This window comes from Diadema antillarum, unplaced genomic scaffold, assembly GCF_040938485.1.
Source record: "Diadema antillarum isolate AM-2024a unplaced genomic scaffold, OU_Dant_1.0 seq00000119_RagTag, whole genome shotgun sequence".
In the NCBI taxonomy this organism is placed as follows: Eukaryota; Metazoa; Echinodermata; class Echinoidea; order Diadematoida; family Diadematidae; genus Diadema; species Diadema antillarum.
Genome location: NW_027271200.1, coordinates 1,488,332 through 1,548,873, shown reverse-complemented (window position 1 = coordinate 1,548,873; position 60,542 = coordinate 1,488,332). Strand labels below are relative to the sequence as shown.

The 60,542-nt window shown below is 37.9% G+C and overlaps 1 protein-coding gene across 1 annotated transcript; it reads right to left on the bottom strand.

The window, feature by feature from the left end:
* Positions 1-3,021: 3,021 nt before the first annotated feature.
* LOC139727119 (uncharacterized) lies at positions 3,022-58,607 on the bottom strand. Its single transcript, XM_071638101.1, has 7 exons — positions 58,170-58,607; positions 24,357-24,633; positions 14,563-14,688; positions 10,949-11,081; positions 5,707-6,772; positions 3,772-3,885; positions 3,022-3,115 (listed from the first exon to the last, which is right to left on the bottom strand). The coding sequence occupies exons 1-7, from the start codon at positions 58,467-58,469 to the stop codon at positions 3,032-3,034; spliced, it is 2,100 nt and encodes a 699-aa protein (XP_071494202.1). The 5' UTR covers positions 58,470-58,607; the 3' UTR covers positions 3,022-3,031.
* Between the last annotated feature and the right edge of the window lie 1,935 nt (positions 58,608-60,542).

Genomic DNA, 60,542 nt, shown 5'->3' with positions numbered 1-60,542 from the left:
TGAATCTCAAATAAATACAATTCACATCAAACAGAAAACAAACAGTATTTGCGGAAAGCACATGAGCAAGCATTAACTGTGATAGCTATGTCTGTTGGTATGAAACGTAAACTTCCTTCATGAAATCATTCTACATGGCTATTAGTTCGCCAACATGCACGATGACCAGTTATCAAAAATAAAAAGCTACGCATGTTTCATATCATCAAACAATCCTATTTGTTTATGTTTTCATGTGATGACATCAGCAGATTGAATATGAACTGAATGTAAACTATGAGATATGGAATGGTGAGTCTCATAATGTTTCACATCAATTTAATATTACAACAAAACAAATTTACATATATCCACATATCTATTCTTTTAATGTACAGATATTCTCATATAAAAATAATTTCAGACTTGAGATGACAGATTTACATCCACTTCTAGAAATACATATACATACTTAGTTTATTTCCCTTGCATATCATCTGCCATCCCATTACAAAAAATGATAAGAATTGAAAAATTTATATAAATGTCACACTGTGTAAATTCAAAGGCGGGTAAAAATTTTAGGCAAACTCTCAAAGCATATAAGAAACATTAAACTGACGTATACAAAACTCCTCAATTCTGCCATAATATTCAGTTGGCATGAAACATTTTACAAGAAGAAGTTTTGGGCTTTAAAGGACCAAAAAAAGAAGAAGAAAAAGAAGAAATAAGATAGTAAATCAAGATTGGATTGTCATTATCTAAGACATCAGTCATCTACTGACTCAAAAAACTTCAAAGACAGAAATGGTAATGTATTTCTTATGATCTGGGAACCTGAATTACATCGGTGTCAAAATGTTTTTGGAGGGTACTTCTGTTACTAAATGATGGTATACTATACAATAAAACAGACAAATGAAATTAGTGATCTCTCTCTCTCACCAGATTTCACAAAACACAGGAGAATGCAAACTGCATGTAGGCATGTGTGGAAACCAAAGTTTATATAAAAGTGCATGTTGGCAGTTACTGAACTAATTATTTCAGGAAGCAAGTGAACTGTACAGAGTGGGGAAAATGATAGGACTTAATAACATTGGTGCCTTTTGTCCATGAAAAACTTGAGTGCACAATATTCACTTCACAAACCATTGAGACAAACACATGAAATCCACAGGAATGTTGAAGTATGTCCATATACAACTGTGCAACTCTTGGGCACCTCAGCAAAGCGCAAACCTCAAATATAAAGGAGTATATATTTCTGCCAATACATTGTAAATCTCAGATCATTATCTTTCAAAAATGAATTTTTTGATAAAAAATAGCACTGAAAAAAAACCATGATATTTGAATGCATTCTAAACTCTTGATGCTTACCTAAATTTAGTTTTCATATCTCCTTCTCTGAGGCAGTGAACTATGTACAAATTCTTTTATCATGAGAAACTGTGTGGATTTCAATTGCATACATCTATTCACCTCTGGAAATACTTGTGAAATGTCTGTACTTTGTTTAAGTTGATGCAACTTGGCACGGATAACTCTGAAATAAAGGCACATGAATTATCTAAAGAATGTATGAAAACAGCTGATGAAATATTGTACTCAACTTTGTGTCAGGCACACTTTTGTCTCTTTCCAATAATTCCACATTGCAATTCATGGAAATTTCCCAAGCATGTATAGCCTTTCCATCCAGCACTGCCATTACCTCCGCCAAGGGAGGAGATTATGTTTTTGTTATTACCTCTGCCAAGGGAGGAGGTTATGTTTTCGTTATTACCTCCGCTTAGGGAGGAGGTTATGTTTTCATTACTGTTGGTTTGTCCATGTGCAAAATAACTCAAAAAGTTGTAAACCGATTTGGATGAAACTTGCAGGAAAGCTTGAGAATGACACAAGAAACAGATGATTAAATTTTGGTAGTGATCCAGAACTTTTTATGGATTTTATGAAGGATTTTCGATATTTTGGCAGGTAGGGTCAATGAACTTAGGAGTTCAAGCTGCATATTTTTTAGGTTTTCATAGGTGCATTAGAGTGCGTGCTCTAGCTTCTGGTCCAGGGCGAGGCGTGCTGAGCAGCTGGCATTGATGACGTAACGAAAGGTTTCTATATTGGGATAGAAATCAGGCAATTTTTGAGCATGCATACGTATGGGCAGAAATCACTGATCTCTACAGAAGAATAAGATCAGTGGTGGAAATGAGCTGCTTGGCGGAGGTCTGCGCTCTCAAAGTGCTTTTCTAGTTCTTTTCTTAAAGCTTGCATGGTTGTCTCTGTTTGGTGCATCTTTTGACTCACTGGACAGGCTAAAAAAAAAAAAAAGTGGTCAACTTTGACTCCGTGCTGAATGGCAAGATCCCTCACTTGATTTCAATACCATAACTTCATCTACTCACAATGATACATTCATATGGACTGATTATGAATGTCTCAAAGGTAGTTTGCATTAAAAATTGTCTAAGCTTACACACGATTAATAAAATAAGAAGAAAAAAAAAAAGGAATGCAAATGGAGTTGAACATGATAATTTCGGTTCTGAACAAATTGCTCCAAATCTGGTGATTATAAGATGAGGAGAGTTGCATGGAAAGGATGTCTTTGATATTCAAGCCTTTGAATGACAATACAAGCAATCAGTATGTTTCATCATATCCTGTCACCAACACCTCTATCTAAACCCAACCTTGTGAGGGCAGCATAGCATATTTGCCATACATTTTTTTCCGTATCAGACCTTGAGCCAGCTGTTATGATGCCAAGATATCAGTCAAGGGTCAGAGTGTGGCGTGATGGCCATGGACACCAACTCCGTAAACCCCTTCTTGTCTGCCAGACAGCAAGAAAGGCAGGGGGTAATGATAGCATCATGGCAACGCGGTAACTTCTGTCCCTGACAGCCGTTTGGAATTAGCACTCCAGGTGACAGCGATCTCAGAGTCTGACGTCACTTTCGTAGTGTCCTTCAAGAAGTAGTCCACTTTGGGTTCACAGACCTCGAGGTGGGAGAGGGATCTTTGAACGGCTCCCAGTGAGGCGCTAAGGACCATACTCATTGATAAATGCATTCAGCTGCTTCAGTAGTTGCTTGTTGCGCTCCTCTGTGGCCTTCCTTGCACTCTCCTAGAAACAACACCAAATCATGAACGAAGAGATATTGTATAGTTTGCACGACCACTAAAGCTTGCTGTATTATCTATCTCAACTCTTTGGCATCATCGACCTGAACATACACAGTCACACAAACACACTAATAATGTGGTTGGATACGATAATGCGCTTTTTAAAAGTAAATTTTTGGTCCCAACTATCCTATACATGTTATTAGAATTTGAAGATTCTATCATTGTGAGATGACTTTTGGGCAAAACAAAACAAAACAAAACAAAGAAAAACGATGAAGAATTTGAGAGACATATATTATAAGGAAGGAAAAAATTGCATAATCACTCACTATGTCAAAACCAGCACATTATTATTGAATAGCTTCTCTCTATGATGTCTGCATTTTAGCTGCATGCTTGCAGTAAAGTGACCACCTCCAGTAATAAGCACCACCACATATGTGTGCTCTGTATTTTCTGAGCTGTGATTGGCTTAGTGGATAGTAATGAACAAAACAGAAGGCAGGTCCCGTCTGTAATACAATAATTGTCATGTCTAAAATATTTCTGCATCATACATTAATCATATATCTGCATCTTATGACAGAGGCTACAGTCAGAGTGATAAATGTTATGTCATTTCCATTTCACATTGTCTATGTACAATGTACTTACTGCATTGTCTATTTGTATCTGAAGTCCATCACATTTGATTTTCCACTTCCGTAGACGCTGTTCATGTTCCTCTTTCTGCTTGCTAAGCTCAGATTTCAGTGCCCTCACTTGCTCCTGTGCATGGAAAAAGATGATTTAGCTAGTGAAAAATCCACTTTTTCATATATACTTATATCATAAATACATATTTGTCAATGCGATTATGAAAGAAGGTTCATTATTCTGAACTTTCCTTTCTTCTGAAACACACAAACATGTAGATGCTCGTTGATCTGAAAATGAACTAAGTGTGGCAAAAAAAGCTGCTGAAAATGAAATAGGGTTGGTTAATCCAAACATCTGTGGCACCATGCCAAAGGTTCATTAATCCAAAAATAAATCAAGGTTTGTTATTCTAAAGTTTTGTTACTCCAAAGATGAATTAAGCTTCGATAATCTTTAATGAAAATAATGTGTCCACTAATGAACCTTCTGAATTATGAAGCTTATTTTTTCTTCAGATTAGTTAAACAAACCTTTGGAATAACAAACTTTCAAAATAATGAACTTATACCAATTTCCATACTGCCAAAATTTCCACTTTTACAGTATTACTGGTCCAACCAGGTCAGTGGAAAAGCATGACTGGCACACCAAGGTTGTTTCACTTGCCCTGGGCCAGCACTGGTGAGGAGGGAGATCAGAGCACCCTGACCTAGATGGGAGCTGGGGGAGGTTAACATGGCAACATTGAGAAGACATCATGACTCAGATGAGCGACCTGATTCACTCCGCCCCCAAACCACACTCGACTGCCACTACTTCACCGCCGATATTCCCCCCAACAGCCCCTATACCCACCGATGACACCCAAGAGCATCCATTCACCTCCCTGGAAACAAACTTTGTTAGGGTTGAATTTGAGGTCGTCAATTCTCTCAGCGGGCTCGGAAACATCTGCCTCATCTGCATGGGTCTTCGAGGTTCTTTCACAATGTGAGATTTCTTCTTTTGGCCAATATTTTGTCAATTCTTGTTTGGGGAGGGATGATTTAAGGGAATACTGGAGGGGATTTTCCATGTTAGGTTGATGACGCCGAGGCATGCCATGTCCTAGGCCATATACAGGCAACTCACAGAGCTTTCAGTCAATATTTAGAGCTCATACAACCACAATGACAGCTAGACACAGGCCTGTAGTGAGCCCTGAGTCACATTTGTGGGAACTCCTCCCTCTAATCATGATTCAAAAGGGCTCAAGTTCAGGCACCTCACACACTTTCCTAACTTTTGTGCAATGCTTAAAAAAAAAAAGAACCAAGAAGGTAAGCAAGACATTGAGCACATTTGCAAACAAAGTGAAGTATATGTTAATACTGAACTGGGGTATCCTGAATTACTGTTTGAATAGATATCACTGTCACCTTAATAAGTCTAGAGGGCCTTATTTGTCCAAATTTTCAAGCTGCTTCTGTTTCATTTTTTTCCTTGAACCCAAGCTTGTCTACCATGGACATAAGTTTGTTTAGATTTCCTTTTGTGAAATCTTTACCCATTGAATGTATTACTGGACTGAAATATATGTCATATCTACAGCATTCATGACAGCATCATGAAACATGAAATAATATAAAAAATGTTTAGATGGATATGAACCACAAATAAAATGACATCATTCTTTCTTTAAAGTTTAAATAACATGAATGCTTGGAGGGGAGAAAAAAACAACAACTGAAAGATAACTGTCATTTCACAATAATACATTATACTTTGGTTCATACCTGTTCAGGAAACTTGGAGGGCATTGTTGAATGGTAAAATACTCTCTACTGACCGCAGGGAAAGTATGCATAAATGTTCATATGTTTATACCTTATAAATGTATTGTACACCACAGGGTCTATATAACAGACATCCAAATAAAGGAGCAGGTCAGAGCCTAGGCAGTGATCTCACCTGCAAGTTTGAGTAAGTGAGTGTGAGGTCTCCTACGTGAGGCGTGTCATTCTCCGGAGTACCCTGCGTGAGGTCCATGCCCAAGCCCCTATCATTCCTGGTGGATGCCTCGACCGCATCCCTGAGATTGGTGGTGGAGTCACACTGCGACATGTGCAGCTCACAGGCAGGGTTAATCATGACCAGCGACTCCCCTTCCACCTTGACCGTCGTGGTGGTGGACGCGATGGACGCTGTTTCAGAGAAGGAGGTGTGCTGAGAATTGGGCTCGGAAGGACCGCTCGATATGCTGGCAGTGTCCGATATACTGTCCCTGTATGCCAGTGCGTCATCAACACTGTAACTACGCTTGTTGAACGCCGAAGTGCCAAAATGCTCCAAGTCGAACTCCTCGTCAGGTTGCAGATCGATGAGCAGCGGTTCTGGGGTGACGGTCCGCGGCCTGGGCGGGCCCCGCGACTGTGCATCCCTGAGCTCTTTGATGAGGTCGAACCCTGCTGGCGGCAACTGACTGTGCGCCTTGTGCCGCGGTGGCGGGATGGGTGCACTCAGTCCTTCATAGGACTTGCCGTTGCTGAAGTTGATGCGGTCATTCGACGGGAACATGGTGTCGTATTCGGCGATCAGCAGGTGGATGAACTTCTGGCTCATGGAGGTGGCCTCCATCATCGAGGTTGGGTCCTCATTGTTGGCACGGAACATATTGGGGCCAAAGACCGTGGACAGATTCAGAACACCCATGCGATTGTACCTTTCATACTCTTGTACCTCGTTAAGGAACTTGCACAGGTACTTCATCAGGTTGTAGTTGCATCGTGGTAGGAGAGCCAGCTCCCGAATGAGCTCCGCCCTTCCATCTTCCTCGTTCTCCTCGTACAGCTTGATGGCGTCGAAGAAGTGGTCGTAGTGCTGCCATGGTATCACTGGCTCGGGTAGAGACCTCAGGTACAGCTTCAGAAGTGATGCCACCGTGTGGACGTCTGCCTTGAGTCCCTCAAAGTCCGGCTTCTTACCCTCGTCAAACGAGTCCTGGAGCTCCTTCACTTTGTTGGTCCTCCCTGGAAGCCTGTGATTGTGCAATGAGATTTTAGTCTGATTTTGTCATAAGTTTGCAAGAAGGGCCAAATCAACTAATCACTGAAGTCCACAGTCACTATGCACACAAAGTGATGCAAGTCTTTCCCAGGATAATAAAATTCTACAATATGTTAATTCCTACAACAATATCTATTCGCTGGTTCTGCACACAACTTTTTTGGTTGATGGCAGGAAATGTCATCATTTTGCTCATTGATTCTACAAGACTCCACACATTTCAATGACAACTGTTAAAATGTATACATGTGCTTTATTACTATCATTGATTGTTTTGTCTATATCTTCTTTTTTTAATCCTTTCATTATGCTGGTTCTGAACACAACATTGATTCTACACAACGGTACTCGTCTCGATGGCAACTGTTGAAATGTATTGTTTCAATGCTACCATTTATTTTCTTGTTAATTATATCTAATATGCTTTCTGAGTGAAATTTTCTCATCAGGGATATGCACTATCATACTGCAACATGTAAAATACATCACATACACAGATATCAGTGCAACAAAGTTGCATACGAATCACACAAACACATGCACAGGATTGAAGGAAAGCATGTGGAATATGAGTTCTATGTGGATGAAGATGCAAACTCACTGCGTAGGCATATCACACCTGGGTCAATGACAAAATGCACCAAAACTTGTTTGGAATGAAGACTTTATCAACTTTAAAAGAGGAACTCTAGCCCTTGTGATGTTTGATCTCGATAAACAGAACAAAACTACACAGGTGAGTGTTGCTCAGCACTGATAAACCGACAGCTGCTTTTCCGTCCACTTTTAGATCATGGCAGAGTCGTCAACACAATCTTTTATACACTGGCTAAACTGTCTAGATCATCTCATTCTAGTAGAGAGGATATAAGCCTGGACAATGTGAACCTCTCTGTATGAAATGGCCAGAGCCAACTCTGTAAAACCAATCCAAGGAGATTCTAAAATTCCCCTACGCCTTGTATCACATTCACGAGGTTGCCATACGCACAGGGTTGATATTTCTTGAAGCATGTAGAGCCAACAAGTAGATGCCATGCTTACAGGAAATAATCACTTGAATTATATCCTAATCTCCACTTGTCCCTTCTCATTTCACCTTACACACACTTCTCTAATAAGTCTGCCTACCCTTGCAATGCTTACTCTTAACTTATCCAATAAAAAAAAATCAAAAAAAGTATTTTTTGATGTATCTCTTTATAAAAAGTTTTTTTTTTTTCAATAAATCACCAGTCATAGTTTATGAGGTAAAATATGATTTACCTAAACCTCTTTCATTTGAGTCTTGTTTAGGACATAAACTATTGCTGCTCTTTCACTTGAAGAATAATCAAAAGCCTCTAATTTGTTACATTTATAACTGATCCCTCATTTGGCAACAAATTCCAGGAGAAATAGATTCAATGCTTACGTCTCAAATTGTATTGTTTTCCCATTGTCAATGAAATTAACAAATTTCATTTAATCTCACTATAATATGAAATAAGCTGTAAAATTCAGAGTTGCCAATTTGCAAGACCACAATTAAAAAAAAAAATTCCTGCAGGAAACTTACCCTGGGACTCAAAGGGTTAGGAAACATCAGGAAGAAAGTAATCATGTGATGTTACTTTATCCTACAAGTAGGGAGATGACACTTGACCAGAATGGAATCATGAATTTAAACCTTCTTTAAAAAGCATAAACAGCCATTCTGCAGAACTCGCTAAAGACGGAAACGACAGCGAGCCCTAGCTTTCCTGTCTCTTCAGCCTTTTTTTCCCCCTTTTTTCTTTTTCATCTGAATAAGACACACCACGAGTCTGCCAGAGCAAATCTTTTCTCTCTCTTTAAGAGGTGTCAAGGTTGGGATCCTTTTTTTGGCAAAGCCAGTTGCCCTGTGCTATCTTTGGGACACGAGGAGAGCCCTGCCGCTTCCCCTTACTGACAAGTCAAGATAATTAAGTCAAGCTATCTGGCCACTGTTCCAAGCAATTAACCAGCCAATCTTATTGTCTGCCACTGACTCAAGGGGTCCTAAAAACAGAGAAAGTCTTTTGTCTTCATCATGGAATCTAGCTGATTGAATGAACTCTTGTTATCTTCCCTCTAACACAGTCTATAAATTGCAAAATATTTCGACTTTTTTTTTCATTCATCAGTTGCAGTAAATTTAACTTTTGTTTCGGGAGCAACTGTTACAGTTACATTCAAGTTGAGCATCAATGCCTCCTGTTCACTGGGAAACAATAACAACACAGAAAAAAAAAGGAAATGTGTGCATCAACCAATATGGAATATATGTGGTTAAAATCTCACTTATTCACTTCACATTAATTGTTTCCAATTCCCTTCTCATCGATTGCATGTTCATTTCAATAAATGAGTATTAAGACTGTGATTCACAGCATATGATAACCTAATAACAACCTCCTAGACAAATGAACATTCAATCTACCTCAAATCCATAAGCTACTTAAAAAACAGCAACAACCAACCTTTCTACTCATTCCATTTTGAGTAGATGCCATATGCTCCCTCAACCCTGTGTTCGCTCAATCTGTACTTGATAGAAACTATACTTCATACTTTGTACAACTGCTGTATTAAATGATCCCCCTCTAAACAGACCCTTGCCTTATCATTCCATTCTTTGTGGTACTAAAACTAAAATTTCAGGAGCTTCATGCATAATCAACCTTTTAAGACTGTCTCTTTAAACACATGAATCATATTTTTTCTCTCTTTCTCTTTCTCTCTTTTTTTGAAAAAAAAACCAAAACAACTACAGATTGCTATCATTTTCTTGGACGATCATCCTGTTGTGTCATGCTGCAAATTGGAACAGGTTTTACAGGAACCCTAGGTACCGTGTTTTGCACTCCCAGCGCGGGTAGCAACAAGTATACAGAGCAGCATGAAGACTAGACAACCTCAACGAATGCTAGTGGAGCCCGTGTCAACTGAGTAAGCAGCAGGTATGCTAAATATAGGCATTAGCAATGTGCAAACACTTGCTCTGATGAACAACAACAATGTATGTTTTAGCTACTCGTTTTGGCTCATCCAGATAGTTATTGCTCGTCACTCTGGATTGACTTCACTGATGATCAGATGTGTTAATGCCAGCATCACATAAACGACACACAATGCTAGGTAGCGAATGTACTGCAACAGCAGATATCATACAATGGGAAGGTCCTCATTCCTGCACAGCATTTTGTTTTTCTACCCCTGGAATGGATAATGCAATTTAAGCAAGAATTTGGCACGCCATGAAAACTACATGTATAAGTTCAATATGACTATTTGGGCAAGTTCAAATGTTTTACTTTTGAAAATACTATATCTCTATCACATCTGTAATGTTGTATGATTCTCATTTCGTCGCTGGGGTGACAAGACCTTGTATCTGCAATTTTGGTGAAAATGACTTTTTTGTATTAATGGTCAAATAATGGGTTCAGTGATGTCCTGTCCAAATCCTAACTGTCTTACTCCAAAAATGAAGAAACCACGGCATGTCAAAGGAAAGGCTATCCCATTCGCCACAGTGCTTTGGCCGCCATGTTTTTTGGCTCTCCTGAACATTTGACATTTTGTAGATACGAGGTCTTGTCACCCCAGCGACGATTTAGAACTTCTACATATATATCAGTATTCATAAACATGCACATGGAAATTGGTAATGTGAAATCTAATTGTAAACTTGACAGCCAAAAAGTTTCTGAATAGTTCTTTGTTGCACAGGGAAACCCTGATACATGAATGTTCATGTTTTGCTCATTTTCCCTGGGAAGGACTGATTAAAAAAACATGGACAAAACAAAGCAAACTTGGTCCATTTATAATGCCCTCAGTCATAAGATACACCAGAGGCAAATCTATTTCACTGAAAGAAAGGATTCAAGTTTTATGTACCATGTATATGATTGCATGCGTATATGCATAGCTCTATGTATGCATGTATGTACAATGAATGTATGTTTGTATGTTTGTATGTATGCAGGTCTGTGTGCATACAATATGCATGCATGTGTATGATATATGCATGTAGCACTCTGCTTTCAAGTGCTACAGTCGGACAAACTTTGTTTTGAAACTTATCGTATGATTCTCAGTGACAATTGTGCCTCAAAAAATCCTGGCTGATCATGTAGAGTACCTGAAGATGCCCTCCTCCATCAGGCCATGCTTCTTGATGAAGGTAACACACTGCTCTACGATGGAGGGAATCTGCCGCGTTGTTGTGTGACTCTCGTTGGTGATTGTGTCCAGCAGGCTCTGCCCAAAGATTCCTAGTTGCGAGAAGATTCAAAACTGCACGAATGAATCTTGCTTTTATTGTATATGCAAATATTAAGAGACTGAGCTCCTAATAATGAGAAACTATAAGTTTTATACAACTGCAATTCAGAGCTGTTTGATGGAAATTGGTAGTGAATGCACAAGAAGGGGAATTTTGATACTTCCAATTAGTATAATTTCACTTCCTATGTAATATTTTATGAATACAACTTGTCCAAGTTGAAGAATTGCAAACCTAAACTTTACTAAATGGATAGAGTGTACGAAAGTGTGATGTCATAGCCATTTATTACCATGGAAACTGGTCCTAAGCAATCTTATGTTGCCCAAATATTTGTGAACACAATAGTTGCCAACCATGCTCAAACAAAAGACTATGACATCATCGCTTCAGTACTCCATACAATGTACATTTCCTTTGTAGTAATGTCAAAAAATACTTCAAAACCAGCTTCCAATGCCGTCTAACTGAATGCACTGCATCATCATCATTCAAACCTGGTATTAACTCACTCCCATTCAGATCGTTAAAAGTCTCTACATACATTGTACTCTATTGAGTTCAGGAATGCAGGCAATGAATTAACGTAGATGAGCATTCCTGGCAGCACACAGGGAATGGGCCTTTCCCTGAGTTCATGAGGGTCTACATTTCTCTGACAGACCCAATCAAGGAAGTGACGAATGGTTTTCCTGTCACCCCACAGAGATGGAGACAAGGGGGGTGAGGAGGCAAATGGACAAAGGGATGATAAATAGCCATTTATCACCATGGAAACTGGTCCTAAACAATCTTATGTTGCCCAAATATTTGTGAACACAATAGTTACCAACCATGCTCAAACAAAAGACTATGACATCATCGCTTCAGTACTCCATACAATGTACATTTCCTTTGTAGTAATGTCAAAAAATACTTCAAAACCAGCTTCCAATGCCGTCTAACTGAATGCACTGCATCATCATCATTCAAACCTGGTATTAACTCACTCCCATTCAGATCGTTAAAGTCTCTACATACATTGTACTCTATTGAGTTCAGGAATGTAGGCAATGAATTAACGTGGATGAACATTCCTGGCAGCACACAGGGAATGGGCTTCCCTGAGCTCATGAGGGTCTACATTTCTCTGACAGACCCAATCAAGGAAGTGACGAGCGGTTTTCCTGTCACCCCACAGAGATGGAGACAAGGGGGGTTAGGAGGGAAAGGGACAAAGGGATGATAAATGCAGACAAGGGGAGGAGGAGGGGATGGGGGAGGGGGAAGAGGAGGGGGGAGGAGGACAGATTTTCAGAGAAAAGGGTGAAAGAAAGCCTTAGGGAAAAGAAGAAAGGGTGAGAAATAGGGGAGGGGGAGAGAAAGGGGGAGGGGAAACAAACAGAGAAAAGGGGAAAAATAAGCCCAAATGGAGAGAAAGGAGAAATGAAGGAGGAGTCAAAAACATGAGAAATAGAGAAAAAAAATATATGGAGGGGGGGGGGGGGTGCAGTAGCTGGAAACAGAGACAGAGGCCCTGTAAAGTGGAGTCAGACACTTTCCTGAGTCACCTCGTCTTGGGATTTCACACTGCCCATGACCTATTCTATGGTTGCTATATACCAAATACTGACCAAATAGAGGATTATAAACGACGTACGCATTGTCTCCTGACTAATATTAAATTCAAGAAGCTCTGTTTTACAACATACCAGATTTCAAATTTTGCAAATACAGTTACCAGGTGCATGTCTACAAGTATCTTTGTAACATCTGATGCCTTTTCTTGAATGAATGTAAGAACAAACTCATGTATCTTATGAAACCTACACATCATAAAAGCTCATATCTAGATCAGAATCTGAAGTGCATCATATAGAAATTGTGATTCACCCTTCACACACACACACAAAAAAAGTTTGTACAGATAGAGGTCCACAAAAGACTACTTCAGCCTTGGATGGAGGCTACCGATGATGTAGAGAGACCTAGTATATAGGAGAGTCTGAAGCTCCCTTTACCTGTCTGGGCTAAAACATGAAAGCGACCTTGGCAGGTATGTGATGTTTCTTCCTTTGTGGAACAAGGTGGGAAGTAGCCAAATCATGTGTGTGTGGTGAACATTGCATTGCTGTCTATGGGGACTCGTGAGTCATTCCATCATATGGTAACTCTGGCTGTGAGCCCATACTCACGGCAAGCCAAGCAACTGTAGCCCTTGAGCATGACATCTTACGGAGTTGCATTATACCTCATAATGTATATGTCATTCCCAAGGACCACTTACAGTACATGACAGATTTCACTAACAAAAGTATGCTCCAAGCCAAAACTACTCACACATATCTAAGATTGAAAGACTTTAGTTCCCTATTAGCTCATGCTCTTTTCACAAAGATTAACTCTTGATATCTTAATTGCATACCTTTCATTCATCATTTCAGTTGAAGGGTAAACTAAATCTAGCATGTGCTCCCATAAAGGTACAGTTTGGAAAGAAGAGCTCACATAATGTTTTACTCAGTTTTGGAAGTAATGTTGAATGCAAAATTACTTTACTAAATTACTTGCGAAGTCTAAAAGAGAGAATATGAAAGAAAGATAGTGATAGAGGGAGAGAAAAATGGGGGGGGGGGGGTAGAAATTAGAGAAAGGCAGGGGCATTTGGCAATTGAATATACTTGGTGTAGTGGTAGATTATTTTCCAAAGCTTCACCCTAAACAAAACATCACAGAAAGGGGGATAATGCTGAAAAAGCAATGGCATCAGCATCATCATCATTACCAGCATCTTCATTATATGTCAGCATCTTAATGGCGGGTCCACCAAGAAATGCAATGGAAAAGGGTTGCCTTGCACAACATAATTTTACATTTGTACCATATGTCTTCCCCCTCCCCCCCCCCCCAAAAAAAAAAAAAAAAAAAATTACAACAGGATCCTCCACAATGATAACTTTGAAAATAGTGAATCAATCCAAATACAATTTCAGGGTATGAAACTGTAACTTCTTACCTACATCTTGCTACAAACCACATCCAATTTGCTTCAGTGGTCAAAGAGAAATGAGGAGTTTTTGTAGAGCATGTCAGGAATCCCTCCCTCCAAGTTCTGTCCATTGTGTTCACACATTATGCAGTTCCAAGAGCATCAAAGTGCTTAACTTGGAAGAATCAGACCCATGACATGCTTTACAATGATCCACATTTCTCTGTGACCACTTGATAAAATTGAATGGGATTTTCTGTGAAATATAGCTAAGTAAGACGTTGTATTTTAAGACCCTGAAGTAGCATTTAGACAGATTAATCATATTGGAAGTTATCAATGCAAAACTCTGATTGCAACTTTTTTGAGACATGCTGCATTTGCTTGAATCTGATGAAATCAATTCCTGCTGACATTTAGAAAAACCCTATAACTCCCTTCTTTGGTCTGCATTGCCATGAGCATAAATGGACTTTGGTCAACATGACCCAGTGGCTCTCACCTCCACCTCTCCGGCCATACATGACCCTGCGGATAACCTGGATCCACTCGTCCATCTCCGCCTGGCTGGTGGCCCACAGGAGAAAGCTGTCGTGGTTGCCTGGCAACCGTCCATGGTTCGCCTTGCCTGGGAGGAGGTGATGGATGCAGTGGTAAAGGTGGAGAAGGCAGAGGTGGTGGTGGTATTGGGAGAAAGAAAGAGATGAGATTGAGGATACTTTGTAAATACTACAATACGATGTCTGCTTGAAAACTTGCTCAAGCAGGCAGACAAATCTGGCCAATCGGTGCCAGAATGGTGAGAGAGAGATGGCTAGCTACATGTTTGACTGTTGCAACTGATTGACAATTGCTGATCATCAGCATATAAAGATAAAAACGTAATTATTTACGCCGGTGAAGGGCAATTGTCAATCAGCTGCAATAAAGACAGCTTGACACAAGAATTCATTCATGTAAATTTTTGATTATTGTAAGCCTGAAACATTATTTTTTTTCTGCCTTTATAGTTACAACTGCTCTGAATAAAAGCTTGGCATTACAGTTCACACTGCATTGACTGTATACCTCATTTACTACCAGTATTTACTGGCACCCATCAAAACAGGAAAGAAGACCTCATTCATCTACACTCACATTTCCTTTGTTGCTTTGATGCCCCGCAGCACAGTTGACCAGGAAATGACAATTGATATTTCACTTCATATCACATCAAAACTGCAGTTGAGGGCCATTATTCAGTTTTTGCATTCATTATGATAATTCAGTGTGCTGATATTTGCAACTAGTGTATCACATAATGCATATCCTCCAGTCCGTTTATGAGGAAGGCTTCACAAGTTTGCAATGATATGGCTACTTGAGCAAATTGTCTGCAATTACAGCTTACATAAATGCACATGATCTTGCTTTTCACTTTGGGCCATGGCATTTTTTTTTTTTTTTTTTTTCAGAATACTCCTGATTTTACACTAGAAATCTGGAGACAGCTCTATAGGTTGTACTAGTGCTTTTTGTTAGAAGATAGCTTAAAGGTAAAAAATAATTTCTGTATGCCTGCAGAAATTGCTGCAGAAATTGCTGATTATTGCCCTGAAATGGACACACATATATATTATATGCATTATAAAAAATGTGTGAAATAATTAATGCTGTGATATACTACACAATTTCTGTTGGGTAACAACGAAAACGTGAAATATAAGCCAAAAAGTATGCATACAGCATTGCAGTCTGAGAGCATATCTGATCGTGGTTGCTACGTGATATTTTATAATTGATTACAAATTGAACCAAAGCAGTATTACTCAATCTTCTGTGCAAAAGTGAATTGCATGCAGCTTGTTGGGAAATACTACTGCCAGCGAGCAGTTGATCATCATGTAACATTCTATCCACCCATTACCAAACGGGTAGGGCACTTCATGAATGATTGTTGTGTACTACTATCTAAATCACTTTTCATTTCACTTTTGATCTCAAAATCCTCCAAAACAACTCATTATCCTGCCCAATTACATCAGCCAGGCAAGATTCTTGGTAGACCCTTTCAATTTTGCAAGAAAATGCCAAATCGTGGAAGATGAATTTTGAGCCCTTCTGAGAAGTGTACTTAACCTTTAAGTACATTCAGCAATTCAAAAAATCATGACCCTTACAGGGAAAGGGAGGGGTACCTGCCCCCTCCCCATCTCTATTCCCCATCCCCTCCCCTATCTGTTTAGCTGTCTGTTGACTCACAGCGGCTTCCCAAAGTTGCGGAAGGAAATTGCAATTTGGGTCACGGGGGTTCAAGCCCACACGCTGGCCATGCTTCACACGTCTACCCAGGCACTGCTTGGAACTGGCACAAACTCTTGTTCTCTGACTGTGCAGATAATAAACTGGCTACCTAGATAATTTCCATAAAAATTCATACATTCACACACACACACACACACACACGCCATTGAATAGTGACATAGCAAGTTGCCAAATTCATTTCATTCCCAAATTGCAGATGAGCACTCATCGCTGAGTCGTTATTTCTTTTTCTTTTGTCTTTTTCTACTGTGCATCCATTTTATGAAAGGTGTCCACTACTAAAGTTTGAAGAGTTTAGGTCACTTGAAAGCCACAATTTGATTGTCACATGACATTAAGTAAACTGATATAATGTGGCAAAATACATTGTAAATAAAAACTGACAAAAATATGATTGACATCTGTAGATGCAATCATTACATAAGACCTCAAAGCTCTTTAAATAAATGACATAATGAAGATATGATCAATTATCTACTTGTACTATAAATTACAGGCATTCACAACTACATTGTAATGCAAGTGATGATTACATGTGGTATGTGTGTTTACATTACATATTTGTTCAATTGCAATGACTATATTTCTTTTATTTTGGTCTGCAAAAGTACACATCGTCATGCGCATGGCAGATTGTTGTTAGCACACTTCCGTGCGCATGGCAGAATATTGTTAACCCTATGCGCACTCCCACACCCTAACGACAATCTGCCATGCGCACTCCCACGCTGTAACGACAATCTGCCATGCGCACGACGACATGACAATAACAAGAAAAAAAAGTAAGAAAAAATACACAATGAAAAGACGGATTACAATTAATGCAAAAAACATGTGTGCACAGCCAAACTAATGAGAAGCCATCTGACACATCGGCACTCTATAATGCACACAAATACAAACAGTCCTACATGTAATAACTTCTGCCTGTTGAAGAGTTGTGTCATTTTCCTGACAATCATAATACAGCTAAAAATAACTCCACGGCACTTGCAGACACCAGGATGGCAAATCTGTCCCTCCTTCCTCTTTCTCTCTCACTCTCTCTGTGTGTGACAGAGTCTTTGTGATTGAGTATTAACCACACACAACAATCTTCCTTTTTGTCTTTGTCCTCGGAAGAATACTGTACGAGCTGAAATTTTTGCATGTATACATTGTACAGATATTTTCTACCTGTATTGATACTTGTTGGACATTCCCATGTATATATTCAAAAATTTCAGCTCATACAGTACACTTAGTATACAGTTTGCCATGTATGTGACTCTGCACCACAAAACCACCACAAAGTCACTAGATATGGATTTTTAGTTAAGAGCAGATTATGAAATAGCAGACCCTAATAACTCCAAAATGATGTATAACTCAGTATAAATGGGTAACCTAACCTATCTAATTTGGGAAATAATGTAAACACCCTGGCGAAGCGTTTACTGAGAAAAGAGGCTTTGAAGCTTATGGTCTATTCAAGTGCTAACTCACACCACGCTGTGTGCTGTAAAAAGAATGGAACAAAAACCAGGACATAAAATCCAAGGCAACCACAATGAAGATATTATCAGATTAAGCTGACATTGTGCATACTCTAATACCAACTTTCATCACAGTAGCACCCTCTTTTCAAAAGTTATTAGAGTCAAAAATGAGGAGTGTGCAAAGGAATTAAAGAAATAAAAGGGTTTCTATTATACAAAATCACTCTATTCTGCAACAAAGTGTGCCAGAAAAACTGCAAAAAACACAATTTCCCATTCGTTTCATGATCATAAACTTTAGAATTATGTAGAAGAAGAATTGCTCTCTCAGAAAACAAACAAACAAACTAACTAACTAACCAGAGATTGACAAGTATGACCCGTTTCACATATTTTGAGTCCTTACCTAAATTTGGAGTGGGCAACTTTTTGTTGGTTTTGTGATGTACATGTACAGTCACATACTGATTTGGGTGATGTCACGGTTTCAAGACAATTCAGATTTTATCAAAAACATATCAGCTGCATCAGGTAATGGTTCTAGGCTGTCTAGTGTAATGGATTGAGTCATTGATAAGGAGCACTCCTAATTTCTGTTGTTGGACAATGAGACTGGATCAGCCGCAACTTTGTGACAAACACACAAACGAAACAGGAACAGCGCACAGTCATGGCATTCAATGTGGTGTGGTGGAAGGACTTGTTGATTGAAACAATCACAGAATAGTCTCCTTCCTAGTACCTGCAGTCATTTGTTGTCATTTTGTCAAAAGCAGTCAGAGGATTCAGAATCAAAAGTCTGTCACTTAAGGGCATTATTTACCATTTACAGATGAAACACAAACCCAGCATTAGTGCTTCAAAAATAGTTCTAAAATGTTAGTTAAGGATAGAAACAACCAATGTAAAAATGTTAATCAGTATAATCACTTGTTAAATAATGTGAACAATAGCTATAATAAAATTGTTCTAGAATAAACTATCTACAGTTATGGTTCATTGAGAAAAAGAGTGATATATCCTTATATTTTTGGCCTTAAAAAATTGTGGAATTTTTATATGGTAGAAAGTTTTGTGATACAACTGACCTACAGTACACATATTCATCTAATGTGATTAATGTGATAATGTGATTACTGGAACATTTTTAAATCACTGCTCCCAATGGTAAATGAAGCATTGCACACTGTTTTTGAAGTGTGATGTCATTTATAGTTATGCCATGACACAGATATCATGTAACAGGTAGGTTCATGATCATACGATGTGAAATGCCAGATGATCTTTCATGGATGAATTCTCAAATACAGCCAGTAAAGGGAAAGTCCCAAGTGACAGGAGATACAATATTGGAAAAGGGACACAGTTCTAAATGAAAACAAGCAGACATTGAACAACTGAGTGTATGATTAAGTTTTGGCAACCAAATGGAAGAAAAGAATAACTACAAGAAATGATGTTCATTTATAATATCAGTCACTTTACATATCATCCACATTCTTATCAAATGACGTAGTGTACAAAATGAGCCAGAAGTGAAAAATGGATAATGACAAAAGTATGAGTTTCTTCTGGATAATTAGCACTGTTCAGCCTTGGGATTTATACAATATTTTGAACTGTTATGTTTTGGTCTCCTGGTCTGATATGAAATATTGCTTGTACGCATGACATAGAGAGAGAGAGAGGGGGGGGGGGGGGGGGGAGTGCTCCTATTTGTACATTACATACTACAATCTTTCTGTCTGGTAGGGGGTTTATATGAAGTTCATTCAACAAAAGAGCCAAAATATCTCTGATAATTCCCCATGTTTCTGCATAAATTTACTGCATGACATACTGTAATTTCAATTTTGGAACCATCAAAACACATACTGCAAATGCAAAAAAAAAAAAATATATATATATATATTATATACATATAATTATATATATATATAATTGGAATCATATCCAATGATTGGACATCAATTTGTTCTGATCCATATTGATCATTTGCATACAAATCTGCAGGAAATGCAGAGTATTCATTACAAAGTTACTGTAACAGATTGAAAATTTGTGTCTATTTAATATGGGACAATTTATATGTAAAACAATAATGCACTCCAGCCCAATTCTTTATTAAATGTTCCCCCAAAATCAATCATGTCATATTTAAATTTCTCACATGGCATTCCAATGACTTCCACTTACTTTTCCAACAAATATTATTAGGTCATAGCACATTTATTTATACTCATCCATATTTTGGAATCCCACAGAATAACAATTTATATTCAGAATCGCTCCTTCCATATATTCATTTAAAAGGAGATTAACCCATTTAGGACTGACTACAAGATGCATTTCCCTTAGACACTTGCCGGAGTAAACTCGGGAGTCTTCCTCAACGGGTTAAAGCTTCTTCTCTCACAATCTTACGATGCCACAGATTCAAATTTGCCTATAGGTTATCATCATTCAATTGCAAATCTACACTGCCTCATATCTTATTGCTACTGTAATCCAAGTGCAGTTATTAACTGCTATTGTCTGGCTTTGTCTCACTGCGAGTCATTTACACATTTCAAATCCTTGATTTTCCTTTTCCTTTTCAGGCTGCACAACTTTATTTTGATATACTTCTGCAGGTCTCTGTCTCCGTCATATCTGCTCGTCTCTTCTGTTATCTCATACAATGTCGTGTCAATCTTGTCTCATTTAGTCCTGTTGTCAGTCATGTCTCCTTGGTAAGCTTACAAACCTAATTTTGTATTTAGTTTTTTTTCTAATTCTCAGTGGGGCCCATATATTACAAGCATTGTCTTTTCTGTGGGTCCCTCCATTTTCTGCACATTAGTTTACATAGGCCTATTGTTTACTTTGATGATTTATCACAATGTTGAGCTATAGTAATATTTCCCTATTGTTCTATATTTTGTTATTCCCACAATGTATCATCTACAATATTCCTTTGTTACAAAAATAAGTGTATGCAATGTTTTTGTCAAAGAATGAAAATAAAATATGAATTTAATTAAAATGAACTGACTTGAAGACACATCATCATGCTAGAATGTCAATCTAGGGGTTGGACGACAGGAGCAGAGAGGTGGTTTACAGGATACAAATGAAAAGACAAAAAAGGCAAAATGAATCAAGCTTTACTTAAAACGTATTCTTTTGAATTGAATGAAAAAAAAAATCAAGTTGGTTGATTTGGCAGATACACATCTTTCAGATATACTGATTACTTCACACAAAAGCAATATTCACTCACTGTTACCGATAGAATTCCAGGGATCTGGAGGGACAAAAAAAAAGATAAAAAACAAACCAGAGGAAGAAGCAGATTGAAGAGGCTGCAAGTGAAAATTTGTCCAGTTTCTATAATTAGCAATGGTGCTAAGAAGATACAAGCCTATGTCTGTGGAAAGGGTAAAAATTTTCAAGGGAAGAGCAGGAAATGTGACCATCAGTGATAATATACCTAGGGAGCCAAAATAATCATGAGACCAGTGTGACAAAATTAAAAGTGACCTCTCGAAGCATGGACCGGGAAGGAAGGAGGGAGGCTGTGGGTTAGTCTGCTATTATTGTAGTCATTCACTGACCCAAAAAAAAAAGAAAAAAAAAGAGAGAGAGAGAGAGATGAGAGTACCATTTCTTAACAATGTGTCAAAGTTCTTGTGTCTGCAAACCAAACAGGTTGGTGTCTCCTACTTACCGTACGTATTATTTAGCTTCCGTAACAGTTGTATTACAACTATTAAAGCCTCTTGCTACCATTTACAGATGAAAAAAAAAAATAACAGCTTCGGTGCTTCAAAATAGTTCTAAAATGTGAGTTAGGGACAAAAATAACCAACATAAAAATGTTAATCAGTATAATCACTGTTAAGTAACATTAGTATTGTTTAATATCTAAAATGTAAACAATAGTTTTACTATTTGTAAAATCCATCACTGGAATAAACAGTCACTGTGATGGTTTATAGGAAAATTAGTAATATCCCTATTAATATTTGCAGTTTTAATGCAAAATTTTTGTACAGTAGGGTGCTTTGTGATACAACTAAACTAACTATGTGCATCAAATGTGCTAATTCGAACTTTTGTCACTGCTCCCAATAGTTAACAGTGGCTTTAAAGCACAAAGGAAATATAAAGTGCTCATACTTGGACTCTCCCATAACTCCTCTATCTCTCCTCTTTACCACTGCGCAGCCACCCTCCCATCCCCCCCCCCCCAAAAAAAGGGGTTAATCCTTGCAGCTCTTCATTCTACAACAAGTGAGGGCTTGGACCTGGGCTTGGACCTAGGGTCTTCAGGGTGCAAGTCCAATGACCTACAATGTGCAGCTTATAACATTGTCCCTCACTGTCTATGCTTTGGTGTGCTTAGCTGATGCTGAATGACTCGTAGCACAAAAGTTCCTCTCAAATTGAGAAAATGCAGCGAGTACTGGTGAGTCACGCCAAGCTGTAGAGTTCTTAAAGGGACATTCCAGACGATTTTCATAATTTCACATCATGTAGAACATAACTTGACAGCTCCACGTACAGATTTGTTGCATTTAAACCAGTACTCTGAAAAACCTGAAACAGATTGCACTGAAAAATGATGATGACATAGAAGGCTCACATATTTCAGAGATGTAGCAGTGTAATAATTTCAGTGTAATAAGTTCACCTGCGTAGAAAGTATGCATGCCATCTTCTTTTAATCTGTTTCCTTGAGCCTCAACTCATGCATTCTTCTGGTGAGGCTGCCACGTCATCATCCTTGTTCGTTGCAATTTGTTATGAATTTTAAAAAGATCATTATTCTGCATCTCAATCACTATAAATTCTCAAAGTATAACTGATTTATAGTTGTTCAAATCTAAGAGTCTGAAAATGATCCAGAGGTCTCCTTTAAAGAAATCAGGCTGAGGACCAGAAGAGGAATTGATACTGCGCAGTGTCCTTAGAGTTCAAGCTTCTTTTCGCTCCTCCAGTGACAATATTTACTTTGACTTATCCCAACGGATGCTGTTGCTGCGGCGAGGAAACCAGGAGATACCCATAAAGAAAATTTCCTTGTGTGACATCAATCAGGCTCTACTGCAGTAAGCTGCTTACTGATCATATGACCTTGTGTCCATTTGAACAGGAAGACTTGACGAAGATTGAAATCAGCCTCTTTAAACTTAATGCAGTAATCTCTATTCTTTATTTTCCCCTTTCACCTTCTCTTTGTCTGAAGGGTATTTGTCACAGCCATCAAGTTAGAAGTTTAATATACACCAGATGTAAAGTGATACAAAATAGAGTATCTCTCCCAAAATGACATTAACTGAAACCAAAATAATTCTTATATTGATATCACCGCACATTTGATACAAAAGCTGATATCTATTCATTCAGATGTTTGAACTATGTCTTAAAAAGGCCTGTCAATACTGAACCTATGAAACTGAAATAAATACATAGAAGATATTCAGAGAAAGCAGATCTGTAATGAACACTTGTGCTACTTCTAACCTTGCTTTTCCCATGACATGATATATGATAATGAACATATATCTTTTCTTTTCTTTTTGAGGACAAATTGAAATAAAAAGTGATAATGAATGAAGAATAATCAAGAGGTGCAAGTGTATGCATGCCTTATGATGACATACTTATGGCAAATTAGTGTGCGTAAAATAATTCTATCAACACTGCATGTTTAATTTTAGCTACCTGCACACAGAATTCCAAAGTGGAATGAAGTCTGTCAATCAAAATTCTAGCATGGCTCCAACGTGTCGTGAAGCCTTTCTTCACCAGCATTGTCTTCTGTTTGACTCTCTATTGCTATACACGTATTAAACTTCAGATGAACAGGAAGCTATGGGACTGTAGTACTGCTGGCGTATAATGAAGGCATGATCCCACAGATATGAACTGAAGGAAATAAAGTGTTTCCTGCCTTTGAAGTAATGCTCACATCTGTCATGCCAGGACCAGCACACATGTCAGCGTTCTGTTTGGATTCTGTGCTTTAATGGTACGTGAGTGGGGATATACTGGCAGGTCACTATCAGTTATTAGTACGTATAATGCCAAGAGCTCAACAACTTAATGCCGGAAACTACTTACGGGTTTAAAAATGACAGTTTAAATGCAAACATCGTTTGATTTTTATACCCATGCTATTCTTGTTCAAATCCTGACATTACTGACATCATACAAAGAATTCTTACTATAGCCAATCCACCATTCGACAAGTCCTAGGGGCTTCTTTTCAAAACTCAATGAATACAGTTTTAACAGAAAACTGAAAAGTACATTGTACTCCCAAAACTCTCAGAAATCCAAGACTTCTCTTCCTAATTCCTCACAATCGATGCTATATCTGATGGTAAATTGTAGCTTGATCCTGAATTTGAATTTGAATTTGAATGTCACCCAATCTCTGGTGAATACTTCAAGATAATTTGGAGAATCTTGCCAGAAAGAGAAAAACTACATGAGGAGGAGAACAGGCGGCCCACCGGCTTCTTACCTGGCAGAATCTCGAAGAGGTACTTGCCCGGCTCCTCGGGGCTGTGGCTGTGCTTCTTGAGGATGTTGCCCCGCAGCGGGATGTACCCCAGCACCCGTGTGTCGTCCTCCTTGGCATAGTAGTACATGAAGTCGTTGGCCACCTTGAAGTAGCGCCGCTGCCAGGAGCGGAAGGCCCCGCCCTGCTTCTTGAGCCAGCCCCGGTGGAGCACATCCTCATCCTGGATGTGGATGACGCGGTCCGTCATCCTCCGGTTCGAGACATGGATGTCGTTCTGCTGAGATAGTGGAGTGGATGGCAAAGTGACATACCTGTGAGAGGAACCCCAACATTCCATCTGGAAGCAATACATTACTTAGATAGAATATATTGACTCCTCTGCAAATGTTTGCACAGTCATTCAGAAGAGGAAAAATGTCCACACTATCTCTTTCTTCTTGCAGTATGGCAGAACACCTTGATTTAAAGGTGTTCAGGACACTGATGGCCAACATGAAATAATAAAACTCTTACACAGCCATCCATATCGGTTTTTTTTTCCTCTTTACAATTGATAAGCCTCACCCATAACAATGCCCAAAGAGAAGATGTGCAAAAAATTTATAAGACTTGTCTGACTACTTACCTCAATCACTGTGGAAAGCTTACACTATCGATATTGAGAAAAACAAAAGACATGGATGTGACAGAGCTACAGCTGTCTCATGCCCAAAGATCAAAGCAACGCATTAATCACAAGGTCGATCCTTCAGGGATGCTCTGATTGGTTATCTTGGGATTGTGAGTTGGGATAGGGGTGGGGGGGGGGGGGGGGGTATGTAAAGGCGGGTGTAACTCATGGCCTCAACCCAGGTAGTAGACAGATTAGATGACAGACTCATCTCCTGCTGATGAGACATACTTTTGCTTTAAGTGACATCACATTCTGGGGTCTACAAGGACGAACAGGACATTGACTCTGGTTAGTCGATCACAGACATTAACAATTAACAAGAAAATCAGGAGTCAAACAGCAAAGTACTTTTTAAAGTGCTATTATAGTATTAATACATGAAATACATCCATTCTCCGGAAGGTTTGTCTGAACATTCCTTTTAGTCTGTTCACACTCAAGATCTTAGCTCTGAATTCCCTTGTAATACCACTAAGCAAATATTTTTAACACCAATATTTCTTATGCAGAAAAAATTGAGGGTTCTCAAAAAATAGATAATAAACTGTAATATTCAACTAGAAATAAGTGTACACATTTACGTGCAAGAGGGCCCATACATTATGTTTTTCATTTAAAGCTTAAAGGGATGGTTTAGTATTGGTGGAGATGTGGATTGGGCTTTTAACTTTTTGCAAGGTACCAAGAAACCACTTATGAAATAGTGCAGAGCATACCATTTAAGGAATTCAAAGTTTATTTGATAAAAAATTGGTTTTGGAATGGCTGAGACATCCAAAACAAAGTAAAACAAAGCGATTGTAATAAAAGGTAGGTCTCACGTTTTATTAGGATTGTTCTGTTTTGGATATCTCGGTCATTTCACAACCAATTTTCATCAAATACACGTTGAATTCCTCTTGGAATTACATGCTCTTTCATATTTCATTTGAGAGGTTTCTCATTATCTCACCAAAAATGTTAGAAACCTGAAGTTGGGTCTCAACCAAGACTATGCGATCCCTTTGAACGCTGAATGTCACATTAGGTCCTTGTTTTGTTTATTTTTGTGTTGTTTTGCTTTTGTTTGTTTTTTGGTTAGTTTGTATGGGGTTTTTTTTGCCCGACCTACTTCTGCATAATCCGTAAAGCTCAACTTTAGACACATTTTTACCAAAATCCACTCATTTCAATTTAAAATGTCAGAGTTGCAGCATGATCTATCTTCTGAAACCAAGTAAACCATATGTGTGGTATTTGGCCATAAAAGGGCAAGAAAATCTGTGAAACTGCATGGCATCCATTGTCAATATGAACATCTGAGAGGGATTTGTACTCTTAAACTTTATTATCATCGTAACATTCAATGTCAAAATTGAAAATAGTGATGACGAAAAAGATAATAAGAATGGTAGCAATGGATATAGGAATAATAGTAATGATAATATTGATTAATATATACATACATAATATGATAGAAATAATAATGATTACAGATACGGATAAATAACAGCAAGCACCACCTATATTTTCATACCAATACAGACACAGAGTAATAACAGCCTTCACCATCTACATTTTCAATACCGATACAGGATGACCATGGAATGATTATTCCATGAATTCATAGACTGTTCATTTGACATGACAGCAAAATATTTTCAACAGCAGGACAGTTTTGGATGGAATGAGACAAAGAATGAGTGCTTTGATTGAGCAAGCAAATCATTTTTCGACCGACCAATTGTGTCAGCAAAAGATATGGTAGTCTGCCAGACAGGACACCACTTCCCTTACCACATTCACAGATCTTCCAATTTGATATGCAGTGCTTGCCTCAATTCTCCTAACACTAATAATATGCCATATAAGTGCAGACCGGCAGTGGGGAACATTATGTATAGGAGTGCCGGAAACTGAGACAGGTGCAGAGATTTGTGCTTGGTAATGATATACAAGTATGGTAGCATAATCTAGGACTACTTCGGCAACTTGTGCAAAATTGCAACAATGCGCATGAAACACATACAAGTGATGGAAACTGCACACATATGTGACACTGCACCTCAAAACAAACAAAAAGTCGCCAGACATGAATTTTTAGTTAAGACCATATTCTGAAAGAGCAGACTCTAAGCTTTAAAATGATGTATAACTCAAATCAAATGGACTCTCCTAACCTATCTAAATATTGGAAAGAAAGCACAAACTCAGGAAATGTGTGAACTGAGAAAAGAGGCTCTAAAGTACAGTGTCTATTCAAGCGCTTAATCTTTCCCAAACCATGCTGGCTGTGCGATGAATGGGACAAAAAACAGGAAGTAAACCACCAGAGTAACAACAGTGAAGGGATTATTAGATTAAACTGAAATTAAGCATGCCTCATTAACACATTCTTCCTATAATAAATGCCAACTTTCAAAGCAGTAGCACTATCCTTTCAAAAGTTATTAGAGTTGAAAGTGAAGAGTGAGGACAAGGTTTTTCAGAAATGAAAAAGGGATTCTAAAGACGCACCTAATCACACTATTCTACCAAAAATGTTCGAGATAAACTGCTAAAAAACACACTTTCCTGCCCGTTTTATGATACCACATTTTAGCATAATGTAAAAGAAGACCCGCTCTTTCAGAAAATATGAAAAAGTCAAGCTCGGCTAAGTTGACCCATTTCACTTATTTTCAGTCCTCACGCAAAATCAGTGTGTGCGACTTTTTGTTCGTTTTGAGGTGCACGGTCACATATACACTTACAAACAAAACAAAGAAACAACAACAACAACAACAACAACAGGTTTCTCCTAAAATGTTTCATCTAATGCAAGTAAACACAGAGACCACAACAAAAGACTTGAAATGGTTGCAAACAAAGAAACGATGCAGACAAGAACAGCTAGGACAGACACAGTTTTCAGCATGGAGGGAGTTTAGCAGCAGGTTTGCAATGTAGGGGTGTGATATAAATTGCTGTGCATCTTCAACAATCAGGATCTTTTTTAGAGTTCGTTGGGTTAGGGCTTTTATTGTGGGGTTTTTTTTTCTTCTATTGCAATTTCAAATTTAAGTGAGGCAAATGAATATGATGACAACCCAATCATGTGACCAAGCAGCTATTCTAAATGTGCCAATAAGAAGCAATCAGGGATATCAATTAATATTCAAATAGTCACAATGGGTGATAAAATTCTTCGCAATAATGTGCTGATGATATTCACCAAAAAAAAAACAAAGAAAGAAGTCTGTTGAAATGACCTCTTTTATTGCTAGAAACATTTCTATTCACTGTACAGGAATTACACTTATGCATGGAAATACAATTTCACAACTTTTAGATTCTCTTTTTGACCATCGTGATTTTTTTGTTTGTTTTGTGTTATTTGAAAGGAGAGCCTTTAGAAATGAGAATACATTCTGTAACAATCCCACCAGCGCCTAAATAATGTTAGTCGTATCAAAGGCAACCACATCACAATTTCAATTACACTAAAACAGAAAGCTTCAACATAACAGGTGGCTTAATAGACTGGTTAATGACAACAGGAGACAATTAGGTTATGAAGTCATGTATTGAACCGGCACACCAGGTAACATCCCTTCAAGTTAGCTAGTCTTATAAAACAGACTATCTATTAGTATTTGCATTGATTGTGTAAGATTTACAAGAGGAATCTTTGCAGGAGGCAGTGGAACAATTCACTTTTTGAAATGGCACATGACTTTCCTATGTAAAGCAGAATTGTTACATCTACAAATTTCACTACCCAATCATAGAGAAGCACATTGTATTTTAATGTAAGTGTAATCCATTTGAGGATTTCTTCCAGGCAATGTATAATAGTTTGTCTTGCACAGTGTATCACTCATTACTGTTTGTTTTATCTCACTTAAAACACAGTAGGCCCAGGGAAGTTATTGAATATAATTTAATGCAGCAATTGGAGATTAGTAACACCTTTCACCTTATGCACAGGGAATATCACAGCATGAACACTCATAGATAGATTAATTCAGTGACTAAAATACTGCAAAAGCAGTCACACGGCATACTACAAAGTTCTTTTACCTCCGTCTCCCCATCATAAAACATTATGTTAGAGATGTGGCGAACACCCGGCTATATCCACTGCCCAACAGCCAAATCAGCATCCACGCTTCTGCAGCGATCCTTGTCTACAGCGGCTGGGAGTGTATAAAGCAAAGCTAGTTTGGTAACCTCAATCAAGAAATGAAACTCCACATAGGATGTTACGAGGGTCACTTTTTGAAAAAGTGGTTGATTGACACACACACAAAAAGGGCTACAACTAGTTGTTGTCACAGAGTATATAATATTTAGGGTTTTTTTAATATACATATGGGTACTCCAGACTGTCAAGGTGTATTCTTCTGTATTTCTTTTTCCAAGATTTTCATATTATGAACCAGCCTGTCATCACATCAAATTCAAGCACTTCATAGACAGCACTGGAAAAAAAAAACCGATAAAAGAACGCAAATAAACACAGCAGTTTAAGTCCAGAAACTCATCACAACTTTTCTACTCATACAACATTGTAACTTCAGTATAATCTAAAGAATTGAATACAATGTTGAATTCTGGTACTCTACAAGCATGTATATATTAATACTTAAAACACATGGTGGCAACAGAGTTCTGTAAATACTTAAAATGAAATCAAAGATTTAGAAGAGAATGGTTTGCCTTTGTGATAATACAAATGTACTTCTCAAATGAACTGAAAAGCAAATACCATTCAGTTACTCTTTTCCTTATCACTAAATTATTCTCTAGTGATTGCTCATATCAAAGGCTTTTCACATCATTTCTGTGAAATAATTTTTTGTTTTTAGGCACAATTGTCCTGAGAAACACTCTGCAAAAAACAACGAAAAACAAACTTTGTCTGAATAGTGTAAATGTACGAAAACTCCTTTGTGATGTTGCAAAATATCTGATAAATAAGTATGCCTTTGACATACATAAAGATATCCTTTTACTTCAAAGCAGAGTTTTGTACCAAGAAGATGCTAAGAAACATATTCGCAAAGAGAATTTTAGAATCATCATTGCATTATCACACTTACCCGACTCATACACACCCACAACACACACACACAATTGGTCATTAAAAAAAAAAAAAACTACTTCCTAATGACTAACAAATCGAGGTGACATTTGGATAGTTCTGAGATTTCCACACCACCGGATGTGATTGTCAATACATGTCAATACAATAGGAGAGGCAGATTTCCTGAGCTGGGAAGTAAAGCCTTTTTTGTGACCTTCACGTTGCTTCACACACAGGCCATCAATGAATATAACGGTAATGGATAGGCACTGGGGTATAGGTATAGGTATAACGGACAATTGAGCGGTGTTACTCTTATACACACCATAGGAACAGTTGAGGTTATGGTTAAATGTCGTCATATACATTAAAAGATTTCTTCATTGAAAGAAAAATGGAGCAAGGAGATTTCTGGGTAGTAAACTCGATGCATCATAATATACTTGGCCATTTTAGATTGAACCTGTGACCTAGATCCCTACTTTGGTACACCACTACATGACACATCACACAATTTGATTCATCCGCAAACATGAACTCCACATGGTACAAAAACAAAGCAGGTAAAGTGGATGGAGTAGCTGTATAACTCTATAAGGAAATAAGAATAAATCTGATACATAGAGGCAGAGAAAGCTACTTACACTAAACAGGAGTCAAATCTGAAATACCTGGACACTGCTGTCATTTAAAAAAAAGTCACTCAAATCAACGACAACAGCTCACACGGCATCATAGTGCTCCTCCCTTTTGACTCAATATAATGCACATAAATGCAGAATCCGCTGGGGGTATGAAAGTCGATGCGATGTAATAATTATCCTCAGGCGAGTTTTTTCAGGGAAGCCAAGTCCAACTGCATCCACCTGTTAGTATGACTATCCCCACCACAAACAGGTGATACACTCCCTCACGTGTATGGGCTCACCGCTGAAGTCACTTCCAACAACAATCAACAAAGTCCCTGGCTGTAGCGGCACACACAGGGTACGGTAATTCCTCAACCCGACACTGGGCTAACTATTGAACTGTCCCAACACTATAAAACCCCCGTGACTCGACTCACGGCCAAAGCACATCTGTAGCTCTAGACCCACTTCTTCTCAACACACTGACAAAAAAAAATATATAATAATAGAAACATTCGATTCCGGCTTTCTACTCATGCACAACAGATCTCAAGGGCAAGCACTTGTAAAGCTGTATGCCAACCGATCGTGGAATCCCACTCCAACAATTAAGTGCCCAGGCATTTGACAACATAATTCTCCCACTACCTTTTTTTCCCCTGCTGAACAGTCTCTAAATTTGTTTGTATTTTGTCCATCCACACATTAAACGCAGTAACTTCCTGGTTTACAGAGCATGCCAGCTGGGCTGTGACTTGCCAAAAATTATGGGGTATGCATGCTCTTGTAGGCAGATTTGATTTTATTTGCGTTCACACTACAATTCTATAATCTGGTATACAGGGAGTGGAAGGGGGGAGGGGGACCTTGTCAAGTCTTTCCTTTTGATTTTCTTCTGATTGGTCAAGACATCCTACATTCTCTTTCACGTGACATCCACAGTCTAACCTCAGTTACCATGGCCATTACTTTTCCGGATCTCTCTATGACTTACGGAAATGGGTTGTCACTCGATCACCCAATTGTGTTTGTGTTTTCATGTGTTCTCAGCACAAAATCATACCAAAACCAAGAAGCACATGATAGCAATTCTCTCGCAAATACTAAAGGTTGGAATGGATGAACATGCTGATCACCATGTTAGCAAGTACAGTTATATCACCCACACACACCATCACTAGAAGAAAAAGCATGCCACTGGTTTGACCATCTGATCAGGGGGATAGACAATCGAGACATCTTAGGTTTGCCCATCTTTACCAGTCCGCAAACTCAACGAAGTAGCGACACGCAAAAGGGGGAATTTTTTTTCTCATATTCTATTTCAGTGTACTTCCATATCATGTGAGTGGCAAAAATATGCAAATTATCATGTAAATAATCAATGTAACAAAAAAAATATGATCACTGCCTGAGAAAAACAACCTGCTTCGAATATAGTAGCATATTTGAGCATATCTTGCATATCTGGCCTTATATATCACTTATCATCTCAGATGGCTGCCCATCACCACGTGGCAAGATAACGAAGGTTGGACTGCATTTTGATTTGTGATGACAAAGTTAACATTGTGATAAAGTAACAACATGTGACATTCTAATTCAACAGTGAGTTAAAGGGTGTGTACAGTTCTGGTTGAGGTGAGGATTTAGCTTTGAAAGGGGATGGCTAGTAACTGATCAGTGGGAATCAATGGGAATGCTGGTGGATGATTGTTCCAATCCTTGTGAGGTTCATTTAAGAGTACATTATATATCTATTCTTGTGTGAAAATTATTTGCTTCAGAATGGTCTCATATTCAAGTAATGTGCAGTTTAATGTTTCCAGGTAAGCGTCCCTGGTCAGTGACGGGGCATTAATCTGCACATTACTTGAATATGAGACCGTTCTGAAGCAAATAATTTTCACACAACAGTAGATATATAATGTACTCTTAAATGAATCCCACAAGGATTGGAACAATCAACCCTCAGCATTCCCACTGATTCCCACCGATCGGTTACTAGCCATCCCCTTTAACGTTTTGCAAGATATTCAGAAACCACTCTGTGAGATGTCAAAGAGCATGCAATTCTAAGGGGTATCAACAGTTTATTTGATGAAAATCGGTTTTGAAATGGCTAAGATATCCAAAAACAAGGTCAAACAAAGAGATCCTAATAAAAGGCGTGGCCTGTTGCCTTTTATTATTATCACTTTTTAGGATATCTCAGACATTTGAAAACCAATTTTCATCAAATAAACGTTGAATCCTTCTTAAAATTACATACTCTTTCATATTTCATAAGAGGTTTCTCATCATCTCACTTAGGAATGTTCAAAACATGAATCCCCACCTCAACCAGTACTGCACAGTCCCTTTAAAGGGACTGTGCAGTACTGGTTGAGGTGAGGATTCATGTTTTGAACATTCCTAAGTGAGATAATGAGAAATCTCTTATGAAATATGAAAGAGCATGCTAATCAAGAAGGATTCAACGTTCATTAATTTTTGATGGAAATTAGTTTTCAAATGGCTGAGATATCAAAAAAAGTGATAATAATAAGACTACAGGCCACGCCTTTTATTAGGATCTCTTTGTTTCACCTTGTTTTTGGATATCTCAGCTATTTCAAAACCAATTTTCATCAAATAAACTTTTGATACCCTTTAGAATTGCATGCTCTTTGACATCTAATAAAGTGGTTTCTGAATATCTCGCAAAACATTAAAAGTTAAATCCTCACCTCGACCAGAACTGTACACACCCTTTAAAGCTGAGGGCAAGCACATATGTGACCCGCTACAACAAAATGGTCCTAAAGTCACGCACGGTCGAAGCCGTGAAAATCGAGTTTGAAGTCAGAGCATCAAAATTGGTCAAAACTTACGATTTTCTGAATTTGACATATTATTAGAGTATGGCATGTCTTCTATCATCTGTCGAAATTTTGAAGCAAAATGATGAAAGGAAAGTCAAAAAAATAGCGTTTTTCTAGGCCATGTTTTTTGGCGTTTCAAGGAAGCAGAAACTGGTTCGAACATTTGGATTGAGCGCCACAGATAGGCTCCGCCCCCAACAACGACCAGAGTGATCTCATTGGTCAGTTTGCTGCTTGCCGCTAACCGAAGCGTGAAGCTCGCACACTGCCCAGTCGACTGGTGCGTGCTGGCGGGGTGCGCTATGCCCAGCCGCTTCTCCTCATCCTGGTCACTGATTGGTCGGTGAGGAGACCGCCGACGCTGTGTTTGAATGAGCATTTCGGGGGTTGCTAGGGCTTACCTTCTATTGTCCGGAGGTGAATACTGACTTGCGTGTCCCTTGATCGTGATTGCGTCACAAGGAAAACTTTTAGGGTGCTTTTCTCTAAACAGTGATTTCGCAGACGTCTCGACATGCTCTCTTTTAAACATCAATATCTCCGCAGCCGATTATTTTTATAAGATGTGTTATATATCAATGCAAAGCAGAAAGATTAGGGAATTGTGTCATGCAATTTTCAAATAATCGACCTCGCCCGACTTTAGGATCATTTTGTTGTAGCGGGTCACATATGTATACCATATACCCAGGTTTACATTATGTAGGTTGTAAATGGTATTTACCAGTACTGGCTCTGCATGAATAGGCTAACAAAGGTTTTACAATCAGTGAGAAATATCCATGTTAGGTCTGAAGTTCAAGTAAAACTGATCTCACTGACAATGTGTTAAATGATGTGACACCTTTGACTGTTTAGATATTTTTTACTCATTTGCTTTCTTATTCACGCATGAAATCTGGTGGATGATATGAAATAGTTCATTTGGTGGTCCACTCTTAAATCTTTTCCAGGGCCCCTAATGATCTTACAATAATAAATAAAAAGAAGACAAAAAACATAATTTTCTTGGCTTTGCGTGATATTGACTCCCTCTTCCTGCTGGGTGGTCGACACTATTAAAACAAGAAGTGAGAGTAAGTAAATACAAGGGAAAATCCGAATGACAGTATGCAGGAAGTTTTTTTCTCTTTCTATTTTGCAGTGATATTTTCACAATGTGGTGCATCATTTCAATACACATTTTTGTATACACTTGTGAAGGGGAAAAGTTATACCATAACTTATAGGCTCCATGTACACATATGTGGGTTCAGTGCATGCACAAGTATTAGTGGAGTACATCAGCAAAATTTGAGGAAAATCAACCTGTTTGTTCAGACGTAATGAACTTTTAAAGTTTCCATGAAGACAATGTGCCATCATCACCAGATAATGATTCTACAAAAATATTTGATGTCACAGCGGAGAAATGTTTTAACAAAAAGTATAAAGAGAATTCCACGTGACATATTATAATTTTTCTAGCATACAGACGGAGTTCATGACTCAACTCCTTCAGAAGGGAAGGGGAATAATATTATCTGTAGTGTAACATACTGTCACAGTAACAAGAAAAGGGGATGTATACCCTACAAAATTAAATTTTGTAGAATTCTCTTTATTTTTTTTTTTTGGTACCATATCCCTAAAATCAGAGTGTTGAAACTTCAAAACTTTTGAACTGGCTCTCCAATTTTTCTCAAATTTCACTGATGTGTCCTTCTAATATTTCTGCATTTACTGAATCCACATATGCTAGGGGTAAATCCACTTTAAGGACTCATCCAAGATGTCTTGAATGGGATTCACGATATCTGCCACAGAATTACATAAGCAGTCAACTTAAAGTACATTCCCTTTTGGCTTGTAAACACAAATATGTCAAGCTCTGATCATGTGAACGTATCAATTAAATATAATCATTTTCCTTTTCCTCTAAAGTGTGAAATTTGTGAATCTATTACACACAATCCTGAAGCTCAAATGTATGTAACAAAGTCGCACTGCTTTTGTACATTATGTACCAAACAGTTATGTCAAAAAGTTAAAACATATTCAGGAAAATACTATTACTAATACTACTGATGAAAAAAAAACACAATTATGAATATTCTCATTTTTTTTAAATTGCCAATATCATAATTTTCCATGACTATTATTAGCAGTAGTACAGCAGTGCTAACAAAAATATAAGAGCAATATTTTTATGAAAAAATATGTTTTCTATAGTCTCAGTACAAGAATCAATAGACTTACCAGACAGTGAAATATTCCATCAAAGTTGATAAGTGTGTAGGCCACTAACATAATTAATGCAACTACTTGTTGGCAACTTCAAAGACACAAATGGCTAGTTGAATTGCTGCTGCTGCTGCCCAAACAGCTATCATGGGATGGCTCATCAGATGCTTTGATAATAATCAGGCATCATTAACATCATGGGTCCCTGCATTTTGCCTTATCTTCATTTTCTTTTTTCTCAATCTTTTTCTTTCTTTCTTCATGCTGCATGTAACCCCTCCCAGCTACGATGTATCTCGATCTCTGATTCTTTTATCAGTTTTCATTGGTATTAAATGACTGCCTTCTTTAGTTTGGGATGATGTCTGATAGCATCAATGCCATGGAGTATCTGTTATCACTCAAAGTCACTCTCCTGAATTTGCCATGGTTATCCTTAAGAGTCATTGGATAGTTTGGTCATTATGTACTTGGCACAGACACAGCACTCACTCATATTTCTCCAAAGGGCCAGACCACCAGAACGTGTCATGAACAAACCGAAATTCAAAAGAGGAAGTGGAAAGATCAATATCAACATTTGTGAACAGGGACTTCTTTTTATTTGTTCAGCAGAACATAATAAAAGCACTTTGGAAAGCATTCATTTGTATGCTCAGGCTAAATGCCTTTTGCAGCATTTCCAAATAAGGGCACACATGAGAGTTGTGGGGTGGGGGTCTCCTGAGGAGGGGAGAGTAATATTTGATGAAATAAAACCACAAGATAGAGATACAAATGCTGGATTAACTATAACACCATCATCACTGGCATCACAAAAATGGCAAAACTAAGAGCAAAGTAGGGCAAGCTATAAATTCCCTGAATGTTAGTGAATCATTGAGAGATAGATAGATAGAAAGATAGATAGATAGATAGATAGATAGATAGCTAGATAGATAGATAGATGGATAGATAGATAGATAGATAGATAGATAGATGGATAGGTAGATAGAAAGAGGGAGGGAGAGAGAGAGAGAGAGAGAGAGACTCTGTCACATCAATTTGATGTCATCCGAAACAACTACTGGTCACTCTTTCTTTTTACCTTTTTGTTTTTTGCAGGAACGATGTGCCAAAAGAAAACCCCATGCATTTTGAATCTAAGATTAAACCAAAAAATCAATGCATGCCCCACTCACGAAATAATGGGGACTTTTCTATTTCACGTCCTGGACATGAACGGTGAGGTAATGAAATCATTAAAAGGAACTGCACATGCTTCTCCCACACATCCACCGCCAGAATCGAGAATGTGTCTTCCGAAGATTTCATATCCCCCCTACATTCAGGACGTGAATGACATCATCGCTCAGCGCACCAATTGTCAGCCCGCGGGAGGGAACGGGCCATGACGTCATGACAGTACATCGCGAACGACGTGCACCGAAAATCAAAATGGGTGATAACACCGCAGACGTAACGAGTGGACTACAGCCATTTAGAACCGCTCGAGTATGAGAAAGGCGTCCTCGTCTACACAATCGAAAAGTCCCTACCACTGATGGGAATCAACTGCATCCCTACACGCACAGTTCTAGCATTTGCTCCTCTTCTTCAGCCAAGAAACCAGGAGCTGACTTCAAAGTTTCAAGCTCTCTCATACCACTCAAAAAAGAAAAGAGAGAAGAAAAAATGAGAAAACACAACAAAATGGAGAGAGAGAGAAGAGAAAGAGATGAGAGCATGTTCACCTTTGAAGCACCACTGATAACTCGATGCTGCTATTGCTACAAAATACAATTACACAACCAACTGTCAGCTACTGTCCAAACAAGTATGCACTCTTGGCAAAAATTATAATCTGGGATGAGCTGAAGACACACTGGCATATAGAAGGGATGACAGGCAGGGTCCGGACAGCCAGCTCTTGAAGCTGCTCTTCAAACACTTCAATTTGCCATTGATTCTCACTTCCACTCTCTTATATCACTCTCACTTTCACCATATCAACTTACTTGACAGTTGTGCATAGAAACATGTAATTGTTAAAGTGTATCCAAAGCAGGGTAAATACTTATATTGTATTGGAAGGCAATGAACGGAATACTTGAGGGAATGTTGGCCCTAGCAGGGGGAATTTCAATTCCAAATCAATCCAAATCATTTTCCCCTGCCACAGAACATAAAAGAGAAAAAACAAAACAAAACAAAGCACAAATGATGTTGAGTACATATGAGTTGACTGTACAATGAAAATTAAAGGTAATTATGAATTAAAAAGCATACAAATGTGTAGTTACAAATCAACCTTGTTACATGTTATTATCCATGCTCTAAGGGGGAAAAATTGAGGAGTCCACTAAAAAGCAGAGCTTGTGCATGGAGGACAACTCATACAAATTGTGGACAGAAAAAAAAAAGAGAAAAGAAAAGAATAAGAGAAGAGAATATGACAGTATACTCTGCACTGTAAAAGTTGTGACTTGCACTTGCAGCAAGAGTTTGTGCACTTGTAATGCAGAAGGTGCTATGCACGTAGCAAGCATACACATATTCCTGCAACATACAAGACAAATGCAGTGTATTATTGCAAGGCCATTCATTACCATATCCTATGAGGAATTAGATATGTTTCACTAAATATACTCTGATATTGCAAAGGCAAATCAAGAGGAAAACTAGAAATGTCGCTATGGCGACTGATGCCTCCGCCATAATGTATGATTCTCCCAATTGGCATATAGTACATTGTCTTCACAATGTGTGATCCATGACAGTTTCACATAACTGGCAAAATATTGATATGACAGGTTTGTCAGAAATGACTTGAATGATCACTTTCCTTGAACTGGGTTTCCTATAATTGTCGAAGAGTGCAGGTACACATATTTGGGGAATTGAGAATTTTTACTTGAATCTGAGGAACCCTTTTACAAGTTTATGCATTGAGTAATTTTCAAGGTATGAAGAAAGAGTGTAATTACAGTACAAAATAGATTTTTTTTTTTTTTTTTGGGGGGGGGCATTGAAACCTGGCCTTTGACCCTTAACCTTTGGAACCTTTCACATTCTGGCTGGAAATTTCCTGGAGAATCTCCATTAGGTACTGCTTGTATATATTAAGTTTGAAAACTATAATGCAAGCATTTCATATACTAGTGTATGAGGGAAATAGTAAAATTTTGAGGAGTTGACCTTGACCTTTGACCCCATGAATATTGACCTATGACCCCTAAATTCCCATGATAATCTCTGGCCAGTCAGTACATGCATATGTACCAAGTTCCATGAAGATACATTGAACCATTTGTGTGAAAAGTGATATTACAACATTTTCACCTAACCTTTGACCTTTTGACCTTTTGACCTTATGACATGAAACTCTCTCTGGAGAATCTTCACGCAGTAGTACATGTCTACACCAAGTTTCAAGAAAATACCTTAGGGCATTGCACAGATATTGGGGAAATAGCAACATTTTTAGCATTTGACCTTGACCTTTTGACCTTTGACCTCTTGCCAATGTCACTAAAATCTACTCAACTAATTGTACCATCATACATCATCCTTGGACCAAGTTTGGTGAAAGCTGCTTCATCCAGTTTTGAGTTATCACATAAACAGATAAATTTTAGGATTTGACCTTGATCTTTGACCTTTGACCTCAATCCGATTTCACTAAAAAACTAATCAAGTAAATGTCCTATCATACATCATCCTCCGACAAAGTTTGGTGAAATTTGCTCGATCAGTCTTGAGTTATCACGTAAACGGATACAATTTCATCATTTGACCTTGACCTTTGACCTTTGGCCAATTTCACCCAAAATCTAATCAACTAATTGCCCCATCATACTTTATATTTGGACCAAGTTTGGTAGAATTCAAGTCAATATTACTCAAGTTATCGCATAAACAAAAGCGGACGGACGTACGTACGGACGGACGGACAACCCAAAAACATAATGCCTCCGGCACCACTTCGTGGCGGAGGCATAATAAAAATGTGCATTTTTGAGGTGACACTACCATGTTTTCTCTTATATATTAATAATACATGATATTGGAAAAATAATTGGCTGCAGACAAAAATACAAATGGGGCCTTTGTAAGACTAAACGTAGGCAAGGATGAATAATGAAGTTTCTCATGGACCTAAGACAAAATCTTTACCATAATGTCACTTTCCATGCTACATTCAGTAGGGAAGAAACAGAAATTTCAAAAATGAATCACATTCAACAACAGTTGAGGATTTATGCAGGCAATACTTTCATCACCCCTGTATATACCTCATATTAAAGAAACAAAATGACTTGCATACATAACCATGCTTAGCGTCGGAAACCAAGAAACAAATCAATGGCAAGAAATGTTGCACAAGCACATAAAACCACCTTGCTCAACATTTGATTTGATTAGTAACATGTGGAGTGAAAGTACACTACAAAGCCCTAGATTATTTCTGCTTTACACATTCAAGTCATAGTAATGTAGTTTCCTCTTTCAATTCAACAGTCACTACCAATAAAGTGGCTTTGCAGCACATTTACCTCCACCTGATGACTGGCATTTGACTATGAAATACAAAAACTGTGATAAACAAAACGTGTTATTGAAAAAAGCAATTTGGACAAGAAAGAAGGGAATTGTGGGATAGCTGCCAAAGCTAGTCGGATAGATCTACAGAAACAAGATTGTGAGGGACTAGAAAAAGATTATAATGTGGGCAGGAAGACAGAGGAAGGGGCAGGGTCAGATGAAGACCAGAATAGATTGACTAATCCACAGGATTGCTAATAGGTTTATCTGGGGTAACACTTATCCATAATTGTGTACTGGAGATAGATACACCAGGGAAGACTCCCTGGATAAACACACAACTCCCCTCCCCCACATACACTGGAGCAAAGATACAATCATACAGGAGAAGTATTTTCTTCACACATTAATGTGTTTTTGTCTTATTGATGAACACTGGTTTTTGTGGGGGGGTTTTTTGTGGGGTTTTTTTAACTCATCAAATCATTGATATTACAGCAGCAGGTCACCAAACACTTGCATGATACTAGACACAGATCAAAACAAGACCATGTTACATGTCACATTGTGAGCTCACATGGTATGCTTTGCTTGTGTGCAACTGTAACTGGCCGCTCGTGATCCATAATATGAAGAACCCAGTACATTGCATAGAACGCACCAGCACACATGCACATACACTGTACAGTGTACTCCTGTTGCAACAAAAACGGTTATAACGAAATTTTTTGCTACAACAAAATAAAAATTCAGGTCCTAAAATTATCATGTAGTGTTTATCTTTTATACTTAGCTGTTCAGTTATAACACAATTTCGATATGACGAAAGAAAACTGCCGGTCCTGAGGACTTTGTTATAACAAAAGTCCACTGTATATACCACACACACACACAACTATAAAAAAACAACAACAGCTCAACAACAATAACAAAACCCAAAGCACCTGAGAATGATTCATCTTCAATTTCACTTCATCAAAAATAGCTTCTTAACCTTTAAGCATATAATGTCTGGTACTCAAAATGATATGTAGACAAAGAAAAAAGAAAAAAGGAGGATATTTTGCAAGAAAGTGACACAAAAGTGACATCTTGCAAGTCATGACGAGGAGAAATACAATACAGATGGGATGACCACAAAATCACATGACCATATCATGACTAACTGCAGTTAAGCACCCACGGCTTGCTATGTGAACATTCAGATAGTTCTAACTCTGTACAATGTACTTGTCTAACTCCAGTCAAATTTTCATTACTCAGTACCAGCTGTAAGCACTGCACATTCTACGTGACAGTGCATTCTCCATTAGATCTCGTTATGGTTGGGCATAATTGCCTTCGAGTTTACTTTATATTGCTACTTTGCAAATACCGCACGTCATAGCAAGCTTCAGATGCGAATATTGCAATAAAAAACCTATATCCTATTTATTGCATCACGCGACTTGTTAAAGGGAGCATATAGTTTTAGTTGAGACCTAACTTCAGGTTTCTAATATTTTTTGGTGAGATAATGAAAAACCTGTCATGAAACATGAAAGACCATGTTATTCCAACAGGGATTCAACTTTTATTTGATGAAAATTGGTTTTAAAATGACCGAGATATCCAAAACAGAGCATTCCTAATAAAAGGTGGGACCCACCTTTTATTAGGATTGCTTTGTTTTACTTTGTTTTTTGATGTCTCAGCGATTCCCAAAACCAATTTTCATTTAATAAACTTTCAATTCCTCTTAAAACGGTATGCTCTGTACTATTTCATTAGTGTTTTGTTTTTTGTTTTTTGCGTATCTCCCCAAAAGTTAAAAGTCCAATTCTCATCTCCACCAATACTATACAATCCCTTAGACCCTGTAGTGTGAGGATTCATTGGGGGGGGGGGGGGGGGGGGGCTGGCCCACTTTGGATATATATTTGATAATCCTTGTAACAAATTGTGTACAGCTTTATCCCTGATCTCTACGGATAAAGTACACAAACAGAGCTCTACTAAATCTCTTTTTTTACTCTCTCTCTCTCTTTCATCCAATGTTTGCTAGATCATCTCAGGTCTGAAATGATTTTGAGGCAAAGGATATAGTCACTTCTTCTTTAATTCGAGTCAGAGTCAGGATATCTTGCGTGATGATTTATGAGCAAACAAACAGGAAACTTGTGGGCCATGACATCACCATCTGATCTCATTCTAATGTGACTGCAATCATTATCACTTTTGTAAGAATAATTTCAAATTTCTTATCAAGCTTTGAGCAGTGAAACTTTCACTGTTCTGTTTGTTTATAGGGGTATGAAATTCAAATACAATATGTGAATTGGGGGATTACAGCAATATTAGTTGATAAATGAAGTTTGAGATAAATGGGAATATCTGTTAAATTTTCAAGGTTTTGGTGCAGCCATAATTGTGAAAGAAGACTAAAAAAACTTTGTGATGTCATGTATGGAAAACAATGGAATGAAAATATAAAAAAAAAATCAACAAGTCTTCATTTTTCTCGCATAATGAAGGAGCACTTCTTGACTTGCTTCTTTTTTTAAGGCAGGGAGAACAATATTACCCTAATAACACATGGTTGTGAGTATCAAGTCAAAGGAACGTGTACTTCCCACAAAAAAAAAATGAAATTTTATTAAATTCTTATTACACTTTCCTTATAACGTTGTATACAATGTACCTTATGTCACAAATAGTAGTAGTCCTCTTATCAAGTGAAAATTTAGAAATTCAGAACTTTTCAATGTATTGTCTGATTCTCCTCAAATGTTGCTGATAATAATGTGTTCTACTAACATTGATGCATTCACTCAATCCCTTTAATGTTGCCCTCACTTTTACACAACTTGTATGGAGAGTGGAGATGCAAGTCTCGGACTTTGGTAATGCTGCCTTGCTATCTGTCACTACCTGCCAACTTGTTATCGCTCTAACAAGCTGACATGAATTTCTGGGACATGTTGGGCAAATATCTGTACTATTTCCCTGGCACGTTTCATGCACATCCCTGTCGACATCTCATGGCTGTAGGTGCACTACACACCACTAATTCCAGGACTCCATGTTATGCAACACTGAGGTTCTTGTGGATAGGAAGCAAAGGCTTAAGGCTTAAACCTTGCTCTAAGATTCGTGCCCATTGCCGGATCAAGATGGCGCTTCGCTAGTCCCTTCTAAATATATTGAATTGGGCTAGTTCTATACAAGGATGATCAAGTGAGAGTATAAATAGACAGCAAGCCTCATTACTTGTTACACTACTCACAATCGGCAGCATCTCAGAAATATGAGTCATTCTATAATCTGTGTAATCTAAGTTGTCTTTTTTCTCCGTATGATAGATGGCTTATACTTACAGCCATTTATGTGTTATCTATAATGGCATGATGTTACCACCTAAGACACTTTCACACGAGAAGGGAAGGGGCACAAAAACATGAGCAATGATGGTCTGTCCCTTTCAATTCTTTAGCCTGCACATTGAACACATCTCTCTCACAGGACATAAATTCTAAAACTATGATTCTTTAATATATTGATGTATACCTCAATTTCTGTCTCATCTTGGGTCAGCACAATGATGGCAGTGTCAGTGTGGTGCCTTTAGCTCTGGTATTTTTCTGAATGTAACACAGAGGGCCGAAGTAGTTTCTTTTCCAGGTCAGATATTGTAATACAAAACTTAGACAGGCATTGTCTCCTTCCCCCCCCCCCCCACCCAAAAAAAAAAAAAAGACATTCAAGATGATGTTTGGATGCATCAAGTGCTACACGTATAGTCAGGTGACCACTTTCTATCCAATATGAAAGATGCAGTAACATAGACACATTTAAATCACACTACACTGGACAGGTAACGACTATGTAAAGAGTGGGAGGGTGAAGCAATTAGTACATCAGAAAAGCATTAAAACAATAAATACCTTTGTTGCATAGTCAAGTATATTAAACAATTAAAGACGTTTCAAAAGCTCTCAATCATACAATAATATTTAACTCTAAAAAGTGCAAAGCATTACTAGTCATATGATTTAGTTGCTAACAAAGATGGCTTTATTTTGCTCTACACTGAGAAAGTCTGCCCCTTGCACCTACATGTGTAGCAACTAGTGGTATCCCCCATATAAGAAATGTTTTATGCATGAAATCCTTTTCATCATTATACCAAGGAGGTACTAGGTACACGGAAATGTACCATGTAAGCAACTCTTCGGTTAGATCTACGCAAAAATATAAAGTCAAGAGTAGCTATCTACCTTACAGACAAACATTCCAGCCAGGCAACCTCACGCCAACCGTAACAATTTATCACAAGTGCACCGACAGCTCACAAAAGTTGACTGGTACTCTGGAAACGGTATCCTCTGCCGAAATTGGTTCCTGAACTACGTTTCTATCACTAATCAACACATTTGAACAGGAACATCAGTTTGCTGCTTGCAGACGGGGACTGAGATGCCAAAAATATCATGATAATCCATTCCTCAGCACATTCCCTTCATTTCCACGAGCTACTATGAACTGCCACGCCAAAAATATCACAAACAATCTCTTCCAAGAACGTGTGCAATCTTTCCACTTGCAGGAAGTGGCACATGCAGCAATCCAATACATGTAAAATCATCACGTGCGACTATGCCAATTTATCTTAAGTTCCTTCAAAAAACTTTTCCTTTTGTTGGGCTCTTATTAAAAAAAGATAGAAAAAAAATAAAAATTTGAAATGGGGATTTCCCTAACTGCCAGCACAATACCCAACAGTGGCACAGAATCAATGATGCATTCTTGTTGGCTACAGTGTAAGAAATCTCATTATCTGGGAATGAAAAAAAAAATAGAGTTGTACTGAACAACTGTCATGATAGTTGTACAACTGTAGTAATTCAAAAGGAATGAACAAGGGCAACTATTTCAGAAAGACTAAAATGGATTGCATTTAATGTCATTACTCTTGTTTCTACAACTATGCCATATAAACAGCCACAAACCTGTGATTTATCACCTGACTGTGTCTGGGAACATGAGTAATGACTGCAAGTCGTGATTTTTATGAAATGGCAATCAGATCATGAGGTTAAAAAATATATAACAAAGATGTCATACAACGTAGTGTGTACATGTACTTGCATAAAACATTCAGATCTTAATAATGAAAACTATGATATCCCTTATGAGCCTCTGTATCATGATTTAAAGGACAAGTTCAACTTCATACACAAGTGGATTGAGTGAATGCAGCAATATTAGTAGAAAACATTCAGTGAAAGTTTGAGGACAATCAGACGATCCATTCAAAAGTTATGAATTTTTGAAGTTCCAATAATGCCATCACTGGATGAAAAGATTACTACAGCCTGTGATGTCACAGGCACTGACTGCATAGAAACTTTAAACTTCATAACTTTTGAATGGATTGTCTGATTTTCACTGTGCTCTATAGATACTGCTGCATTTACCCAATCCACACATGTATAAGAAGGTGAACTTGCCTTTAATAAGCCTCATCCTGTCATTTAGCAAATCAATTTCATTCGCTTACGACTGTAATACACAGTTGCATGAAGGATCATTTCCATCAATGCACTGCACAATGTGCCCCATGGCCCACTTGCATTGACTTATGAAGTTTTAAAAGAGCTCTACTACATGACATCATAACAGTTTAACCGAAGACAAAACAATGGCGACTTACATCTCATCCATACCATGCTTGGCACACAAACTGGCATAGCCATTGATAGGTAAAGTGTTAATTGTGTCTGTATCCTTTCTAATTCCTTCTGCCTCCTCTGGTCCAATTAACTATTAAAATAGCCACTGCTGGTCCATCCAAATTTGCTTTATAGGCTCACTTTTAAAGTTTGTCATTATTCTAACTCTTTCCAAACTATGACATTCTTAACACATTATATTCCTCTACATCTTGTCGCAATTTGACTAGCTCCACATAATTTGTGCCGACAAACAGTCGGCATAGGCCTATGTGTAATAAGAATCATTATTACTTTATTTAATATACTACTGCTATTAATTGATATGTGTATTACTCTCATTGTTACCATGACAACTACTATCAATGCTTAACTCTCTCTAATAGCAGTTCAAAGTGATAATAAGGTGGAAGTCTTGCAGGGTTAATGGGAGAAAAACAAGAATCTCAACCCCTCCCAAATAAGGTGAGGGCACTGTATTTGGTATCTATGAAGTAGTGTGTACAGTGTATGGCATTTCCCAATCCTCAAAAATTCAAACAGCTTTTCATACCAGAGAAAAATGGAATCTTAAAATTGTGTTTTATTCCCAGAATGGCTTCCCATCATTTGTTGTTGTTGTTGTCGTTGTTGCTTAGATGACTTTGAGGGACAGAGAGATTTTTTTGGGGGGGGGGGGGGCAGAGAAATTTAAGTGGAAAAGGTAGCCACACAACCAATACATGTATATCAAGAACAAGAATATCAGTGTGACACAAAAATGGTCTGTATAAAATGCTGAGAGAAATTGACAAAACCTCCCACAAACTTGAATACAGTGCATTCCTGCTGTAATGAGCATGGTTACAACAGAATTCTCATTACTACAAAGTAAAAATTCAGGTCCCAAAATTACAATCTGCCTCTAAATATGTCTTTACATACCTTACTGTTCGGCTGTAATGAAATTCTGATATAATGAAAGAATACCGTATGTCCCGAGGATTTCATTATAATGGGAGTGCACTGTATTAGTGATTCATCTGACTCGGCATCTAACTGGCACTGAAAAATGAGATGACTCCATGGGGTCTTCCTATTTCCAGCAGATAAAAAAATTGTAGGGTTCCATTCACTCCATGTCTCATTATGATCAGAAACAGAATTTAGCAGCGCGTTTACTACACAAGTCATGATCTACGCATTCAATAAACTGATCAATTTTGGGTTGGGACCCCACTCCCAAATGATTTGCAAAATGGTAATGATACCCTAATTTTGCTTTTTGAAAAGTTTAAGCTGAAGCGCTACTGCTGAATGGCATGGCATTCACCAAACAAATTTTCTTAGATGCCCGAGAAGGCAGTTGGACAGAAAATTGAATTCCAACACAAGCATTCTATCAGTAGAATATCAGTTTGTTCGAAAGCAACGATACATTCTTTGGACAAAACCCAAAAACTGGGACATTCAAACTGAAAAACAGTTGACTCTGCAAACATTTGCACAAATTTCAAACAAATCATCAAGTTCAATTTAAATTTTGTTCCTTCCCCCTTGACATACAGACATTAAAGTCAAGGTCAATTCTCAATTAGTTGAAAACAACTCAAAACAATTTGTTTATATGTTTATAGTAAATATGTGACAATGTTGCAGAATCCTATAACTCCTCTCTATGTTCTACCACGTACCTCCAGCCCTCAAACAACACAACAAGGGTATACCTATGTTGTAATACACACAGGGCGATGACACATGGCAATTCTCACCTTTCGACGTGTTGAGCTACGCAAGGCTGGCGGGGAGTGCCTGGAAACATGATTGAAGTTGAAGTGGTTTTGGGTGTGGGGATTGCCGGGCGAGAGCGGGAGGAGGTTGAAAACTTTGCTGGTGTGCAGTGTGAAAGTTTCGTCGCTGCGCTGCCGCCGGTGCGTGTACTTGGCACGCTGAGCCGCTTTTGCCCTATCCATGCTGGAGGTCCTGGGGTCTTTGACGGTGTGCCGCACATAGATGCTCCTCCTGGAGGACCGCTTTCTCGCGAGCTTGCGAGGGTCCGAGGTGTCGCCCGTGACAGGGTGACGACTTCCCCCTGCCTTGTCGTAGCGGGAGGGGGGTCCCCCACGTGACTGCACACTTGCCATGTAGCGAGACAATCAGGATAGTCACTGTCCCCTCTGCCCCCTCCCCCTTGGGCCCCACTATGCACCCCTCCCCCTAGGCCCTGATATGCACCCCTCCCTGGGAAGGATGGGCAATCAATACAGCCGATAGCACCCAATGTTGTTAATTCGCTGGATTGGGCTGGTGGGAAGCCCCGGCAGGTTTCCGCAGTGTTAATTGGCTCTGTCAAGAGCGGGTTCCCCAGAGATGCCCTGGCAGTCTTCAGGAAATGACTGAATTGGTGTATGGTGTTCGAATTCCACAACCACTCGCTGCTTGGAGGCAGTATCGATATTGGGAAAAGTCAGATCTGGCATTACGAGTGCATTATTACATTAAATGATTTCCAATTGCCCATGCAACTGTTTGCTGACGCATCACTAAGTCTTCTTTCTGTTGCTCCTTCTCAGCAAGCCGGGATTCTGAATTCCGCAGACATCAAGAAGAAAAGTAACTCTGCTTCAGCCAGGGTCTTAAGAGCCTTGGCAATGACTGCCTCCAACTACACAACAGAAATGAGCAATTTTTTTTTCACAGCGTCTCCACAAGATGAGTGGTGGGGGCATGCTAGCTATATTCATGCCAAGGTCATGGCTAAAAATGAGTAAAGCTCAAGCACTTGTTGCCCTTTTCTCATCTTGTATGCCGCTCCTTCCAAATATCTGTCAATGGCCTCTCCTAGCTGGAAATAGCCTGCACAGTGACACATCTCTTCAAGAAATATTATATTGTTTAGTGTTCACAGGAGCACTTCAAACACAGAATTCATACACACACACACACACACACCCACATATATTTATGCCTTTATCTACAATGTCCATGATATTATCTCTCATTATACCATGCACTGATGGTTTTTTACTTCGATCCTGCAATGAATAAAGTTCAAAATATACTGTAACCACTAAATTTGGTAGCTCTATTCTGAGTGGCGGAAAAATATTTCATTGATTCTCGGTAAATATGATGCATTACAATTACAATTTTAATATACATATGAGTCCCAACAATCAATTTGTACCAGATCAAAAATATGATTTTTGCATACAAACATGCTCTGTAGAGACCCAAATTCACGAAGGTGGTACAATCTTGTCTATGGTTTAAACCATGGACAAAGAGCGTAGTTTTTTATGGGGCGCCAAGTGTCATATGGCCTATTTAGTTTAACGAAATCAGTCATTTTGTTGATGAAATGACCATTTCATTAATAAAATGATCATTTCATTATGAAATGATAATGATAATTTCGTCAACGAGAAGACTGATCTTGTACTGAAATAGGCCATGTGACACTTGGCGCCCCTTACAAAACTACTGTCTTTGTCCATGGTTTAAACCATGGACAAGATTGTACCACCTTCGTGAATTCTGGCCATAATGTACCTGATAGTCTTATGGCAATTTGTGAAACATCTCAATTTGCATTCCTCTCATGTCCATCAATTGTCTAACCCTCCTTTTCTCCTACTCTCTCCCCCCTCTTCCCCTCCCCTCCTTCCCTCTCTCTCTCTCTTTATGTATGTCTCTGTCCTCAATTCTCGCTATCTCTAAAAAAAGAAACATCACAGGTGATTTCAACATAACTGCAGTCAATACATACCCTGCTTTCATGATATGATGTGAATGATGTGATATGTTATGAAACTGGCACTCAGCTATTATTATCGGCATCAACATGTGTCATCCTATTAAAAGAAATACACCCTCCGGTCCCTGGTAAAGATTAGATGCTAGGTGAGTGTGATATTTTTAGCAATCACAAAAGATCAGCAGATCTATACTTTTAAAACCAAATTCATAAAAACAATATACACTGTGACTAAAAGGAGTAGAATCATCTGTCAGTAACACATGGACAGAAGCAGACAGGACTTAACTCAATTTATATTCATGATGTATCATGAGGGATGCCAGCCCTGTTAAACAGCATTTTCATATTTTGAAGGATAAAAATGCATTTTTTTCTAAAGTGGAAAAACAGCATTTCTACCTTTTCTGTGAACAGACACATAATGTGTACTAATACAATTTGGAGGAAAACAGTATTTTCCATGAAGCCTGCAGTATTTCTGGCTAAAACAGTATAAATACTGCAAAAGCCGTATCAACAATTGGCGACTCTGTATGTACATAAGCAACTTTTTAATACTTCCGTCAACACAAGACTATTTTTGCATTTAAAAAGAATAAAGGGATGACAATAAAAGATAGTGGGAGGAAAAAGCTGGTCAAATCCAAGGAAAAACAATAATTATTTGAGATCTGACAGTCTTCATCTAAAGCCAGTTGCCAAGATCTGAAGGTGATTATTATGTGTGAATAAGGTTTACTGATAAAGGAAAGTCATCATTTTGAAACCATCTACATGTACATCATGACCCAGGCAAGAATTGCTCTATACTTTTCTCTCTTTTTTTCCTGTATGGACACTCAACTCTTCACTGGGATTGGGGGAAAAAGTGTTCATCTAGTCTATCATAGCAATAGCAGACCTAGGTACTCGGGGATTTAGAATCTCTCCATAGAAATGATGCTCGAATGTTTGAACACTTCCTAAACTGATGACATGAGCAGCATCTAATAAGGTAGCCAGCCTTGCAACTGAGATATAGAATAGACTTTTAAAAAAAGATCTAGATATAACTTTGCCTTTGTTTGGAAGGAAATGACATCTTCTGTAGATTCATGTCACAAGAAAATGATTCGGATTTTAGTTTAGTTTTGTCTTTTTAACGTTCAATCTTAATTATCTCTCAACTTTTGCAGTATATCAGCATTCAAAAATGTTCTGACAAGGGGATAAAAAGAACATGAAATATAGTGTTCACTTGTGATGTGGACTGACTTATCTCTTGAAGACAAAATTTTAGTATTTCAGTAATTTTGAAAAAAATAAAACTAGAGCAATTATTGAAAAAAAAAAGTAGTACTCTATTCAAATTTCAGTTTGGTATTGGATTGATTGGACTGTCTATATGAAACAATAACTGCATTTGTAAAACCTTCAAAAAATTGGCAACAGCACTAGAAAGTTTTAGGAAAATGCACACACAGACACACACATACACACAAAGACTCACAGAAAAAAAAACATAATTCTCACATTTACAATATTCTTATCAAAGAAAGTACACAGAAATTGAAAAACAATATGCAAATCGAACAAATTGGCTATGAATTGAGTTTGCCAAACATACTATAATTGAAATGTTTGTCTCTAAACGTCAAATTATCTCGTCTTCAAAAACTTCATCAGTGCCAAGAGTCTCTCATGTACAATGTATACAGAGAGATTTTGTATTAAAGTAAAACTTTGATTCTGCTGCTTGGAAAAAAAAAATTCAATACATGACAAAGTGTAATTCTTCAGGTGATTACTGTCAAAGCATCATACTAAAACTTACCAGGAGCTTTCAAAAGACACAGTTACTAACCAAAGAAATCTTAAACTTGAAATTTTCTGCCAGGTTTAATACACTGCACGCACTGAGCCCATAAACTGAGATCGCGACTAAAACGATGTATTGGATAGCATCGCACAATACGCTTGTCCACTTTTTGCTCCCTAAAAGGCTAAGGATGACATGAGACGAAACTAGGAACTCGCGAAAATACTCGGTACAGTCCCTTCTCTTGGTCAAAGCAGAAGGATGTACAATGAAATACTGAGACCAGTCCTGCTATAACGTTACGATTTTGTATGAACTTCACGTTCCTATCACTTCGTATCAAGCACTCATTGCCATGGCACATGTCTCTGATAGCGCTTCCTCGTAATTTAAACACAAGAAAACAGGATATGGTGTCACGGAAACAAGCAAAGGTCATGTTGGTTAAAAGATCATCACAACATCATCTCTGTGGACTACACCCACATCTAAACCACTTCCAGTATGCATACAAGCAACCAGAATGGAAAGGAAAAGGCATGACATAATCTGGAATATAATGGTTACCACAGAAAAATTATGATTTAAAAATGAACTGAAGGAAAAACACTGCGCAATGCCTTCCTATTTACACCGAAAAGCAAAATAAATCTGCACTTTACTTATAAATACAAACACCTTTTGCTGAATAGGGCTACAATATCTCTCCTTGACACTTGCCGAGATTGGATTTCTAAAAGGGTTTTAGGTTTAATTTACTTTCAGTCTAGCAAAGCCATGACAGACAAGAAAGACAATCAAGCAAGATACTTGCAGAAGAAATCCACTCCAAAATTTTATCAATTCAATAAGAAAGAAAAAAATCCCTACAGAACAGTGCAAATATGATCAAAACTGGATAAGAAATAAGGAAGACATGACAAGCTGAAATGTTAAAAAGTTTTCCGAAAACACCTCTTGACCAGTCATTATGAATATTCAAATCAGAAAGTTGATGTCATGCTCTCCCAATTTCTTATTCATTTCATACACAGAAATGACAAAAATCTCATATTTCAGCTGTATGTATTTATAAAACTTGCCTTAAAAACCACCCAAAATTGGAAAGTAACAAATGTTACATGTGATATATTTTGGTATGTGAACATGCCTTTACCCATATTAACTACAAATTACAATTTGTCCAAATTTCAAAGATAACATACACGAAAAAACTGTGAGGGCATGATATCATTAACTCGCTCATTTGAATATTCAGAAGTACTGGTCAAGAAATGTTTTGCGAAAAGATGTGAAATTTCAAACTGTCATATTTTCTTCCTCATCTCTCATCCGATTTTTGTCATTTTTTAAAATGTTTTGTACAAGGGAATTTTTTCCCCTCTTTCTTCTATAGTTTACTTATTTTTGGGGTGGATTTCCTCTTTCAAAAGAAGAATTTACTTCAAACTCACACTAGAGGGAGCTATGAAAAATCCAAACAAACAAACAAACTCTTGACCTTCCAAAAAGAAATAAGGTTTTGTTTTTTTCTTGAACCGTGACTGATTACTTGTTCACAGATCATGGTTTGGTACCTTTTTGTTGCTGCGTCTGTTTATATACTGACTATTTCAGTGAAGGTTGTTTTTTTTTAAATGTCTCTCCCATTTTGCTAAACTTGTACAATATTTGACCATGAGTAGCCATTTCAGTTCAGTAATTATACATATTCATGTCAATTAAGATTTGTTGACATTTGTCACGAAAAGCATGATAATTAACTCTATGTACTATGAAGCAGGGACTCAGTAATAAACTCCAACACCTCCCCCCCCAAAAAAAAAAAAAAAGTCGTCACAAGAGGGCACTCTCCATGAAGGTGTGCTAACTTCATTAATATTATACACAGCTTCTTCATCAGTGGCTATGGGTTCTGTCTATCTGGTAGTGCCATCAAATTTCCCAGTTTGTGGTTTGTTTGCTTACTTTTTTTTTAATATCTGATGATGTATTGCATGGGGAACTATTTCTACGTATACAAAAAAACATCATTTGACAAAATAAAGTTTGCTGCAATTCACATCCTTAATGGTTCTGATAAAAATTTGCAAAAATGATCCACTCCACAGGTTTTCTAGAATACTGTAAAAGTGGATATTTTCGCGCGACTAATTTTTCGCGCTTGGCCCAGTGAGAAGAGTTTCGCCTGTTTTTTAATTCCGCGGAATCAAGACAGTAAGTACAAGAAACATATGGCAAGCAAAAATATTCGCGTGCTTTTATTTTCGCGCTAGTTTTCGGGTTGCGCGAAATGCGCGAAAATTACAACACCGCGAAAATTTCCACTCTTACAGTACTACCTGATCAAGTCCATATCTATGCCATACAAACACAGGGTCCAAATTTCTGACACATTGTCTCTGCAGATTTCACAAATATGGTGTCATTTATTGAATAATGGATGACAGATAAATGATCAATATAGTTGGGCTGAATGCTTGGCCCAAGAATCCAACAATTCCATGAAGAAGTTCAAGAACAAAATTCAACTGCAAGACTCTTCCTTCCCCTATGAAGATCGGTTAAACTTCACAAATCATGGAATGCATCCCAGTCACTTCCTATACAGGGAAAAGATCTAAACTCAGATATCTATAATCATCAATGATAGAATTCATCTAGAGTATCACTTATCTTTCTTTCATTCAAAACAGCATAAGTCATGCATCATGCAGCACTTTCATACCCCATGTCTTCCAAAGAGTACAATTGTATGACCTGGAATCCTGAATTATGTCATTTCATATCAATCTTTCTTTTTTTTTCTTTTTTTTTCTTTTTCTTTTTTTGCATTTCACAAAGCAAAAATCCAGTCAACTCCTGACCAACATGACACCCAAAATGTAAAACTAGTTGGAATTCACTGTTGAGTTGATATCGTCCTGCTTTCAAACACTCGTCATGAAATGTGTTAAAGAGTATGTTATAAGCATTCTACTGTGAATGGCAATGGAGCACTTGCACACGTATCTTATCTTTAACCAAGCTCCTTCAAATACCAAATTGTATTCATGATCCACCACTTCAGAATACTGATAAAGTTACCAATACGAAGCAATACGAGCTATTAGAACCCTACAAGAACAATAAAAAACCTGAAACTCAATAGCATCCATTTGATCTTCATCAAAATGTATTCTATTTTTTTCCTTTGAGTATTTGCATTGCAATATGTGCATGCAAAGTTTTCTGCAAACTGACTACTGTAATACAGTATATCACACTTCCATCTCATAGCATTTGATACAGATAAAACTGAAGCAAAAGATGTTATTTTGCTCTAAGTTATATATCAAATGTTAGTATTCATATCAAATGCATTACAACACTTTTGCATTTTTCACTGATGTTCCTTCAAATGTAAATTTTTATCCATCTGAGTATTAAAGATATCTTTGATATACTTGGAAGCACAACTTGACAAACTGATTTGAATTGAATCTGATTCTGAGAACCAAACTGCATTGAACTGCATTGGAGTGACTCTACTCAAACCCAACACCATGTGATACAGCCAGTGCAAGTGTATCCTTGAGGAACAACTACTGTAATAGAATATGCCTTGTCAGGATGTATATTTTCCTTCCTCCTGTGTGGATGAAACACACCAAGAGAGCTCACTCTTCCCTATTCCATCTGCAGATCTCTCTTGCATTGCATGTATTTAAAAAAAAAAGGCCAATGGCATACCAGATTATTGCCACTTGGTCTAATATCATCAGATGGTCTACTTCGCAGTTCATCTATTAAACACCACTACAGCTAAACTCATTTGGTCTACTATCAATTTTATCTCATGCGCGTTTGGTCCAATCCTCACTTGGTCAATACCCAGTTTGGCTAATCATCGTTTTGTCTAATGACCAGATGGTCTCATTCTAATTTTGTGTCCTTGGATTTTTGCTCACTACTGTGCCTAATAAATTGTGGGTGTTAGACCAAATGGGTAGTAGACAAACTGGTAGTGAGGCTAAGTGGCAACTGGACTAAATGGTCATTTATAGACGGACTGGTTGCAGCTGAAACAGGATTAGACCATGTGGGTTGAGACCAAATGGCCATTAGACGAAGTGGGAGTAGACCAGGTGATAGATCACCTGGCATACCTGCTGCAAATAAGTCACAAACAAGTTCCTTCTACACCTTTCTGCAAACTCTGTTGCTGGCTGTTGTTCATTATTAATTTGGTAGCGAATACATGTACATGGCAAGTTTATGTCAGCACTGTCTCAGTATCGATATCATGGATATTAACTTTTGTCGACTGTTTAATGAGAGGTGTATAAAATTCTGTTTAATTTCCTGTTTGACACGAACAGCCATCCTGTTCCCATCTTGTTGCTTTAAAACAAAAACATCATGAAAAGCTGATACTAGTCAGTGCTATTCCTTTTTTGGAGGTCTGTAGAATAATATGAAACTACATGAAACTTGAAACTACTGTCATAAATGTACTGACTGGTTAGCTAGAAAAAAGGATTTGTAAAAAAAGAGAAAAAAAGAAACAAAATCCATTCTTTATGGAGAATTTTGCTTCCATGGTCTTTTCAAGAAGACAAAAAATATACAATTTAGGACGTCATCAAGCGTTTTGTTGCCAAACTGGTCAGACAAATTTGCTCTTAGCCAATCAGATGCAAGGATTTCAGTAGTTCATTGTGTCAGAAAAATATCCGACCAAAACACTTCATGAATTGTCCCCCTGTGTGCTAATTGACTACATGGGCACCTGACCACCCTAACATGATTTGAACTGCTGACTATTCAGTGTATTACTATGTAATACATTGTAGTGGAAATGTCATCAAATCTCAAAACACATCTGAAGTCAATCTTTTAATATATCACGGTGAGTAATTACAATTGAAAAAAGGAGAGGCTGATATTCTGAAAACATAACATCTCCAGCACCAGTGACTTTGTGTTGTAAACAAGAAAGGTGTGGAACTTTGTTGAAAACTACTGGCAAAATAATAACCTCTGAAGATATTTTAAAGGGATGGTACAGTATTGGTGGAGATGAGAATTGGGCTTTTAACTTTTTGCAAGATACCAAGAAAACACTTATGATATAGTACAGAGCATACCACTTTAAGAGGAATTCAAAGTTTATTTGATGAAAATCGGGTTTGGATTGACTGAAACATCCAAAAACAAAGTAAAACAAAGCGATCATACTGAAGTGTGGGTCTCACACTTTATTAGAATCGCTCTTTTTTGGATATCTCAGCCATTTCAAAACCAATTTTCATTAAATAAACGTTGAATTCCTCTTAGAATTACATGCTCTTTCATATTTCATAAGAGATTTCTCATCATCTCACCAAAAAATGTTACAAACATGAAATTAGATCTCAACCAAAACTATACGATCCCTTTAAAATAACTACAGATGTGTAATTGTGCTTTCAGAATCAGGTGAGTGCAAAAATGATAAATGAATAAACAGAATAATCCATTTCATTATTACTACTATTATTGTGCACATGTTCCCACTTTCAGTTGCTCATAGGTCTATGAATGCAATATGGATTTGACACCATGCAAATACTAGACCAAGAAAATCAAGGAAAGACAGAACAGCACAAAATAAGAGAAAATTAAGTCATAACAGGAAAGATGACTGCCAATCTGTTTCAAAATCTCTAAGCGAAAATGGAAAATATTTCATTTCCTGATACAAATTGCGAGTAATATGATTATTGATGAGATAAAGTGTTTAATATGTGCATCTTGATGAAAATTTACATGTAGGTCGATTCATATTGGACATCTTTGCATGTATTGTATTTCAGTATCAATATGTGATGTCTGCTTTATATCAATATTGATGCAACTTCTGAGCATTTTGCACATATCTACAAAAATAATCAGGACTGACGCACAAATGTTGTGGACATCAGATGACCTGGGGGGCATTTCATGAAGGAACTTGTCCGATGAAATATCTGACAAGTCAATTATATCCGAAAAGTTTTGAGAAATTCTTAAGTCTGATTGGCTGATTTCTCTGAACTTGTCGGATATAATTGACTTGTCAGACATTTTATCCGACAAGTTCCTTCATGAAACGCCCCCCTGGAGTATCACAGGTTTATTGTATATCAGCTGGATAAGTTACAAATGAAGGGAGAAATATGAGTAGCATTGTAAAAATGCAGCCAGGGCATTTAATATCAAACAATTTCAGTAAAAATAGGTAAAAATAATGCACTGCATGAGGCTTATAATGCATTGTGGTTTTCACTATACAATGTTGTGTGTAGAAGCTAGCTGGGATATCATGCACAGCACAATGAAACCAATTTTCTCTTCTGTGATAGTGTATCATAGAGAAATAGCATTACAGCATTACACATGCTGGGTGTCAATTTCAATGTCATATGTGTGCAATATGATGTGCAATATGTAATCTTTTTACTTTGGTATAGCAAGTGGCAGTAGCAAAATGTGTATACATTCTTTAAAAAAAAACCAATGCAATAAGCATTAAGTGTGAGACACATAGCATATTGCATGGCATGATACCTGCTTGGTAGCATACAGCTGTACATTGTACATACCTGGTCCTCCAATCTCTGCACCCTCTCTCCGACAGGTATTCCATCCATTGCACCAGGCCTGCGGTCGCGAGATCTGAAGGAATAGTATTTCCTCTTATGAAAACCAGCGGGCCTCACAAATTCTTCAAGTGCCACGGATATGGGGCGATCTTCCCCACCAAATGCACCCCCTGCCTCGTCGGTGGACATTGCAGCTGAAGTCCGCAGCGAAGGAATAATATGCGCTTCAGCTAACTTTGTCGCACCACACAGCTCATTAAATGCCTCCCCACGTTCAAGGAAGGAAGTTGTAGGTAACATTGACAAAGTTTTGTTTTTCTTCTTTGTGTTTGGTAGTATCAGATGCTTCCACTGTATGTGAGAGGGAAGAATCTGGCTCTATATTGGCACTCTATTACGGGTTCTGCGTTATCGCCCTAAGGAAACCACAAATAATCAGCTACTAAGAACGGCTCATCCATGTGACTCTGTACACTAAAGCTCCAGTGTATGAATCACATTCAGTCAAGAGGCAGTGCATCTAACCACTTAATAATACTGGGCATAGTGCCTTTTGATACCGTACTTTCATAAACCCTTGTCACTGATCAGAGGATAAGAATATTAATGTGAAACCAGTCACAGTATTAATATCGATGTCTACATGCTCACCACCATTGCTTCACCCTGTTTAGTGCCAGGTAGAAACCATTTACAGAGACAAGGGATTAAAGGGGAGTCACTGCACATTGAGAAACCAGCTATGACATGATAAATGTCATTGTAGATGTTTTCTCTCAGCCTATCATTTCATACCACTCACTCATACCACAAAATTATCCATGACACATGGTTTAGCTTTGATCCAAAGACCTCAGACATCACAGACTATTGTTGGCATTAGGAATTATTATAGATAGGAGGGACAGAGGTTCCCGCTACTTGGCAAGACTTGTCTTATGACAGCTTGAGTCACTCTACAAAATATCTGATCGAGCATCAGATGGGTTAATGGAAGGCACAATCTGGAAACAAACAAGGAAGCTATCATGTTTTAAAATGGATCCCAAGGCAACGACAAGTACAGAATGTAAGTTGCACATTCCCTGTTTCCAGCATATTACAAAGAAACAGTACTACATCACTTTCACTTTTGTTGTTGTTGCTTCCAGACACAGTGACAAAAATGTATGTGGCACAAGGTATCACATTGCATACTATGTAAATTACCAAGTTCAGCTTATACAGTAGGCAATTATGTTTAGATTATGAAGGCAATGTATTCTTTCGAACCATACTCAGCATAATTTACGTAAACATGTTAATCTCATAAGTTCTACTGATTACCAGGAAATGAACAACTCTTCCATGAAGCAAAATAGAGGTTACCTTGGTTTATACTCTCTGGATATGGATTACATGACAATGGTTTGCTCAACTTTTTGGACCACTGCCCATGCAGGATATTTCTATCTCCTCTTCCCCATCGTATAATTTGTAAGACCATGTCCTCTAACTGTATTAAACCTGAACTGTTCCTCCATCTTTATAATAAAGATGGAGGAACAGTATAGTACTCGAATTATAGTATGATGCTGGCAGACCATCAAACTTTTGTGTTAAGTTATAATTTGTTAATAAGAGCTTTTGCCCAGTGCTACACAAGAAAAATGCACATAGTATGTCAGGCTGAATGCCATGTGCATAGGTTGTGTTTTTTTGTTTGTTTTTTCATCACGAATCAAAACATTCCTTCCTATTAAAGGACAGGTTCACCTTCATAGACATGTGGATTGAGTGAATGCAGCAATATTAATTGAACACATCAGCAAGAGTTTGAGGAAAATTGGACAATCCGTTTAAAAGTTATGAATTTTTGAAGTTTCTGCTTAGTCACTGCTGGATGAGAAGACTACTACAGCTTGTGATGTCACACGTGTACAACAATATAAAGAAAATATAAAGAAAATTCAAGATATTTTCCCTTTTCTCCCATAATAAAAAAACACTTGACTTCTCTCTTTCAGAAGGCAATAGGAATAATATTACCCTTAAAGGGTATGTACAGTTCTGGTCGAGGTGAAGATTTAGCTTTTAACGTTTTGAGATATTCAGAAACCACTCTATGAGATGTCAAAGAACATGTGCTTCTAAGGGGTATCAAAAGTTTATTCGATGAAAATCGGTTTTGAAATGGCTGAGATATCCAAAAACAAGGTGAAACAAAGAGATACTACTAAAGTTGGGGCATGTCGCCTATTATTATTAGCACTTTTTGGGATATCTCAGCCATTTGAAAACCAATTTTCATCAAATAAACCTTGAATCCTTCTTAAAATTACATGCTCTTTCATATTTCATAAGAGGTCTCTTATTATCTCACTTAGGAATGTT

Bases quoted from the DNA above. Each gene is read 5' to 3' on its own strand.
- LOC139727119 (XM_071638101.1), bottom strand. From the start codon at position 58,469: ATGTTACCTACAACTTCCTTCCTTGAACGTGGGGAGGCATTTAATGAG. The intron at 24,634-58,169 runs GTATGTACAATG...CCACTATCTCAG, and splicing joins TGCAGAGATTGGAGGACCAG to CAGAACGACATCCATGTCTC. The intron at 3,886-5,706 runs GTGAGATCACTG...TTCCATGCACAG, and splicing joins TCACTTACTCAAACTTGCAG to GAGCAAGTGAGGGCACTGAA.